Genomic DNA, 72,089 nt, shown 5'->3' with positions numbered 1-72,089 from the left:
TTTGAGCTAAGATTTTAAAATTATTCACATAATGAAAACCTATACTTTGTTTCAGGCGAGTTTCCCATTCAAATGCATGTAACAGTGAGAAACGCATTGTCTTGGCGAAATAAAGCGTTTTTGAACAACTTCATATAAATCGCTGTAACTTTTGATAGAAGACTTAGACAAACATGTTTATGGCTTTATCTTATAGAACTCAATATCCCCGTGCTGGGCAAACAGGTTTTGCAGCCGTTTGAGCTAAGATTTTAAAATTATTCACATAATGAAAACCTATACTTTGTTTCAGGCGAGTTTCCCATTCAAATGCATGTAACAGTGAGAAACGCATTGTCTTGGCGAAATAAAGCGTTTTTGAACAACTTCATATAAATCGCTGTAACTTTTGATAGAAGACTCAGACAAACATGTTTATGGCTTTATCTTATAGAACTCAATATCCCCGTGCTGGGCAAACAGGTTTTGCAGCCGTTTGAGCTAAGATTTTAAAATTATTCACATAATGAAAACCTATACTTTGTTTCAGGCGAGTTTCCCATTCAAATGCATGTAACAGTGAGAAACGCATTGTCTTGGCGAAATAAAGCGTTTTTGAACAACTTCATATAAATCGCTGTAACTTTTGATAGAAGACTTAGACAAACATGTTTATGGCTTTATCTTATAGAACTCAATATCCCCGTGCTGGGCAAACAGGTTTTGCAGCCGTTTGAGCTAAGATTTTAAAATTATTCACATAATGAAAACCTATACTTTGTTTCAGGCGAGTTTCCCATTCAAATGCATGTAATAGTCAGAAACGCACTGTCTCGGCGAAATAAAGTGTTTTTGTACAGCTTCATGAAGACAGCTGTAACTTTTGATAGAAGGCTCAGATTTACGTATTCATGGTTTTATCTTATAGAACTCAATATCCCCGTGCTGGGCAAACAGAACAGGTTTTGCAGCCGTTTGAGCTAAGATTTTAAAATTATTCACATAATGAAAACCTATAATTTGTTTCAGGCGAGTTTCCCATTCAAATGCATGTAACAGTGAGAAACGCATTGTCTTGGCGAAATAAAGCGTTTTTGAACAACTTCATATAAATCGCTGTAACTTTTGATAGAAGACTTAGACAAACATGTTTATGGCTTTATCTTATAGAACTCAATATCCCCGTGCTGGGCAAACAGGTTTTGCAGCCGTTTGAGCTAAGATTTTAAAATTATTCACATAATGAAAACCTATAATTTGTTTCAGGCGAGTTTCCCATTCAAATGCATGTAATAGTGAAAAACGCATTGTCTTGGCGAAATAAAGCGTTTTTGAACAACTTCATATAAATCGCTGTAACTTTTGATAGAAGACTCACACAAACATGTTTATGGCTTTATCTTATAGAACTCAATATCCCCGTGCTGGGCAAACAGGTTTTGCAGCCGTTTGAGCTAAGATTTTAAAATTATTCACATAATGAAAACCTATACTTTGTTTCGTGCGAGAACTGCATTCAAATGCATGTAATAGTCAGAAACGCACTGTCTCGGCGAAATAAAGTGTTTTTGTACAGCTTCATGAAGACAGCTGTAACTTTTGATAGAAGGCTCAGATTTACGTATTTATGGTTTTATCTTATAGAACTCAATATCCCCGTGCTGGGCAAACAGAACAGGTTTTGCAGCCGTTTGAGCTAAGATTTTAAAATTATTCACATAATGAAAACCTATAATTTGTTTCAGGCGAGTTTCCCATTCAAATGCATGTAACAGTGAGAAACGCATTGTCTTGGCGAAATAAAGCGTTTTTGAACAACTTCATATAAATCGCTGTAACTTTTGATAGAAGACTTAGACAAACATGTTTATGGCTTTATCTTATAGAACTCAATATCCCCGTGCTGGGCAAACAGGTTTTGCAGCCGTTTGAGCTAAGATTTTAAAATTATTCACATAATGAAAACCTATAATTTGTTTCAGGCGAGTTTCCCATTCAAATGCATGTAATAGTGAGAAACGCATTGTCTTGGCGAAATAAAGCGTTTTTGAACAACTTCATATAAATCGCTGTAACTTTTGATAGAAGACTCAGACAAACATGTTTATGGCTTTATCTTATAGAACTCAATATCCCCGTGCTGGGCAAACAGGTTTTGCAGCCGTTTGAGCTAAGATTTTAAAATTATTCACATAATGAAAACCTATAATTTGTTTCAGGCGAGTTTCCCATTCAAATGCATGTAATAGTGAGAAACGCATTGTCTTGGCGAAATAAAGCGTTTTTGAACAACTTCATATAAATCGCTGTAACTTTTGGTAGAAGACTCAGACAAACATGTTTATGGCTTTATCTTATAGAACTCAATATCCCCGTGCTGGGCAAACAGGTTTTGCAGCCGTTTGAGCTAAGATTTTAAAATTATTCACATAATGAAAACCTATACTTTGTTTCAGGCGAGTTTCCCATTCAAATGCATGTAACAGTGAGAAACGCATTGTCTTGGCGAAATAAAGCGTTTTTGAACAACTTCATATAAATCGCTGTAACTTTTGATAGAAGACTTAGACAAACATGTTTATGGCTTTATCTTATAGAACTCAATATCCCCGTGCTGGGCAAACAGGTTTTGCAGCCGTTTGAGCTAAGATTTTAAAATTATTCACATAATGAAAACCTATACTTTGTTTCAGGCGAGTTTCCCATTCAAATGCATGTAATAGTCAGAAACGCACTGTCTCGGCGAAATAAAGTGTTTTTGTACAGCTTCATGAAGACAGCTGTAACTTTTGATAGAAGGCTCAGATTTACGTATTCATGGTTTTATCTTATAGAACTCAATATCCCCGTGCTGGGCAAACAGAACAGGTTTTGCAGCCGTTTGAGCTAAGATTTTAAAATTATTCACATAATGAAAACCTATAATTTGTTTCAGGCGAGTTTCCCATTCAAATGCATGTAACAGTGAGAAACGCATTGTCTTGGCGAAATAAAGCGTTTTTGAACAACTTCATATAAATCGCTGTAACTTTTGATAGAAGACTTAGACAAACATGTTTATGGCTTTATCTTATAGAACTCAATATCCCCGTGCTGGGCAAACAGGTTTTGCAGCCGTTTGAGCTAAGATTTTAAAATTATTCACATAATGAAAACCTATAATTTGTTTCAGGCGAGTTTCCCATTCAAATGCATGTAATAGTGAAAAACGCATTGTCTTGGCGAAATAAAGCGTTTTTGAACAACTTCATATAAATCGCTGTAACTTTTGATAGAAGACTCACACAAACATGTTTATGGCTTTATCTTATAGAACTCAATATCCCCGTGCTGGGCAAACAGGTTTTGCAGCCGTTTGAGCTAAGATTTTAAAATTATTCACATAATGAAAACCTATACTTTGTTTCGTGCGAGAACTGCATTCAAATGCATGTAATAGTCAGAAACGCACTGTCTCGGCGAAATAAAGTGTTTTTGTACAGCTTCATGAAGACAGCTGTAACTTTTGATAGAAGACTCAGATTTACGTATTTATGGTTTTATCTTATAGAACTCAATATCCCCGTGCTGGGCAAACAGAACAGGTTTTGCAGCCGTTTGAGCTAAGATTTTAAAATTATTCACATAATGAAAACCTATAATTTGTTTCAGGCGAGTTTCCCATTCAAATGCATGTAACAGTGAGAAACGCATTGTCTTGGCGAAATAAAGCGTTTTTGAACAACTTCATATAAATCGCTGTAACTTTTGATAGAAGACTTAGACAAACATGTTTATGGCTTTATCTTATAGAACTCAATATCCCCGTGCTGGGCAAACAGGTTTTGCAGCCGTTTGAGCTAAGATTTTAAAATTATTCACATAATGAAAACCTATAATTTGTTTCAGGCGAGTTTCCCATTCAAATGCATGTAATAGTGAGAAACGCATTGTCTTGGCGAAATAAAGCGTTTTTGAACAACTTCATATAAATCGCTGTAACTTTTGATAGAAGACTCAGACAAACATGTTTATGGCTTTATCTTATAGAACTCAATATCCCCGTGCTGGGCAAACAGGTTTTGCAGCCGTTTGAGCTAAGATTTTAAAATTATTCACATAATGAAAACCTATAATTTGTTTCAGGCGAGTTTCCCATTCAAATGCATGTAATAGTGAGAAACGCATTGTCTTGGCGAAATAAAGCGTTTTTGAACAACTTCATATAAATCGCTGTAACTTTTGGTAGAAGACTCAGACAAACATGTTTATGGCTTTATCTTATAGAACTCAATATCCCCGTGCTGGGCAAACAGGTTTTGCAGCCGTTTGAGCTAAGATTTTAAAATTATTCACATAATGAAAACCTATACTTTGTTTCAGGCGAGTTTCCCATTCAAATGCATGTAACAGTGAGAAACGCATTGTCTTGGCGAAATAAAGCGTTTTTGAACAACTTCATATAAATCGCTGTAACTTTTGATAGAAGACTCAGACAAACATGTTTATGGCTTTATCTTATAGAACTCAATATCCCCGTGCTGGGCAAACAGGTTTTGCAGCCGTTTGAGCTAAGATTTTAAAATTATTCACATAATGAAAACCTATAATTTGTTTCAGGCGAGTTTCCCATTCAAATGCATGTAATAGTGAGAAACGCATTGTCTTGGCGAAATAAAGCGTTTTTGAACAACTTCATATAAATCGCTGTAACTTTTGGTAGAAGACTCAGACAAACATGTTTATGGCTTTATCTTATAGAACTCAATATCCCCGTGCTGGGCAAACAGGTTTTGCAGCCGTTTGAGCTAAGATTTTAAAATTATTCACATAATGAAAACCTATACTTTGTTTCAGGCGAGTTTCCCATTCAAATGCATGTAACAGTGAGAAACGCATTGTCTTGGCGAAATAAAGCGTTTTTGAACAACTTCATATAAATCGCTGTAACTTTTGATAGAAGACTTAGACAAACATGTTTATGGCTTTATCTTATAGAACTCAATATCCCCGTGCTGGGCAAACAGGTTTTGCAGCCGTTTGAGCTAAGATTTTAAAATTATTCACATAATGAAAACCTATACTTTGTTTCGTGCGAGAACTGCATTCAAATGCATGTAATAGTCAGAAACGCACTGTCTCGGCGAAATAAAGTGTTTTTGTACAGCTTCATGAAGACAGCTGTAACTTTTGATAGAAGGCTCAGATTTACGTATTTATGGTTTTATCTTATAGAACTCAATATCCCCGTGCTGGGCAAACAGAACAGGTTTTGCAGCCGTTTGAGCTAAGATTTTAAAATTATTCACATAATGAAAACCTATAATTTGTTTCAGGCGAGTTTCCCATTCAAATGCATGTAACAGTGAGAAACGCATTGTCTTGGCGAAATAAAGCGTTTTTGAACAACTTCATATAAATCGCTGTAACTTTTGATAGAAGACTCAGACAAACATGTTTATGGCTTTATCTTATAGAACTCAATATCCCCGTGCTGGGCAAACAGAACAGGTTTTGCAGCCGTTTGAGCTAAGATTTTAAAATTATTCACATAATGAAAACCTATAATTTGTTTCAGGCGAGTTTCCCATTCAAATGCATGTAACAGTGAGAAACGCATTGTCTTGGCGAAATAAAGCGTTTTTGAACAACTTCATATAAATCGCTGTAACTTTTGATAGAAGACTCAGACAAACATGTTTATGGCTTTATCTTATAGAACTCAATATCCCCGTGCTGGGCAAACAGGTTTTGCAGCCGTTTGAGCTAAGATTTTAAAATTATTCACATAATGAAAACCTATAATTTGTTTCAGGCGAGTTTCCCATTCAAATGCATGTAATAGTGAGAAACGCATTGTCTTGGCGAAATAAAGCGTTTTTGAACAACTTCATATAAATCGCTGTAACTTTTGATAGAAGACTCAGACAAACATGTTTATGGCTTTATCTTATAGAACTCAATATCCCCGTGCTGGGCAAACAGGTTTTGCAGCCGTTTGAGCTAAGATTTTAAAATTATTCACATAATGAAAACCTATACTTTGTTTCAGGCGAGTTTCCCATTCAAATGCATGTAACAGTGAGAAACGCATTGTCTTGGCGAAATAAAGCGTTTTTGAACAACTTCATATAAATCGCTGTAACTTTTGATAGAAGACTCAGACAAACATGTTTATGGCTTTATCTTATAGAACTCAATATCCCCGTGCTGGGCAAACAGGTTTTGCAGCCGTTTGAGCTAAGATTTTAAAATTATTCACATAATGAAAACCTATAATTTGTTTCAGGCGAGTTTCCCATTCAAATGCATGTAATAGTGAGAAACGCATTGTCTTGGCGAAATAAAGCGTTTTTGAACAACTTCATATAAATCGCTGTAACTTTTGGTAGAAGACTCAGACAAACATGTTTATGGCTTTATCTTATAGAACTCAATATCCCCGTGCTGGGCAAACAGGTTTTGCAGCCGTTTGAGCTAAGATTTTAAAATTATTCACATAATGAAAACCTATACTTTGTTTCAGGCGAGTTTCCCATTCAAATGCATGTAACAGTGAGAAACGCATTGTCTTGGCGAAATAAAGCGTTTTTGAACAACTTCATATAAATCGCTGTAACTTTTGATAGAAGACTTAGACAAACATGTTTATGGCTTTATCTTATAGAACTCAATATCCCCGTGCTGGGCAAACAGGTTTTGCAGCCGTTTGAGCTAAGATTTTAAAATTATTCACATAATGAAAACCTATACTTTGTTTCGTGCGAGAACTGCATTCAAATGCATGTAATAGTCAGAAACGCACTGTCTCGGCGAAATAAAGTGTTTTTGTACAGCTTCATGAAGACAGCTGTAACTTTTGATAGAAGGCTCAGATTTACGTATTTATGGTTTTATCTTATAGAACTCAATATCCCCGTGCTGGGCAAACAGAACAGGTTTTGCAGCCGTTTGAGCTAAGATTTTAAAATTATTCACATAATGAAAACCTATAATTTGTTTCAGGCGAGTTTCCCATTCAAATGCATGTAACAGTGAGAAACGCATTGTCTTGGCGAAATAAAGCGTTTTTGAACAACTTCATATAAATCGCTGTAACTTTTGATAGAAGACTCAGACAAACATGTTTATGGCTTTATCTTATAGAACTCAATATCCCCGTGCTGGGCAAACAGAACAGGTTTTGCAGCCGTTTGAGCTAAGATTTTAAAATTATTCACATAATGAAAACCTATACTTTGTTTCAGGCGAGTTTCCCATTCAAATGCATGTAACAGTGAGAAACGCATTGTCTTGGCGAAATAAAGCGTTTTTGAACAACTTCATATAAATCGCTGTAACTTTTGATAGAAGACTTAGACAAACATGTTTATGGCTTTATCTTATAGAACTCAATATCCCCGTGCTGGGCAAACAGGTTTTGCAGCCGTTTGAGCTAAGATTTTAAAATTATTCACATAATGAAAACCTATAATTTGTTTCAGGCGAGTTTCCCATTCAAATGCATGTAATAGTGAGAAACGCATTGTCTTGGCGAAATAAAGCGTTTTTGAACAACTTCATATAAATCGCTGTAACTTTTGATAGAAGACTTAGACAAACATGTTTATGGCTTTATCTTATAGAACTCAATATCCCCGTGCTGGGCAAACAGGTTTTGCAGCCGTTTGAGCTAAGATTTTAAAATTATTCACATAATGAAAACCTATACTTTGTTTCAGGCGAGTTTCCCATTCAAATGCATGTAACAGTGAGAAACGCATTGTCTTGGCGAAATAAAGCGTTTTTGAACAACTTCATATAAATCGCTGTAACTTTTGATAGAAGACTCAGACAAACATGTTTATGGCTTTATCTTATAGAACTCAATATCCCCGTGCTGGGCAAACAGGTTTTGCAGCCGTTTGAGCTAAGATTTTAAAATTATTCACATAATGAAAACCTATAATTTGTTTCAGGCGAGTTTCCCATTCAAATGCATGTAATAGTGAGAAACGCATTGTCTTGGCGAAATAAAGCGTTTTTGAACAACTTCATATAAATCGCTGTAACTTTTGATAGAAGACTCAGACAAACATGTTTATGGCTTTATCTTATAGAACTCAATATCCCCGTGCTGGGCAAACAGGTTTTGCAGCCGTTTGAGCTAAGATTTTAAAATTATTCACATAATGAAAACCTATACTTTGTTTCAGGCGAGTTTCCCATTCAAATGCATGTAACAGTGAGAAACGCATTGTCTTGGCGAAATAAAGCGTTTTTGAACAACTTCATATAAATCGCTGTAACTTTTGATAGAAGACTCAGACAAACATGTTTATGGCTTTATCTTATAGAACTCAATATCCCCGTGCTGGGCAAACAGGTTTTGCAGCCGTTTGAGCTAAGATTTTAAAATTATTCACATAATGAAAACCTATACTTTGTTTCAGGCGAGTTTCCCATTCAAATGCATGTAACAGTGAGAAACGCATTGTCTTGGCGAAATAAAGCGTTTTTGAACAACTTCATATAAATCGCTGTAACTTTTGATAGAAGACTCAGACAAACATGTTTATGGCTTTATCTTATAGAACTCAATATCCCCGTGCTGGGCAAACAGGTTTTGCAGCCGTTTGAGCTAAGATTTTAAAATTATTCACATAATGAAAACCTATACTTTGTTTCAGGCGAGTTTCCCATTCAAATGCATGTAACAGTGAGAAACGCATTGTCTTGGCGAAATAAAGCGTTTTTGAACAACTTCATATAAATCGCTGTAACTTTTGATAGAAGACTTAGAGAAACATGTTTATGGCTTTATCTTATAGAACTCAATATCCCCGTGCTGGGCAAACAGGTTTTGCAGCCGTTTGAGCTAAGATTTTAAAATTATTCACATAATGAAAACCTATACTTTGTTTCAGGCGAGTTTCCCATTCAAATGCATGTAACAGTGAGAAACGCATTGTCTTGGCGAAATAAAGCGTTTTTGAACAACTTCATATAAATCGCTGTAACTTTTGATAGAAGACTTAGACAAACATGTTTATGGCTTTATCTTATAGAACTCAATATCCCCGTGCTGGGCAAACAGGTTTTGCAGCCGTTTGAGCTAAGATTTTAAAATTATTCACATAATGAAAACCTATACTTTGTTTCAGGCGAGTTTCCCATTCAAATGCATGTAACAGTGAGAAACGCATTGTCTTGGCGAAATAAAGCGTTTTTGAACAACTTCATATAAATCGCTGTAACTTTTGATAGAAGACTCAGACAAACATGTTTATGGCTTTATCTTATAGAACTCAATATCCCCGTGCTGGGCAAACAGGTTTTGCAGCCGTTTGAGCTAAGATTTTAAAATTATTCACATAATGAAAACCTATACTTTGTTTCAGGCGAGTTTCCCATTCAAATGCATGTAACAGTGAGAAACGCATTGTCTTGGCGAAATAAAGCGTTTTTGAACAACTTCATATAAATCGCTGTAACTTTTGATAGAAGACTTAGACAAACATGTTTATGGCTTTATCTTATAGAACTCAATATCCCCGTGCTGGGCAAACAGGTTTTGCAGCCGTTTGAGCTAAGATTTTAAAATTATTCACATAATGAAAACCTATACTTTGTTTCAGGCGAGTTTCCCATTCAAATGCATGTAACAGTGAGAAACGCATTGTCTTGGCGAAATAAAGCGTTTTTGAACAACTTCATATAAATCGCTGTAACTTTTGATAGAAGACTTAGACAAACATGTTTATGGCTTTATCTTATAGAACTCAATATCCCCGTGCTGGGCAAACAGGTTTTGCAGCCGTTTGAGCTAAGATTTTAAAATTATTCACATAATGAAAACCTATACTTTGTTTCAGGCGAGTTTCCCATTCAAATGCATGTAACAGTGAGAAACGCATTGTCTTGGCGAAATAAAGCGTTTTTGAACAACTTCATATAAATCGCTGTAACTTTTGATAGAAGACTCAGACAAACATGTTTATGGCTTTATCTTATAGAACTCAATATCCCCGTGCTGGGCAAACAGGTTTTGCAGCCGTTTGAGCTAAGATTTTAAAATTATTCACATAATGAAAACCTATACTTTGTTTCAGGCGAGTTTCCCATTCAAATGCATGTAACAGTGAGAAACGCATTGTCTTGGCGAAATAAAGCGTTTTTGAACAACTTCATATAAATCGCTGTAACTTTTGATAGAAGACTTAGACAAACATGTTTATGGCTTTATCTTATAGAACTCAATATCCCCGTGCTGGGCAAACAGGTTTTGCAGCCGTTTGAGCTAAGATTTTAAAATTATTCACATAATGAAAACCTATACTTTGTTTCAGGCGAGTTTCCCATTCAAATGCATGTAACAGTGAGAAACGCATTGTCTTGGCGAAATAAAGCGTTTTTGAACAACTTCATATAAATCGCTGTAACTTTTGATAGAAGACTCAGACAAACATGTTTATGGCTTTATCTTATAGAACTCAATATCCCCGTGCTGGGCAAACAGGTTTTGCAGCCGTTTGAGCTAAGATTTTAAAATTATTCACATAATGAAAACCTATACTTTGTTTCAGGCGAGTTTCCCATTCAAATGCATGTAACAGTGAGAAACGCATTGTCTTGGCGAAATAAAGCGTTTTTGAACAACTTCATATAAATCGCTGTAACTTTTGATAGAAGACTCAGACAAACATGTTTATGGCTTTATCTTATAGAACTCAATATCCCCGTGCTGGGCAAACAGGTGCAGCCGTTTGAGCTAAGATTTTAAAATTATTCACATAATGAAAACCTATACTTTGTTTCAGGCGAGTTTCCCATTCAAATGCATGTAACAGTGAGAAACGCATTGTCTTGGCGAAATAAAGCGTTTTTGAACAACTTCATATAAATCGCTGTAACTTTTGATAGAAGACTTAGAGAAACATGTTTATGGCTTTATCTTATAGAACTCAATATCCCCGTGCTGGGCAAACAGGTTTTGCAGCCGTTTGAGCTAAGATTTTAAAATTATTCACATAATGAAAACCTATACTTTGTTTCAGGCGAGTTTCCCATTCAAATGCATGTAACAGTGAGAAACGCATTGTCTTGGCGAAATAAAGCGTTTTTGAACAACTTCATATAAATCGCTGTAACTTTTGATAGAAGACTTAGACAAACATGTTTATGGCTTTATCTTATAGAACTCAATATCCCCGTGCTGGGCAAACAGGTTTTGCAGCCGTTTGAGCTAAGATTTTAAAATTATTCACATAATGAAAACCTATACTTTGTTTCAGGCGAGTTTCCCATTCAAATGCATGTAACAGTGAGAAACGCATTGTCTTGGCGAAATAAAGCGTTTTTGAACAACTTCATATAAATCGCTGTAACTTTTGATAGAAGACTCAGACAAACATGTTTATGGCTTTATCTTATAGAACTCAATATCCCCGTGCTGGGCAAACAGGTTTTGCAGCCGTTTGAGCTAAGATTTTAAAATTATTCACATAATGAAAACCTATACTTTGTTTCAGGCGAGTTTCCCATTCAAATGCATGTAACAGTGAGAAACGCATTGTCTTGGCGAAATAAAGCGTTTTTGAACAACTTCATATAAATCGCTGTAACTTTTGATAGAAGACTTAGACAAACATGTTTATGGCTTTATCTTATAGAACTCAATATCCCCGTGCTGGGCAAACAGGTTTTGCAGCCGTTTGAGCTAAGATTTTAAAATTATTCACATAATGAAAACCTATACTTTGTTTCAGGCGAGTTTCCCATTCAAATGCATGTAACAGTGAGAAACGCATTGTCTTGGCGAAATAAAGCGTTTTTGAACAACTTCATATAAATCGCTGTAACTTTTGATAGAAGACTTAGACAAACATGTTTATGGCTTTATCTTATAGAACTCAATATCCCCGTGCTGGGCAAACAGGTTTTGCAGCCGTTTGAGCTAAGATTTTAAAATTATTCACATAATGAAAACCTATACTTTGTTTCAGGCGAGTTTCCCATTCAAATGCATGTAACAGTGAGAAACGCATTGTCTTGGCGAAATAAAGCGTTTTTGAACAACTTCATATAAATCGCTGTAACTTTTGATAGAAGACTCAGACAAACATGTTTATGGCTTTATCTTATAGAACTCAATATCCCCGTGCTGGGCAAACAGGTTTTGCAGCCGTTTGAGCTAAGATTTTAAAATTATTCACATAATGAAAACCTATACTTTGTTTCAGGCGAGTTTCCCATTCAAATGCATGTAACAGTGAGAAACGCATTGTCTTGGCGAAATAAAGCGTTTTTGAACAACTTCATATAAATCGCTGTAACTTTTGATAGAAGACTTAGACAAACATGTTTATGGCTTTATCTTATAGAACTCAATATCCCCGTGCTGGGCAAACAGGTTTTGCAGCCGTTTGAGCTAAGATTTTAAAATTATTCACATAATGAAAACCTATACTTTGTTTCAGGCGAGTTTCCCATTCAAATGCATGTAACAGTGAGAAACGCATTGTCTTGGCGAAATAAAGCGTTTTTGAACAACTTCATATAAATCGCTGTAACTTTTGATAGAAGACTTAGACAAACATGTTTATGGCTTTATCTTATAGAACTCAATATCCCCGTGCTGGGCAAACAGGTTTTGCAGCCGTTTGAGCTAAGATTTTAAAATTATTCACATAATGAAAACCTATACTTTGTTTCAGGCGAGTTTCCCATTCAAATGCATGTAACAGTGAGAAACGCATTGTCTTGGCGAAATAAAGCGTTTTTGAACAACTTCATATAAATCGCTGTAACTTTTGATAGAAGACTTAGACAAACATGTTTATGGCTTTATCTTATAGAACTCAATATCCCCGTGCTGGGCAAACAGGTTTTGCAGCCGTTTGAGCTAAGATTTTAAAATTATTCACATAATGAAAACCTATACTTTGTTTCAGGCGAGTTTCCCATTCAAATGCATGTAACAGTGAGAAACGCATTGTCTTGGCGAAATAAAGCGTTTTTGAACAACTTCATATAAATCGCTGTAACTTTTGATAGAAGACTTAGACAAACATGTTTATGGCTTTATCTTATAGAACTCAATATCCCCGTGCTGGGCAAACAGGTTTTGCAGCCGTTTGAGCTAGGATTTTAAAATTATTCACATAATGAAAACCTATACTTTGTTTCGTGCGAGAACTGCATTCAAATGCATGTAATAGTCAGAAACGCACTGTCTCGGCGAAATAAAGTGTTTTTGTACAGCTTCATGAAGACAGCTGTAACTTTTGATAGAAGGCTCAGATTTACGTATTTATGGTTTTATCTTATAGAACTCAATATCCCCGTGCTGGGCAAACAGAACAGGTTTTGCAGCCGTTTGAGCTAAGATTTTAAAATTATTCACATAATGAAAACCTATAATTTGTTTCAGGCGAGTTTCCCATTCAAATGCATGTAATAGTGAGAAACGCATTGTCTTGGCGAAATAAAGCGTTTTTGAACAACTTCATATAAATCGCTGTAACTTTTGATAGAAGACTTAGACAAACATGTTTATGGCTTTATCTTATAGAACTCAATATCCCCGTGCTGGGCAAACAGGTTTTGCAGCCGTTTGAGCTAAGATTTTAAAATTATTCACATAATGAAAACCTATACTTTGTTTCAGGCGAGTTTCCCATTCAAATGCATGTAACAGTGAGAAACGCATTGTCTTGGCGAAATAAAGCGTTTTTGAACAACTTCATATAAATCGCTGTAACTTTTGATAGAAGACTTAGACAAACATGTTTATGGCTTTATCTTATAGAACTCAATATCCCCGTGCTGGGCAAACAGGTTTTGCAGCCGTTTGAGCTAAGATTTTAAAATTATTCACATAATGAAAACCTATACTTTGTTTCAGGCGAGTTTCCCATTCAAATGCATGTAACAGTGAGAAACGCATTGTCTTGGCGAAATAAAGCGTTTTTGAACAACTTCATATAAATCGCTGTAACTTTTGATAGAAGACTTAGACAAACATGTTTATGGCTTTATCTTATAGAACTCAATATCCCCGTGCTGGGCAAACAGGTTTTGCAGCCGTTTGAGCTAAGATTTTAAAATTATTCACATAATGAAAACCTATACTTTGTTTCGTGCGAGAACTGCATTCAAATGCATGTAATAGTCAGAAACGCACTGTCTCGGCGAAATAAAGTGTTTTTGTACAGCTTCATGAAGACAGCTGTAACTTTTGATAGAAGGCTCAGATTTACGTATTTATGGTTTTATCTTATAGAACTCAATATCCCCGTGCTGGGCAAACAGAACAGGTTTTGCAGCCGTTTGAGCTAAGATTTTAAAATTATTCACATAATGAAAACCTATAATTTGTTTCAGGCGAGTTTCCCATTCAAATGCATGTAACAGTGAGAAACGCATTGTCTTGGCGAAATAAAGCGTTTTTGAACAACTTCATATAAATCGCTGTAACTTTTGATAGAAGACTCAGACAAACATGTTTATGGCTTTATCTTATAGAACTCAATATCCCCGTGCTGGGCAAACAGGTTTTGCAGCCGTTTGAGCTAAGATTTTAAAATTATTCACATAATGAAAACCTATACTTTGTTTCAGGCGAGTTTCCCATTCAAATGCATGTAACAGTGAGAAACGCATTGTCTTGGCGAAATAAAGCGTTTTTGAACAACTTCATATAAATCGCTGTAACTTTTGATAGAAGACTTAGACAAACATGTTTATGGCTTTATCTTATAGAACTCAATATCCCCGTGCTGGGCAAACAGGTTTTGCAGCCGTTTGAGCTAAGATTTTAAAATTATTCACATAATGAAAACCTATACTTTGTTTCAGGCGAGTTTCCCATTCAAATGCATGTAACAGTGAGAAACGCATTGTCTTGGCGAAATAAAGCGTTTTTGAACAACTTCATATAAATCGCTGTAACTTTTGATAGAAGACTTAGACAAACATGTTTATGGCTTTATCTTATAGAACTCAACATCCCCGTGCTGGGCAAACAGGTTTTGCAGCCGTTTGAGCTAAGATTTTAAAATTATTCACATAATGAAAACCTATACTTTGTTTCAGGCGAGTTTCCCATTCAAATGCATGTAACAGTGAGAAACGCATTGTCTTGGCGAAATAAAGCGTTTTTGAACAACTTCATATAAATCGCTGTAACTTTTGATAGAAGACTCAGACAAACATGTTTATGGCTTTATCTTATAGAACTCAATATCCCCGTGCTGGGCAAACAGGTTTTGCAGCCGTTTGAGCTAAGATTTTAAAATTATTCACATAATGAAAACCTATACTTTGTTTCGTGCGAGAACTGCATTCAAATGCATGTAATAGTCAGAAACGCACTGTCTCGGCGAAATAAAGTGTTTTTGTACAGCTTCATGAAGACAGCTGTAACTTTTGATAGAAGGCTCAGATTTACGTATTTATGGTTTTATCTTATAGAACTCAATATCCCCGTGCTGGGCAAACAGGTTTTGCAGCCGTTTGAGCTAAGATTTTAAAATTATTCACATAATGAAAACCTATACTTTGTTTCAGGCGAGTTTCCCATTCAAATGCATGTAACAGTGAGAAACGCATTGTCTTGGCGAAATAAAGCGTTTTTGAACAACTTCATATAAATCGCTGTAACTTTTGATAGAAGACTTAGACAAACATGTTTATGGCTTTATCTTATAGAACTCAATATCCCCGTGCTGGGCAAACAGGTTTTGCAGCCGTTTGAGCTAAGATTTTAAAATTATTCACATAATGAAAACCTATACTTTGTTTCAGGCGAGTTTCCCATTCAAATGCATGTAACAGTGAGAAACGCATTGTCTTGGCGAAATAAAGCGTTTTTGAACAACTTCATATAAATCGCTGTAACTTTTGATAGAAGACTCAGACAAACATGTTTATGGCTTTATCTTATAGAACTCAATATCCCCGTGCTGGGCAAACAGGTTTTGCAGCCGTTTGAGCTAAGATTTTAAAATTATTCACATAATGAAAACCTATACTTTGTTTCAGGCGAGTTTCCCATTCAAATGCATGTAACAGTGAGAAACGCATTGTCTTGGCGAAATAAAGCGTTTTTGAACAACTTCATATAAATCGCTGTAACTTTTGATAGAAGACTTAGACAAACATGTTTATGGCTTTATCTTATAGAACTCAATATCCCCGTGCTGGGCAAACAGGTTTTGCAGCCGTTTGAGCTAAGATTTTGTTTCAGGCGAGTTTCCCATTCAAATGCATGTAATAGTGAGAAACGCATTGTCTTGGCGAAATAAAGCGTTTTTGAACAACTTCATATAAATCGCTGTAACTTTTGATAGAAGACTCAGACAAACATGTTTATGGCTTTATCTTATAGAACTCAATATCCCCGTGCTGGGCAAACAGGTTTTGCAGCCGTTTGAGCTAAGATTTTAAAATTATTCACATAATGAAAACCTATACTTTGTTTCAGGCGAGTTTCCCATTCAAATGCATGTAACAGTGAGAAACGCATTGTCTTGGCGAAATAAAGCGTTTTTGAACAACTTCATATAAATCGCTGTAACTTTTGATAGAAGACTTAGACAAACATGTTTATGGCTTTATCTTATAGAACTCAATATCCCCGTGCTGGGCAAACAGGGTTTGCAGCCGTTTGAGCTAAGATTTTAAAATTATTCACATAATGAAAACCTATACTTTGTTTCAGGCGAGTTTCCCATTCAAATGCATGTAACAGTGAGAAACGCATTGTCTTGGCGAAATAAAGCGTTTTTGAACAACTTCATATAAATCGCTGTAACTTTTGATAGAAGACTTAGACAAACATGTTTATGGCTTTATCTTATAGAACTCAATATCCCCGTGCTGGGCAAACAGGTTTTGCAGCCGTTTGAGCTAAGATTTTAAAATTATTCACATAATGAAAACCTATACTTTGTTTCGTGCGAGAACTGCATTCAAATGCATGTAATAGTCAGAAACGCACTGTCTCGGCGAAATAAAGTGTTTTTGTACAGCTTCATGAAGACAGCTGTAACTTTTGATAGAAGGCTCAGATTTACGTATTTATGGTTTTATCTTATAGAACTCAATATCCCCGTGCTGGGCAAACAGGTTTTGCAGCCGTTTGAGCTAAGATTTTAAAATTATTCACATAATGAAAACCTATACTTTGTTTCAGGCGAGTTTCCCATTCAAATGCATGTAACAGTGAGAAACGCATTGTCTTGGCGAAATAAAGCGTTTTTGAACAACTTCATATAAATCGCTGTAACTTTTGATAGAAGACTCAGACAAACATGTTTATGGCTTTATCTTATAGAACTCAATATCCCCGTGCTGGGCAAACAGGTTTTGCAGCCGTTTGAGCTAAGATTTTAAAATTATTCACATAATGAAAACCTATACTTTGTTTCGTGCGAGAACTGCATTCAAATGCATGTAATAGTCAGAAACGCACTGTCTCGGCGAAATAAAGTGTTTTTGTACAGCTTCATGAAGACAGCTGTAACTTTTGATAGAAGGCTCAGATTTACGTATTTATGGTTTTATCTTATAGAACTCAATATCCCCGTGCTGGGCAAACAGGTTTTGCAGCCGTTTGAGCTAAGATTTTAAAATTATTCACATAATGAAAACCTATACTTTGTTTCAGGCGAGTTTCCCATTCAAATGCATGTAACAGTGAGAAACGCATTGTCTTGGCGAAATAAAGCGTTTTTGAACAACTTCATATAAATCGCTGTAACTTTTGATAGAAGACTTAGACAAACATGTTTATGGCTTTATCTTATAGAACTCAATATCCCCGTGCTGGGCAAACAGGTTTTGCAGCCGTTTGAGCTAAGATTTTAAAATTATTCACATAATGAAAACCTATACTTTGTTTCAGGCGAGTTTCCCATTCAAATGCATGTAACAGTGAGAAACGCATTGTCTTGGCGAAATAAAGCGTTTTTGAACAACTTCATATAAATCGCTGTAACTTTTGATAGAAGACTCAGACAAACATGTTTATGGCTTTATCTTATAGAACTCAATATCCCCGTGCTGGGCAAACAGGTTTTGCAGCCGTTTGAGCTAAGATTTTAAAATTATTCACATAATGAAAACCTATACTTTGTTTCAGGCGAGTTTCCCATTCAAATGCATGTAACAGTGAGAAACGCATTGTCTTGGCGAAATAAAGCGTTTTTGAACAACTTCATATAAATCGCTGTAACTTTTGATAGAAGACTTAGACAAACATGTTTATGGCTTTATCTTATAGAACTCAATATCCCCGTGCTGGGCAAACAGGTTTTGCAGCCGTTTGAGCTAAGATTTTGTTTCAGGCGAGTTTCCCATTCAAATGCATGTAATAGTGAGAAACGCATTGTCTTGGCGAAATAAAGCGTTTTTGAACAACTTCATATAAATCGCTGTAACTTTTGATAGAAGACTCAGACAAACATGTTTATGGCTTTATCTTATAGAACTCAATATCCCCGTGCTGGGCAAACAGGTTTTGCAGCCGTTTGAGCTAAGATTTTAAAATTATTCACATAATGAAAACCTATACTTTGTTTCAGGCGAGTTTCCCATTCAAATGCATGTAACAGTGAGAAACGCATTGTCTTGGCGAAATAAAGCGTTTTTGAACAACTTCATATAAATCGCTGTAACTTTTGATAGAAGACTTAGACAAACATGTTTATGGCTTTATCTTATAGAACTCAATATCCCCGTGCTGGGCAAACAGGGTTTGCAGCCGTTTGAGCTAAGATTTTAAAATTATTCACATAATGAAAACCTATACTTTGTTTCAGGCGAGTTTCCCATTCAAATGCATGTAACAGTGAGAAACGCATTGTCTTGGCGAAATAAAGCGTTTTTGAACAACTTCATATAAATCGCTGTAACTTTTGATAGAAGACTTAGACAAACATGTTTATGGCTTTATCTTATAGAACTCAATATCCCCGTGCTGGGCAAACAGGTTTTGCAGCCGTTTGAGCTAAGATTTTAAAATTATTCACATAATGAAAACCTATACTTTGTTTCGTGCGAGAACTGCATTCAAATGCATGTAATAGTCAGAAACGCACTGTCTCGGCGAAATAAAGTGTTTTTGTACAGCTTCATGAAGACAGCTGTAACTTTTGATAGAAGGCTCAGATTTACGTATTTATGGTTTTATCTTATAGAACTCAATATCCCCGTGCTGGGCAAACAGAACAGGTTTTGCAGCCGTTTGAGCTAAGATTTTAAAATTATTCACATAATGAAAACCTATACTTTGTTTCAGGCGAGTTTCCCATTCAAATGCATGTAACAGTGAGAAACGCATTGTCTTGGCGAAATAAAGCGTTTTTGAACAACTTCATATAAATCGCTGTAACTTTTGATAGAAGACTCAGACAAACATGTTTATGGCTTTATCTTATAGAACTCAATATCCCCGTGCTGGGCAAACAGGTTTTGCAGCCGTTTGAGCTAAGATTTTAAAATTATTCACATAATGAAAACCTATACTTTGTTTCGTGCGAGAACTGCATTCAAATGCATGTAATAGTCAGAAACGCACTGTCTCGGCGAAATAAAGTGTTTTTGTACAGCTTCATGAAGACAGCTGTAACTTTTGATAGAAGGCTCAGATTTACGTATTTATGGTTTTATCTTATAGAACTCAATATCCCCGTGCTGGGCAAACAGGTTTTGCAGCCGTTTGAGCTAAGATTTTAAAATTATTCACATAATGAAAACCTATACTTTGTTTCAGGCGAGTTTCCCATTCAAATGCATGTAACAGTGAGAAACGCATTGTCTTGGCGAAATAAAGCGTTTTTGAACAACTTCATATAAATCGCTGTAACTTTTGATAGAAGACTTAGACAAACATGTTTATGGCTTTATCTTATAGAACTCAATATCCCCGTGCTGGGCAAACAGGTTTTGCAGCCGTTTGAGCTAAGATTTTAAAATTATTCACATAATGAAAACCTATACTTTGTTTCAGGCGAGTTTCCCATTCAAATGCATGTAACAGTGAGAAACGCATTGTCTTGGCGAAATAAAGCGTTTTTGAACAACTTCATATAAATCGCTGTAACTTTTGATAGAAGACTTAGACAAACATGTTTATGGCTTTATCTTATAGAACTCAATATCCCCGTGCTGGGCAAACAGGTTTTGCAGCCGTTTGAGCTAAGATTTTGTTTCAGGCGAGTTTCCCATTCAAATGCATGTAATAGTGAGAAACGCATTGTCTTGGCGAAATAAAGCGTTTTTGAACAACTTCATATAAATCGCTGTAACTTTTGATAGAAGACTCAGACAAACATGTTTATGGCTTTATCTTATAGAACTCAATATCCCCGTGCTGGGCAAACAGGTTTTGCAGCCGTTTGAGCTAAGATTTTAAAATTATTCACATAATGAAAACCTATACTTTGTTTCAGGCGAGTTTCCCATTCAAATGCATGTAACAGTGAGAAACGCATTGTCTTGGCGAAATAAAGCGTTTTTGAACAACTTCATATAAATCGCTGTAACTTTTGATAGAAGACTTAGACAAACATGTTTATGGCTTTATCTTATAGAACTCAATATCCCCGTGCTGGGCAAACAGGGTTTGCAGCCGTTTGAGCTAAGATTTTAAAATTATTCACATAATGAAAACCTATACTTTGTTTCAGGCGAGTTTCCCATTCAAATGCATGTAACAGTGAGAAACGCATTGTCTTGGCGAAATAAAGCGTTTTTGAACAACTTCATATAAATCGCTGTAACTTTTGATAGAAGACTTAGACAAACATGTTTATGGCTTTATCTTATAGAACTCAATATCCCCGTGCTGGGCAAACAGGTTTTGCAGCCGTTTGAGCTAAGATTTTAAAATTATTCACATAATGAAAACCTATACTTTGTTTCGTGCGAGAACTGCATTCAAATGCATGTAATAGTCAGAAACGCACTGTCTCGGCGAAATAAAGTGTTTTTGTACAGCTTCATGAAGACAGCTGTAACTTTTGATAGAAGGCTCAGATTTACGTATTTATGGTTTTATCTTATAGAACTCAATATCCCCGTGCTGGGCAAACAGAACAGGTTTTGCAGCCGTTTGAGCTAAGATTTTAAAATTATTCACATAATGAAAACCTATAATTTGTTTCAGGCGAGTTTCCCATTCAAATGCATGTAACAGTGAGAAACGCATTGTCTTGGCGAAATAAAGCGTTTTTGAACAACTTCATATAAATCGCTGTAACTTTTGATAGAAGACTTAGACAAACATGTTTATGGCTTTATCTTATAGAACTCAATATCCCCGTGCTGGGCAAACAGGTTTTGCAGCCGTTTGAGCTAAGATTTTAAAATTATTCACATAATGAAAACCTATACTTTGTTTCAGGCGAGTTTCCCATTCAAATGCATGTAACAGTGAGAAACGCATTGTCTTGGCGAAATAAAGCGTTTTTGAACAACTTCATATAAATCGCTGTAACTTTTGATAGAAGACTCAGACAAACATGTTTATGGCTTTATCTTATAGAACTCAATATCCCCGTGCTGGGCAAACAGGTTTTGCAGCCGTTTGAGCTAAGATTTTAAAATTATTCACATAATGAAAACCTATACTTTGTTTCAGGCGAGAACTGCATTCAAATGCATGTAATAGTCAGAAACGCACTGTCTCGGCGAAATAAAGTGTTTTTGTACAGCTTCATGAAGACAGCTGTAACTTTTGATAGAAGGCTCAGATTTACGTATTTATGGTTTTATCTTATAGAACTCAATATCCCCGTGCTGGGCAAACAGAACAGGTTTTGCAGCCGTTTGAGCTAAGATTTTAAAATTATTCACATAATGAAAACCTATACTTTGTTTCGTGCGAGAACTGCATTCAAATGCATGTAATAGTCAGAAACGCACTGTCTCGGCGAAATAAAGCGTTTTTGAACAACTTCATATAAATCGCTGTAACTTTTGATAGAAGACTCAGACAAACATGTTTATGGCTTTATCTTATAGAACTCAATATCCCCGTGCTGGGCAAACAGGTTTTGCAGCCGTTTGAGCTAAGATTTTAAAATTATTCACATAATGAAAACCTATACTTTGTTTCAGGCGAGTTTCCCATTCAAATGCATGTAACAGTGAGAAACGCATTGTCTTGGCGAAATAAAGCGTTTTTGAACAACTTCATATAAATCGCTGTAACTTTTGATAGAAGACTTAGACAAACATGTTTATGGCTTTATCTTATAGAACTCAATATCCCCGTGCTGGGCAAACAGGTTTTGCAGCCGTTTGAGCTAAGATTTTAAAATTATTCACATAATGAAAACCTATACTTTGTTTCAGGCGAGTTTCCCATTCAAATGCATGTAACAGTGAGAAACGCATTGTCTTGGCGAAATAAAGCGTTTTTGAACAACTTCATATAAATCGCTGTAACTTTTGATAGAAGACTCAGACAAACATGTTTATGGCTTTATCTTATAGAACTCAATATCCCCGTGCTGGGCAAACAGGTTTTGCAGCCGTTTGAGCTAAGATTTTAAAATTATTCACATAATGAAAACCTATAATTTGTTTCAGGCGAGTTTCCCATTCAAATGCATGTAACAGTGAGAAACGCATTGTCTTGGCGAAATAAAGCGTTTTTGAACAACTTCATATAAATCGCTGTAACTTTTGATAGAAGACTCAGACAAACATGTTTATGGCTTTATCTTATAGAACTCAATATCCCCGTGCTGGGCAAACAGGTTTTGCAGCCGTTTGAGCTAAGATTTTAAAATTATTCACATAATGAAAACCTATACTTTGTTTCAGGCGAGTTTCCCATTCAAATGCATGTAACAGTGAGAAACGCATTGTCTTGGCGAAATAAAGCGTTTTTGAACAACTTCATATAAATCGCTGTAACTTTTGATAGAAGACTTAGACAAACATGTTTATGGCTTTATCTTATAGAACTCAATATCCCCGTGCTGGGCAAACAGGTTTTGCAGCCGTTTGAGCTAAGATTTTAAAATTATTCACATAATGAAAACCTATACTTTGTTTCAGGCGAGTTTCCCATTCAAATGCATGTAACAGTGAGAAACGCATTGTCTTGGCGAAATAAAGCGTTTTTGAACAACTTCATATAAATCGCTGTAACTTTTGATAGAAGACTCAGACAAACATGTTTATGGCTTTATCTTATAGAACTCAATATCCCCGTGCTGGGCAAACAGGTTTTGCAGCCGTTTGAGCTAAGATTTTAAAATTATTCACATAATGAAAACCTATACTTTGTTTCAGGCGAGTTTCCCATTCAAATGCATGTAACAGTGAGAAACGCATTGTCTTGGCGAAATAAAGCGTTTTTGAACAACTTCATATAAATCGCTGTAACTTTTGATAGAAGACTTAGACAAACATGTTTATGGCTTTATCTTATAGAACTCAATATCCCCGTGCTGGGCAAACAGGTTTTGCAGCCGTTTGAGCTAAGATTTTAAAATTATTCACATAATGAAAACCTATACTTTGTTTCAGGCGAGTTTCCCATTCAAATGCATGTAACAGTGAGAAACGCATTGTCTTGGCGAAATAAAGCGTTTTTGAACAACTTCATATAAATCGCTGTAACTTTTGATAGAAGACTCAGACAAACATGTTTATGGCTTTATCTTATAGAACTCAATATCCCCGTGCTGGGCAAACAGAACAGGTTTTGCAGCCGTTTGAGCTAAGATTTTAAAATTATTCACATAATGAAAACCTATACTTTGTCTCAGGCGAGTTTCCCATTCAAATGCATGTAACAGTGAGAAACACACTGTCTTGGCGAAATAAAGCGTTTTTGAACAACTTCATATAAATCGCTGTAACTTTTGATAGAAGACTCACACAAACATGTTTATGGCTTTATCTTATAGAACTCAATATCCCCGTGCTGGGCAAACAGGTTTTGCAGCCGTTTGAGCTAAGATTTTAAAATTATTCACATAATGAAAACCTATACTTTGTTTCAGGCGAGTTTCCCATTCAAATGCATGTAACAGTGAGAAACACACTGTCTTGGCGAAATAAAGCGTTTTTGTACAACTTCATATAAATCGCTGTAACTTTTGATAGAAGACTCAGACAAACATGTTTATGGCTTTATCTTATAGAACTCAATATCCCTGTGCTGGGCAAACAGGTTTTGCAGCCGTTTGAGCTAAGATTTTAAAATTATTCACATAATGAAAACCTATACTTTGTTTCAGGCGAGTTTCCCATTCAAATGCATGTAACAGTGAGAAACGCATTGTCTTGGCGAAATAAAGCGTTTTTGAACAACTTCATATAAATCGCTGTAACTTTTGATAGAAGACTCAGACAAACATGTTTATGGCTTTATCTTATAGAACTCAATATCCCCGTGCTGGGCAAACAGAACAGGTTTTGCAGCCGTTTGAGCTAAGATTTTAAAATTATTCACATAATGAAAACCTATACTTTGTCTCAGGCGAGTTTCCCATTCAAATGCATGTAACAGTGAGAAACGCATTGTCTTGGCGAAATAAAGCGTTTTTGAACAACTTCATATAAATCGCTGTAACTTTTGATAGAAGACTCAGACAAACATGTTTATGGCTTTATCTTATAGAACTCAATATCCCCGTGCTGGGCAAACAGAACAGGTTTTGCAGCCGTTTGAGCTAAGATTTTAAAATTATTCACATAATGAAAACCTATACTTTGTTTCAGGCGAGTTTCCCATTCAAATGCATGTAACAGTGAGAAACACACTGTCTTGGCGAAATAAAGCGTTTTTGTACAACTTCATATAAATCGCTGTAACTTTTGATAGAAGACTCAGACAAACATGTTTATGGCTTTATCTTATAGAACTCAATATCCCTGTGCTGGGCAAACAGGTTTTGCAGCCGTTTGAGCTAAGATTTTAAAATTATTCACATAATGAAAACCTATACTTTGTTTCAGGCGAGTTTCCCATTCAAATGCATGTAACAGTGAGAAACGCATTGTCTTGGCGAAATAAAGCGTTTTTGAACAACTTCATATAAATCGCTGTAACTTTTGATAGAAGACTCAGACAAACATGTTTATGGCTTTATCTTATAGAACTCAATATCCCCGTGCTGGGCAAACAGGTTTTGCAGCCGTTTGAGCTAAGATTTTAAAATTATTCACATAATGAAAACCTATACTTTGTTTCAGGCGAGTTTCCCATTCAAATGCATGTAACAGTGAGAAACACACTGTCTTGGCGAAATAAAGCGTTTTTGTACAACTTCATATAAATCGCTGTAACTTTTGATAGAAGACTCAGACAAACATGTTTATGGCTTTATCTTATAGAACTCAATATCCCCGTGCTGGGCAAACAGAACAGGTTTTGCAGCCGTTTGAGCTAAGATTTTAAAATTATTCACATAATGAAAACCTATACTTTGTCTCAGGCGAGTTTCCCATTCAAATGCATGTAACAGTGAGAAACACACTGTCTTGGCGAAATAAAGCGTTTTTGAACAACTTCATATAAATCGCTGTAACTTTTGATAGAAGACTCAGACAAACATGTTTATGGCTTTATCTTATAGAACTCAATATCCCCGTGCTGGGCAAACAGAACAGGTTTTGCAGCCGTTTGAGCTAAGATTTTAAAATTATTCACATAATGAAAACCTATACTTTGTCTCAGGCGAGTTTCCCATTCAAATGCATGTAACAGTGAGAAACACACTGTCTTGGCGAAATAAAGCGTTTTTGTACAACTTCATATAAATCGCTGTAACTTTTGATAGAAGGCTCAGATTTACGTATTTATGGTTTTATCTTATAGAACTCAATATCCCCGTGCTGGGCAAACAGAACAGGTTTTGCAGCCGTTTGAGCTAAGATTTTAAAATTATTCACATAATGAAAACCTATACTTTGTTTCAGGCGAGTTTCCCATTCAAATGCATGTAACAGTGAGAAACGCATTGTCTTGGCGAAATAAAGCGTTTTTGAACAACTTCATATAAATCGCTGTAACTTTTGATAGAAGACTCAGACAAACATGTTTATGGCTTTATCTTATAGAACTTAATATCCCTGTGCTGGGCAAACAGGTTTTGCAGCCGTTTGAGCTAAGATTTTAAAATTATTCACATAATGAAAACCTATACTTTGTTTCAGGCGAGTTTCCCATTCAAATGCATGTAACAGTGAGAAACGCATTGTCTTGGCGAAATAAAGCGTTTTTGAACAACTTCATATAAATCGCTGTAACTTTTGATAGAAGACTCAGACAAACATGTTTATGGCTTTATCTTGTAGAACTCAATATCCGCGTGCTGGGCAAACAGAACAGGTTTTGCAGCCGTTTGAGCTAAGATTTTAAAATTATTCACATAATGAAAACCTATACTTTGTCTCAGGCGAGTTTCCCATTCAAATGCATGTAACAGTGAGAAACACACTGTCTTGGCGAAATAAAGCGTTTTTGAACAACTTCATATAAATCGCTGTAACTTTTGATAGAAGACTCAGACAAACATGTTTATGGCTTTATCTTATAAGAACTCAATATCCCCGTGCTGGGCAAACAGAACAGGTTTTGCAGCCGTTTGAGCTAAGATTTTAAAATTATTCACATAATGAAAACCTATACTTTGTCTCAGGCGAGTTTCCCATTCAAATGCATGTAACAGTGAGAAACACACTGTCTTGGCGAAATAAAGCGTTTTTGAACAACTTCATATAAATCGCTGTAACTTTTGATAGAAGACTTAGACAAACATGTTTATGGCTTTATCTTATAGAACTCAATATCCCCGTGCTGGGCAAACAGGTTTTGCAGCCGTTTGAGCTAAGATTTTAAAATTATTCACATAATGAAAACCTATACTTTGTTTCAGGCGAGTTTCCCATTCAAATGCATGTAACAGTGAGAAACGCATTGTCTTGGCGAAATAAAGCGTTTTTGAACAACTTCATATAAATCGCTGTAACTTTTGATAGAAGACTCAGACAAACATGTTTATGGCTTTATCTTCTAGAACTCAATATCCCCGTGCTGGGCAAACAGAACAGGTTTTGCAGCCGTTTGAGCTAAGATTTTAAAATTATTCACATAATGAAAACCTATACTTTGTTTCAGGCGAGTTTCCCATTCAAATGCATGTAACAGTGAGAAACGCATTGTCTTGGCGAAATAAAGCGTTTTTGAACAACTTCATATAAATCGCTGTAACTTTTGATAGAAGACTTAGACAAACATGTTTATGGCTTTATCTTCTAGAACTCAATATCCCCGTGCTGGGCAAACAGGTTTTGCAGCCGTTTGAGCTAAGATTTTAAAATTATTCACATAATGAAAACCTATAATTTGTTTCAGGCGAGTTTCCCATTCAAATGCATGTAACAGTGAGAAACGCATTGTCTTGGCGAAATAAAGCGTTTTTGAACAACTTCATATAAATCGCTGTAACTTTTGATAGAAGACTCAGACAAACATGTTTATGGCTTTATCTTATAGAACTCAATATCCCCGTGCTGGGCAAACAGAACAGGTTTTGCAGCCGTTTGAGCTAAGATTTTAAAATTATTCACATAATGAAAACCTATACTTTGTCTCAGGCGAGTTTCCCATTCAAATGCATGTAACAGTGAGAAACACACTGTCTTGGCGAAATAAAGCGTTTTTGTACAACTTCATATAAATCGCTGTAACTTTTGATAGAAGACTCAGACAAACATGTTTATGGCTTTATCTTATAGAACTCAATATCCCCGAGCTGGGCAAACAGGTTTTGCAGCCGTTTGAGCTAAGATTTTAAAATTATTCACATAATGAAAACCTATACTTTGTTTCAGGCGAGTTTCCCATTCAAATGCATGTAACAGTGAGAAACGCATTGTCTTGGCGAAATAAAGCGTTTTTGAACAACTTCATATAAATCGCTGTAACTTTTGATAGAAGACTCAGACAAACATGTTTATGGCTTTATCTTATAGAACTCAATATCCCCGTGCTGGGCAAACAGGTTTTGCAGCCGTTTGAGCTAAGATTTTAAAATTATTCACATAATGAAAACCTATAATTTGTTTCAGGCGAGTTTCCCATTCAAATGCATGTAACAGTGAGAAACGCATTGTCTTGGCGAAATAAAGCGTTTTTGAACAACTTCATATAAATCGCTGTAACTTTTGATAGAAGACTCAGACAAACATGTTTATGGCTTTATCTTATAGAACTCAATATCCCCGTGCTGGGCAAACAGGTTTTGCAGCCGTTTGAGCTAAGATTTTAAAATTATTCACATAATGAAAACCTATACTTTGTTTCAGGCGAGTTTCCCATTCAAATGCATGTAACAGTGAGAAACGCATTGTCTTGGCGAAATAAAGCGTTTTTGAACAACTTCATATAAATCGCTGTAACTTTTGATAGAAGACTTAGACAAACATGTTTATGGCTTTATCTTATAGAACTCAATATCCCCGTGCTGGGCAAACAGGTTTTGCAGCCGTTTGAGCTAAGATTTTAAAATTATTCACATAATGAAAACCTATACTTTGTTTCAGGCGAGTTTCCCATTCAAATGCATGTAACAGTGAGAAACGCATTGTCTTGGCGAAATAAAGCGTTTTTGAACAACTTCATATAAATCGCTGTAACTTTTGATAGAAGACTTAGACAAACATGTTTATGGCTTTATCTTATAGAACTCAATATCCCCGTGCTGGGCAAACAGGTTTTGCAGCCGTTTGAGCTAAGATTTTAAAATTATTCACATAATGAAAACCTATACTTTGTTTCAGGCGAGTTTCCCATTCAAATGCATGTAACAGTGAGAAACGCATTGTCTTGGCGAAATAAAGCGTTTTTGAACAACTTCATATAAATCGCTGTAACTTTTGATAGAAGACTTAGACAAACATGTTTATGGCTTTATCTTATAGAACTCAATATCCCCGTGCTGGGCAAACAGGTTTTGCAGCCGTTTGAGCTAAGATTTTAAAATTATTCACATAATGAAAACCTATACTTTGTTTCAGGCGAGTTTCCCATTCAAATGCATGTAACAGTGAGAAACGCATTGTCTTGGCGAAATAAAGCGTTTTTGAACAACTTCATATAAATCGCTGTAACTTTTGATAGAAGACTTAGACAAACATGTTTATGGCTTTATCTTATAGAACTCAATATCCCCGTGCTGGGCAAACAGGTTTTGCAGCCGTTTGAGCTAAGATTTTAAAATTATTCACATAATGAAAACCTATACTTTGTTTCAGGCGAGTTTCCCATTCAAATGCATGTAACAGTGAGAAACGCATTGTCTTGGCGAAATAAAGCGTTTTTGAACAACTTCATATAAATCGCTGTAACTTTTGATAGAAGACTCAGACAAACATGTTTATGGCTTTATCTTATAGAACTCAATATCCCCGTGCTGGGCAAACAGGTTTTGCAGCCGTTTGAGCTAAGATTTTAAAATTATTCACATAATGAAAACCTATACTTTGTTTCAGGCGAGTTTCCCATTCAAATGCATGTAACAGTGAGAAACACACTGTCTTGGCGAAATAAAGCGTTTTTGTACAACTTCATATAAATCGCTGTAACTTTTGATAGAAGACTCAGACAAACATGTTTATGGCTTTATCTTATAGAACTCAATATCCCTGTGCTGGGCAAACAGGTTTTGCAGCCGTTTGAGCTAAGATTTTAAAATTATTCACATAATGAAAACCTATACTTTGTTTCAGGCGAGTTTCCCATTCAAATGCATGTAACAGTGAGAAACGCATTGTCTTGGCGAAATAAAGCGTTTTTGAACAACTTCATATAAATCGCTGTAACTTTTGATAGAAGACTCAGACAAACATGTTTATGGCTTTATCTTATAGAACTCAATATCCCCGTGCTGGGCAAACAGAACAGGTTTTGCAGCCGTTTGAGCTAAGATTTTAAAATTATTCACATAATGAAAACCTATACTTTGTCTCAGGCGAGTTTCCCATTCAAATGCATGTAACAGTGAGAAACGCATTGTCTTGGCGAAATAAAGCGTTTTTGAACAACTTCATATAAATCGCTGTAACTTTTGATAGAAGACTCAGACAAACATGTTTATGGCTTTATCTTATAGAACTCAATATCCCCGTGCTGGGCAAACAGAACAGGTTTTGCAGCCGTTTGAGCTAAGATTTTAAAATTATTCACATAATGAAAACCTATACTTTGTTTCAGGCGAGTTTCCCATTCAAATGCATGTAACAGTGAGAAACACACTGTCTTGGCGAAATAAAGCGTTTTTGTACAACTTCATATAAATCGCTGTAACTTTTGATAGAAGACTCAGACAAACATGTTTATGGCTTTATCTTATAGAACTCAATATCCCTGTGCTGGGCAAACAGGTTTTGCAGCCGTTTGAGCTAAGATTTTAAAATTATTCACATAATGAAAACCTATACTTTGTTTCAGGCGAGTTTCCCATTCAAATGCATGTAACAGTGAGAAACGCATTGTCTTGGCGAAATAAAGCGTTTTTGAACAACTTCATATAAATCGCTGTAACTTTTGATAGAAGACTCAGACAAACATGTTTATGGCTTTATCTTATAGAACTCAATATCCCCGTGCTGGGCAAACAGGTTTTGCAGCCGTTTGAGCTAAGATTTTAAAATTATTCACATAATGAAAACCTATACTTTGTTTCAGGCGAGTTTCCCATTCAAATGCATGTAACAGTGAGAAACACACTGTCTTGGCGAAATAAAGCGTTTTTGTACAACTTCATATAAATCGCTGTAACTTTTGATAGAAGACTCAGACAAACATGTTTATGGCTTTATCTTATAGAACTCAATATCCCCGTGCTGGGCAAACAGAACAGGTTTTGCAGCCGTTTGAGCTAAGATTTTAAAATTATTCACATAATGAAAACCTATACTTTGTCTCAGGCGAGTTTCCCATTCAAATGCATGTAACAGTGAGAAACACACTGTCTTGGCGAAATAAAGCGTTTTTGAACAACTTCATATAAATCGCTGTAACTTTTGATAGAAGACTCAGACAAACATGTTTATGGCTTTATCTTATAGAACTCAATATCCCCGTGCTGGGCAAACAGAACAGGTTTTGCAGCCGTTTGAGCTAAGATTTTAAAATTATTCACATAATGAAAACCTATACTTTGTCTCAGGCGAGTTTCCCATTCAAATGCATGTAACAGTGAGAAACACACTGTCTTGGCGAAATAAAGCGTTTTTGAACAACTTCATATAAATCGCTGTAACTTTTGATAGAAGACTTAGACAAACATGTTTATGGCTTTATCTTATAGAACTCAATATCCCCGTGCTGGGCAAACAGGTTTTGCAGCCGTTTGAGCTAAGATTTTAAAATTATTCACATAATGAAAACCTATACTTTGTTTCAGGCGAGTTTCCCATTCAAATGCATGTAACAGTGAGAAACACACTGTCTTGGCGAAATAAAGCGTTTTTGTACAACTTCATATAAATCGCTGTAACTTTTGATAGAAGACTCAGACAAACATGTTTATGGCTTTATCTTATAGAACTCAATATCCCTGTGCTGGGCAAACAGGTTTTGCAGCCGTTTGAGCTAAGATTTTAAAATTATTCACATAATGAAAACCTATACTTTGTTTCAGGCGAGTTTCCCATTCAAATGCATGTAACAGTGAGAAACGCATTGTCTTGGCGAAATAAAGCGTTTTTGAACAACTTCATATAAATCGCTGTAACTTTTGATAGAAGACTCAGACAAACATGTTTATGGCTTTATCTTATAGAACTCAATATCCCCGTGCTGGGCAAACAGAACAGGTTTTGCAGCCGTTTGAGCTAAGATTTTAAAATTATTCACATAATGAAAACCTATACTTTGTCTCAGGCGAGTTTCCCATTCAAATGCATGTAACAGTGAGAAACGCATTGTCTTGGCGAAATAAAGCGTTTTTGAACAACTTCATATAAATCGCTGTAACTTTTGATAGAAGACTCAGACAAACATGTTTATGGCTTTATCTTATAGAACTCAATATCCCCGTGCTGGGCAAACAGAACAGGTTTTGCAGCCGTTTGAGCTAAGATTTTAAAATTATTCACATAATGAAAACCTATACTTTGTTTCAGGCGAGTTTCCCATTCAAATGCATGTAACAGTGAGAAACACACTGTCTTGGCGAAATAAAGCGTTTTTGTACAACTTCATATAAATCGCTGTAACTTTTGATAGAAGACTCAGACAAACATGTTTATGGCTTTATCTTATAGAACTCAATATCCCTGTGCTGGGCAAACAGGTTTTGCAGCCGTTTGAGCTAAGATTTTAAAATTATTCACATAATGAAAACCTATACTTTGTTTCAGGCGAGTTTCCCATTCAAATGCATGTAACAGTGAGAAACGCATTGTCTTGGCGAAATAAAGCGTTTTTGAACAACTTCATATAAATCGCTGTAACTTTTGATAGAAGACTCAGACAAACATGTTTATGGCTTTATCTTATAGAACTCAATATCCCCGTGCTGGGCAAACAGGTTTTGCAGCCGTTTGAGCTAAGATTTTAAAATTATTCACATAATGAAAACCTATACTTTGTTTCAGGCGAGTTTCCCATTCAAATGCATGTAACAGTGAGAAACACACTGTCTTGGCGAAATAAAGCGTTTTTGTACAACTTCATATAAATCGCTGTAACTTTTGATAGAAGACTCAGACAAACATGTTTATGGCTTTATCTTATAGAACTCAATATCCCCGTGCTGGGCAAACAGAACAGGTTTTGCAGCCGTTTGAGCTAAGATTTTAAAATTATTCACATAATGAAAACCTATACTTTGTCTCAGGCGAGTTTCCCATTCAAATGCATGTAACAGTGAGAAACACACTGTCTTGGCGAAATAAAGCGTTTTTGAACAACTTCATATAAATCGCTGTAACTTTTGATAGAAGACTCAGACAAACATGTTTATGGCTTTATCTTATAGAACTCAATATCCCCGTGCTGGGCAAACAGAACAGGTTTTGCAGCCGTTTGAGCTAAGATTTTAAAATTATTCACATAATGAAAACCTATACTTTGTCTCAGGCGAGTTTCCCATTCAAATGCATGTAACAGTGAGAAACACACTGTCTTGGCGAAATAAAGCGTTTTTGTACAACTTCATATAAATCGCTGTAACTTTTGATAGAAGGCTCAGATTTACGTATTTATGGTTTTATCTTATAGAACTCAATATCCCCGTGCTGGGCAAACAGAACAGGTTTTGCAGCCGTTTGAGCTAAGATTTTAAAATTATTCACATAATGAAAACCTATACTTTGTTTCAGGCGAGTTTCCCATTCAAATGCATGTAACAGTGAGAAACGCATTGTCTTGGCGAAATAAAGCGTTTTTGAACAACTTCATATAAATCGCTGTAACTTTTGATAGAAGACTTAGACAAACATGTTTATGGCTTTATCTTATAGAACTCAATATCCCCGTGCTGGGCAAACAGGTTTTGCAGCCGTTTGAGCTAAGATTTTAAAATTATTCACATAATGAAAACCTATACTTTGTTTCAGGCGAGTTTCCCATTCAAATGCATGTAACAGTGAGAAACGCATTGTCTTGGCGAAATAAAGCGTTTTTGAACAACTTCATATAAATCGCTGTAACTTTTGATAGAAGACTTAGACAAACATGTTTATGGCTTTATCTTATAGAACTCAATATCCCCGTGCTGGGCAAACAGGTTTTGCAGCCGTTTGAGCTAAGATTTTAAAATTATTCACATAATGAAAACCTATACTTTGTTTCAGGCGAGTTTCCCATTCAAATGCATGTAACAGTGAGAAACGCATTGTCTTGGCGAAATAAAGCGTTTTTGAACAACTTCATATAAATCGCTGTAACTTTTGATAGAAGACTTAGACAAACATGTTTATGGCTTTATCTTATAGAACTCAATATCCCCGTGCTGGGCAAACAGGTTTTGCAGCCGTTTGAGCTAAGATTTTAAAATTATTCACATAATGAAAACCTATACTTTGTTTCAGGCGAGTTTCCCATTCAAATGCATGTAACAGTGAGAAACGCATTGTCTTGGCGAAATAAAGCGTTTTTGAACAACTTCATATAAATCGCTGTAACTTTTGATAGAAGACTCAGACAAACATGTTTATGGCTTTATCTTATAGAACTCAATATCCCCGTGCTGGGCAAACAGGTTTTGCAGCCGTTTGAGCTAAGATTTTAAAATTATTCACATAATGAAAACCTATACTTTGTTTCAGGCGAGTTTCCCATTCAAATGCATGTAACAGTGAGAAACGCATTGTCTTGGCGAAATAAAGCGTTTTTGAACAACTTCATATAAATCGCTGTAACTTTTGATAGAAGACTTAGACAAACATGTTTATGGCTTTATCTTATAGAACTCAATATCCCCGTGCTGGGCAAACAGGTTTTGCAGCCGTTTGAGCTAAGATTTTAAAATTATTCACATAATGAAAACCTATACTTTGTTTCAGGCGAGTTTCCCATTCAAATGCATGTAACAGTGAGAAACGCATTGTCTTGGCGAAATAAAGCGTTTTTGAACAACTTCATATAAATCGCTGTAACTTTTGATAGAAGACTTAGACAAACATGTTTATGGCTTTATCTTATAGAACTCAATATCCCCGTGCTGGGCAAACAGGTTTTGCAGCCGTTTGAGCTAAGATTTTAAAATTATTCACATAATGAAAACCTATACTTTGTTTCAGGCGAGTTTCCCATTCAAATGCATGTAACAGTGAGAAACGCATTGTCTTGGCGAAATAAAGCGTTTTTGAACAACTTCATATAAATCGCTGTAACTTTTGATAGAAGACTTAGACAAACATGTTTATGGCTTTATCTTATAGAACTCAATATCCCCGTGCTGGGCAAACAGGTTTTGCAGCCGTTTGAGCTAAGATTTTAAAATTATTCACATAATGAAAACCTATACTTTGTTTCAGGCGAGTTTCCCATTCAAATGCATGTAACAGTGAGAAACGCATTGTCTTGGCGAAATAAAGCGTTTTTGAACAACTTCATATAAATCGCTGTAACTTTTGATAGAAGACTTAGACAAACATGTTTATGGCTTTATCTTATAGAACTCAATATCCCCGTGCTGGGCAAACAGGTTTTGCAGCCGTTTGAGCTAAGATTTTAAAATTATTCACATAATGAAAACCTATACTTTGTTTCAGGCGAGTTTCCCATTCAAATGCATGTAACAGTGAGAAACGCATTGTCTTGGCGAAATAAAGCGTTTTTGAACAACTTCATATAAATCGCTGTAACTTTTGATAGAAGACTCAGACAAACATGTTTATGGCTTTATCTTATAGAACTCAATATCCCCGTGCTGGGCAAACAGGTTTTGCAGCCGTTTGAGCTAAGATTTTAAAATTATTCACATAATGAAAACCTATACTTTGTTTCAGGCGAGTTTCCCATTCAAATGCATGTAACAGTGAGAAACACACTGTCTTGGCGAAATAAAGCGTTTTTGTACAACTTCATATAAATCGCTGTAACTTTTGATAGAAGACTCAGACAAACATGTTTATGGCTTTATCTTATAGAACTCAATATCCCTGTGCTGGGCAAACAGGTTTTGCAGCCGTTTGAGCTAAGATTTTAAAATTATTCACATAATGAAAACCTATACTTTGTTTCAGGCGAGTTTCCCATTCAAATGCATGTAACAGTGAGAAACGCATTGTCTTGGCGAAATAAAGCGTTTTTGAACAACTTCATATAAATCGCTGTAACTTTTGATAGAAGACTCAGACAAACATGTTTATGGCTTTATCTTATAGAACTCAATATCCCCGTGCTGGGCAAACAGAACAGGTTTTGCAGCCGTTTGAGCTAAGATTTTAAAATTATTCACATAATGAAAACCTATACTTTGTCTCAGGCGAGTTTCCCATTCAAATGCATGTAACAGTGAGAAACGCATTGTCTTGGCGAAATAAAGCGTTTTTGAACAACTTCATATAAATCGCTGTAACTTTTGATAGAAGACTCAGACAAACATGTTTATGGCTTTATCTTATAGAACTCAATATCCCCGTGCTGGGCAAACAGAACAGGTTTTGCAGCCGTTTGAGCTAAGATTTTAAAATTATTCACATAATGAAAACCTATACTTTGTTTCAGGCGAGTTTCCCATTCAAATGCATGTAACAGTGAGAAACACACTGTCTTGGCGAAATAAAGCGTTTTTGTACAACTTCATATAAATCGCTGTAACTTTTGATAGAAGACTTAGACAAACATGTTTATGGCTTTATCTTATAGAACTCAATATCCCCGTGCTGGGCAAACAGGTTTTGCAGCCGTTTGAGCTAAGATTTTAAAATTATTCACATAATGAAAACCTATACTTTGTTTCAGGCGAGTTTCCCATTCAAATGCATGTAACAGTGAGAAACGCATTGTCTTGGCGAAATAAAGCGTTTTTGAACAACTTCATATAAATCGCTGTAACTTTTGATAGAAGACTTAGACAAACATGTTTATGGCTTTATCTTATAGAACTCAATATCCCCGTGCTGGGCAAACAGGTTTTGCAGCCGTTTGAGCTAAGATTTTAAAATTATTCACATAATGAAAACCTATACTTTGTTTCAGGCGAGTTTCCCATTCAAATGCATGTAACAGTGAGAAACGCATTGTCTTGGCGAAATAAAGCGTTTTTGAACAACTTCATATAAATCGCTGTAACTTTTGATAGAAGACTTAGACAAACATGTTTATGGCTTTATCTTATAGAACTCAATATCCCCGTGCTGGGCAAACAGGTTTTGCAGCCGTTTGAGCTAAGATTTTAAAATTATTCACATAATGAAAACCTATACTTTGTTTCAGGCGAGTTTCCCATTCAAATGCATGTAACAGTGAGAAACGCATTGTCTTGGCGAAATAAAGCGTTTTTGAACAACTTCATATAAATCGCTGTAACTTTTGATAGAAGACTCAGACAAACATGTTTATGGCTTTATCTTCTAGAACTCAATATCCCCGTGCTGGGCAAACAGGTTTTGCAGCCGTTTGAGCTAAGATTTTAAAATTATTCACATAATGAAAACCTATACTTTGTTTCAGGCGAGTTTCCCATTCAAATGCATGTAACAGTGAGAAACACACTGTCTTGGCGAAATAAAGCGTTTTTGTACAACTTCATATAAATCGCTGTAACTTTTGATAGAAGACTCAGACAAACATGTTTATGGCTTTATCTTATAGAACTCAATATCCCTGTGCTGGGCAAACAGGTTTTGCAGCCGTTTGAGCTAAGATTTTAAAATTATTCACATAATGAAAACCTATACTTTGTTTCAGGCGAGTTTCCCATTCAAATGCATGTAACAGTGAGAAACGCATTGTCTTGGCGAAATAAAGCGTTTTTGAACAACTTCATATAAATCGCTGTAACTTTTGATAGAAGACTCAGACAAACATGTTTATGGCTTTATCTTATAGAACTCAATATCCCCGTGCTGGGCAAACAGAACAGGTTTTGCAGCCGTTTGAGCTAAGATTTTAAAATTATTCACATAATGAAAACCTATACTTTGTCTCAGGCGAGTTTCCCATTCAAATGCATGTAACAGTGAGAAACGCATTGTCTTGGCGAAATAAAGCGTTTTTGAACAACTTCATATAAATCGCTGTAACTTTTGATAGAAGACTCAGACAAACATGTTTATGGCTTTATCTTATAGAACTCAATATCCCCGTGCTGGGCAAACAGAACAGGTTTTGCAGCCGTTTGAGCTAAGATTTTAAAATTATTCACATAATGAAAACCTATACTTTGTTTCAGGCGAGTTTCCCATTCAAATGCATGTAACAGTGAGAAACACACTGTCTTGGCGAAATAAAGCGTTTTTGTACAACTTCATATAAATCGCTGTAACTTTTGATAGAAGACTCAGACAAACATGTTTATGGCTTTATCTTATAGAACTCAATATCCCTGTGCTGGGCAAACAGGTTTTGCAGCCGTTTGAGCTAAGATTTTAAAATTATTCACATAATGAAAACCTATACTTTGTTTCAGGCGAGTTTCCCATTCAAATGCATGTAACAGTGAGAAACGCATTGTCTTGGCGAAATAAAGCGTTTTTGAACAACTTCATATAAATCGCTGTAACTTTTGATAGAAGACTCAGACAAACATGTTTATGGCTTTATCTTATAGAACTCAATATCCCCGTGCTGGGCAAACAGGTTTTGCAGCCGTTTGAGCTAAGATTTTAAAATTATTCACATAATGAAAACCTATACTTTGTTTCAGGCGAGTTTCCCATTCAAATGCATGTAACAGTGAGAAACACACTGTCTTGGCGAAATAAAGCGTTTTTGTACAACTTCATATAAATCGCTGTAACTTTTGATAGAAGACTCAGACAAACATGTTTATGGCTTTATCTTATAGAACTCAATATCCCCGTGCTGGGCAAACAGAACAGGTTTTGCAGCCGTTTGAGCTAAGATTTTAAAATTATTCACATAATGAAAACCTATACTTTGTCTCAGGCGAGTTTCCCATTCAAATGCATGTAACAGTGAGAAACACACTGTCTTGGCGAAATAAAGCGTTTTTGAACAACTTCATATAAATCGCTGTAACTTTTGATAGAAGACTCAGACAAACATGTTTATGGCTTTATCTTATAGAACTCAATATCCCCGTGCTGGGCAAACAGAACAGGTTTTGCAGCCGTTTGAGCTAAGATTTTAAAATTATTCACATAATGAAAACCTATACTTTGTCTCAGGCGAGTTTCCCATTCAAATGCATGTAACAGTGAGAAACACACTGTCTTGGCGAAATAAAGCGTTTTTGTACAACTTCATATAAATCGCTGTAACTTTTGATAGAAGGCTCAGATTTACGTATTTATGGTTTTATCTTATAGAACTCAATATCCCCGTGCTGGGCAAACAGAACAGGTTTTGCAGCCGTTTGAGCTAAGATTTTAAAATTATTCACATAATGAAAACCTATACTTTGTCTCAGGCGAGTTTCCCATTCAAATGCATGTAACAGTGAGAAACGCATTGTCTTGGCGAAATAAAGCGTTTTTGAACAACTTCATATAAATCGCTGTAACTTTTGATAGAAGACTTAGACAAACATGTTTATGGCTTTATCTTATAGAACTCAATATCCCCGTGCTGGGCAAACAGGTTTTGCAGCCGTTTGAGCTAAGATTTTAAAATTATTCACATAATGAAAACCTATACTTTGTTTCAGGCGAGTTTCCCATTCAAATGCATGTAACAGTGAGAAACGCATTGTCTTGGCGAAATAAAGCGTTTTTGAACAACTTCATATAAATCGCTGTAACTTTTGATAGAAGACTTAGACAAACATGTTTATGGCTTTATCTTATAGAACTCAATATCCCCGTGCTGGGCAAACAGGTTTTGCAGCCGTTTGAGCTAAGATTTTAAAATTATTCACATAATGAAAACCTATACTTTGTTTCAGGCGAGTTTCCCATTCAAATGCATGTAACAGTGAGAAACGCATTGTCTTGGCGAAATAAAGCGTTTTTGAACAACTTCATATAAATCGCTGTAACTTTTGATAGAAGACTTAGACAAACATGTTTATGGCTTTATCTTATAGAACTCAATATCCCCGTGCTGGGCAAACAGGTTTTGCAGCCGTTTGAGCTAAGATTTTAAAATTATTCACATAATGAAAACCTATACTTTGTTTCAGGCGAGTTTCCCATTCAAATGCATGTAACAGTGAGAAACGCATTGTCTTGGCGAAATAAAGCGTTTTTGAACAACTTCATATAAATCGCTGTAACTTTTGATAGAAGACTTAGACAAACATGTTTATGGCTTTATCTTATAGAACTCAATATCCCCGTGCTGGGCAAACAGGTTTTGCAGCCGTTTGAGCTAAGATTTTAAAATTATTCACATAATGAAAACCTATACTTTGTTTCAGGCGAGTTTCCCATTCAAATGCATGTAACAGTGAGAAACGCATTGTCTTGGCGAAATAAAGCGTTTTTGAACAACTTCATATAAATCGCTGTAACTTTTGATAGAAGACTCAGACAAACATGTTTATGGCTTTATCTTATAGAACTCAATATCCCCGTGCTGGGCAAACAGGTTTTGCAGCCGTTTGAGCTAAGATTTTAAAATTATTCACATAATGAAAACCTATACTTTGTTTCAGGCGAGTTTCCCATTCAAATGCATGTAACAGTGAGAAACACACTGTCTTGGCGAAATAAAGCGTTTTTGTACAACTTCATATAAATCGCTGTAACTTTTGATAGAAGACTCAGACAAACATGTTTATGGCTTTATCTTATAGAACTCAATATCCCTGTGCTGGGCAAACAGGTTTTGCAGCCGTTTGAGCTAAGATTTTAAAATTATTCACATAATGAAAACCTATACTTTGTTTCAGGCGAGTTTCCCATTCAAATGCATGTAACAGTGAGAAACGCATTGTCTTGGCGAAATAAAGCGTTTTTGAACAACTTCATATAAATCGCTGTAACTTTTGATAGAAGACTCAGACAAACATGTTTATGGCTTTATCTTATAGAACTCAATATCCCCGTGCTGGGCAAACAGAACAGGTTTTGCAGCCGTTTGAGCTAAGATTTTAAAATTATTCACATAATGAAAACCTATACTTTGTCTCAGGCGAGTTTCCCATTCAAATGCATGTAACAGTGAGAAACGCATTGTCTTGGCGAAATAAAGCGTTTTTGAACAACTTCATATAAATCGCTGTAACTTTTGATAGAAGACTCAGACAAACATGTTTATGGCTTTATCTTATAGAACTCAATATCCCCGTGCTGGGCAAACAGAACAGGTTTTGCAGCCGTTTGAGCTAAGATTTTAAAATTATTCACATAATGAAAACCTATACTTTGTTTCAGGCGAGTTTCCCATTCAAATGCATGTAACAGTGAGAAACACACTGTCTTGGCGAAATAAAGCGTTTTTGTACAACTTCATATAAATCGCTGTAACTTTTGATAGAAGACTCAGACAAACATGTTTATGGCTTTATCTTATAGAACTCAATATCCCTGTGCTGGGCAAACAGGTTTTGCAGCCGTTTGAGCTAAGATTTTAAAATTATTCACATAATGAAAACCTATACTTTGTTTCAGGCGAGTTTCCCATTCAAATGCATGTAACAGTGAGAAACGCATTGTCTTGGCGAAATAAAGCGTTTTTGAACAACTTCATATAAATCGCTGTAACTTTTGATAGAAGACTCAGACAAACATGTTTATGGCTTTATCTTATAGAACTCAATATCCCCGTGCTGGGCAAACAGGTTTTGCAGCCGTTTGAGCTAAGATTTTAAAATTATTCACATAATGAAAACCTATACTTTGTTTCAGGCGAGTTTCCCATTCAAATGCATGTAACAGTGAGAAACACACTGTCTTGGCGAAATAAAGCGTTTTTGTACAACTTCATATAAATCGCTGTAACTTTTGATAGAAGACTCAGACAAACATGTTTATGGCTTTATCTTATAGAACTCAATATCCCCGTGCTGGGCAAACAGAACAGGTTTTGCAGCCGTTTGAGCTAAGATTTTAAAATTATTCACATAATGAAAACCTATACTTTGTCTCAGGCGAGTTTCCCATTCAAATGCATGTAACAGTGAGAAACACACTGTCTTGGCGAAATAAAGCGTTTTTGAACAACTTCATATAAATCGCTGTAACTTTTGATAGAAGACTCAGACAAACATGTTTATGGCTTTATCTTATAGAACTCAATATCCCCGTGCTGGGCAAACAGAACAGGTTTTGCAGCCGTTTGAGCTAAGATTTTAAAATTATTCACATAATGAAAACCTATACTTTGTCTCAGGCGAGTTTCCCATTCAAATGCATGTAACAGTGAGAAACACACTGTCTTGGCGAAATAAAGCGTTTTTGTACAACTTCATATAAATCGCTGTAACTTTTGATAGAAGGCTCAGATTTACGTATTTATGGTTTTATCTTATAGAACTCAATATCCCCGTGCTGGGCAAACAGAACAGGTTTTGCAGCCGTTTGAGCTAAGATTTTAAAATTATTCACATAATGAAAACCTATACTTTGTTTCAGGCGAGTTTCCCATTCAAATGCATGTAACAGTGAGAAACGCATTGTCTTGGCGAAATAAAGCGTTTTTGAACAACTTCATATAAATCGCTGTAACTTTTGATAGAAGACTTAGACAAACATGTTTATGGCTTTATCTTATAGAACTCAATATCCCCGTGCTGGGCAAACAGGTTTTGCAGCCGTTTGAGCTAAGATTTTAAAATTATTCACATAATGAAAACCTATACTTTGTTTCAGGCGAGTTTCCCATTCAAATGCATGTAACAGTGAGAAACGCATTGTCTTGGCGAAATAAAGCGTTTTTGAACAACTTCATATAAATCGCTGTAACTTTTGATAGAAGACTCAGACAAACATGTTTATGGCTTTATCTTATAGAACTCAATATCCCCGTGCTGGGCAAACAGGTTTTGCAGCCGTTTGAGCTAAGATTTTAAAATTATTCACATAATGAAAACCTATACTTTGTTTCAGGCGAGTTTCCCATTCAAATGCATGTAACAGTGAGAAACGCATTGTCTTGGCGAAATAAAGCGTTTTTGAACAACTTCATATAAATCGCTGTAACTTTTGATAGAAGACTTAGACAAACATGTTTATGGCTTTATCTTATAGAACTCAATATCCCCGTGCTGGGCAAACAGGTTTTGCAGCCGTTTGAGCTAAGATTTTAAAATTATTCACATAATGAAAACCTATACTTTGTTTCAGGCGAGTTTCCCATTCAAATGCATGTAACAGTGAGAAACGCATTGTCTTGGCGAAATAAAGCGTTTTTGAACAACTTCATATAAATCGCTGTAACTTTTGATAGAAGACTTAGACAAACATGTTTATGGCTTTATCTTATAGAACTCAATATCCCCGTGCTGGGCAAACAGGTTTTGCAGCCGTTTGAGCTAAGATTTTAAAATTATTCACATAATGAAAACCTATACTTTGTTTCAGGCGAGTTTCCCATTCAAATGCATGTAACAGTGAGAAACGCATTGTCTTGGCGAAATAAAGCGTTTTTGAACAACTTCATATAAATCGCTGTAACTTTTGATAGAAGACTTAGACAAACATGTTTATGGCTTTATCTTATAGAACTCAATATCCCCGTGCTGGGCAAACAGGTTTTGCAGCCGTTTGAGCTAAGATTTTAAAATTATTCACATAATGAAAACCTATACTTTGTTTCAGGCGAGTTTCCCATTCAAATGCATGTAACAGTGAGAAACGCATTGTCTTGGCGAAATAAAGCGTTTTTGAACAACTTCATATAAATCGCTGTAACTTTTGATAGAAGACTTAGACAAACATGTTTATGGCTTTATCTTATAGAACTCAATATCCCCGTGCTGGGCAAACAGGTTTTGCAGCCGTTTGAGCTAAGATTTTAAAATTATTCACATAATGAAAACCTATACTTTGTTTCAGGCGAGTTTCCCATTCAAATGCATGTAACAGTGAGAAACGCATTGTCTTGGCGAAATAAAGCGTTTTTGAACAACTTCATATAAATCGCTGTAACTTTTGATAGAAGACTCAGACAAACATGTTTATGGCTTTATCTTATAGAACTCAATATCCCCGTGCTGGGCAAACAGGTTTTGCAGCCGTTTGAGCTAAGATTTTAAAATTATTCACATAATGAAAACCTATACTTTGTTTCAGGCGAGTTTCCCATTCAAATGCATGTAACAGTGAGAAACACACTGTCTTGGCGAAATAAAGCGTTTTTGTACAACTTCATATAAATCGCTGTAACTTTTGATAGAAGACTCAGACAAACATGTTTATGGCTTTATCTTATAGAACTCAATATCCCTGTGCTGGGCAAACAGGTTTTGCAGCCGTTTGAGCTAAGATTTTAAAATTATTCACATAATGAAAACCTATACTTTGTTTCAGGCGAGTTTCCCATTCAAATGCATGTAACAGTGAGAAACGCATTGTCTTGGCGAAATAAAGCGTTTTTGAACAACTTCATATAAATCGCTGTAACTTTTGATAGAAGACTCAGACAAACATGTTTATGGCTTTATCTTATAGAACTCAATATCCCCGTGCTGGGCAAACAGAACAGGTTTTGCAGCCGTTTGAGCTAAGATTTTAAAATTATTCACATAATGAAAACCTATACTTTGTCTCAGGCGAGTTTCCCATTCAAATGCATGTAACAGTGAGAAACGCATTGTCTTGGCGAAATAAAGCGTTTTTGAACAACTTCATATAAATCGCTGTAACTTTTGATAGAAGACTCAGACAAACATGTTTATGGCTTTATCTTATAGAACTCAATATCCCCGTGCTGGGCAAACAGAACAGGTTTTGCAGCCGTTTGAGCTAAGATTTTAAAATTATTCACATAATGAAAACCTATACTTTGTTTCAGGCGAGTTTCCCATTCAAATGCATGTAACAGTGAGAAACACACTGTCTTGGCGAAATAAAGCGTTTTTGTACAACTTCATATAAATCGCTGTAACTTTTGATAGAAGACTCAGACAAACATGTTTATGGCTTTATCTTATAGAACTCAATATCCCTGTGCTGGGCAAACAGGTTTTGCAGCCGTTTGAGCTAAGATTTTAAAATTATTCACATAATGAAAACCTATACTTTGTTTCAGGCGAGTTTCCCATTCAAATGCATGTAACAGTGAGAAACGCATTGTCTTGGCGAAATAAAGCGTTTTTGAACAACTTCATATAAATCGCTGTAACTTTTGATAGAAGACTCAGACAAACATGTTTATGGCTTTATCTTATAGAACTCAATATCCCCGTGCTGGGCAAACAGGTTTTGCAGCCGTTTGAGCTAAGATTTTAAAATTATTCACATAATGAAAACCTATACTTTGTTTCAGGCGAGTTTCCCATTCAAATGCATGTAACAGTGAGAAACACACTGTCTTGGCGAAATAAAGCGTTTTTGTACAACTTCATATAAATCGCTGTAACTTTTGATAGAAGACTCAGACAAACATGTTTATGGCTTTATCTTATAGAACTCAATATCCCCGTGCTGGGCAAACAGAACAGGTTTTGCAGCCGTTTGAGCTAAGATTTTAAAATTATTCACATAATGAAAACCTATACTTTGTCTCAGGCGAGTTTCCCATTCAAATGCATGTAACAGTGAGAAACACACTGTCTTGGCGAAATAAAGCGTTTTTGAACAACTTCATATAAATCGCTGTAACTTTTGATAGAAGACTCAGACAAACATGTTTATGGCTTTATCTTATAGAACTCAATATCCCCGTGCTGGGCAAACAGAACAGGTTTTGCAGCCGTTTGAGCTAAGATTTTAAAATTATTCACATAATGAAAACCTATACTTTGTCTCAGGCGAGTTTCCCATTCAAATGCATGTAACAGTGAGAAACACACTGTCTTGGCGAAATAAAGCGTTTTTGTACAACTTCATATAAATCGCTGTAACTTTTGATAGAAGGCTCAGATTTACGTATTTATGGTTTTATCTTATAGAACTCAATATCCCCGTGCTGGGCAAACAGAACAGGTTTTGCAGCCGTTTGAGCTAAGATTTTAAAATTATTCACATAATGAAAACCTATACTTTGTTTCAGGCGAGTTTCCCATTCAAATGCATGTAACAGTGAGAAACGCATTGTCTTGGCGAAATAAAGCGTTTTTGAACAACTTCATATAAATCGCTGTAACTTTTGATAGAAGACTTAGACAAACATGTTTATGGCTTTATCTTATAGAACTCAATATCCCCGTGCTGGGCAAACAGGTTTTGCAGCCGTTTGAGCTAAGATTTTAAAATTATTCACATAATGAAAACCTATACTTTGTTTCAGGCGAGTTTCCCATTCAAATGCATGTAACAGTGAGAAACGCATTGTCTTGGCGAAATAAAGCGTTTTTGAACAACTTCATATAAATCGCTGTAACTTTTGATAGAAGACTTAGACAAACATGTTTATGGCTTTATCTTATAGAACTCAATATCCCCGTGCTGGGCAAACAGGTTTTGCAGCCGTTTGAGCTAAGATTTTAAAATTATTCACATAATGAAAACCTATACTTTGTTTCAGGCGAGTTTCCCATTCAAATGCATGTAACAGTGAGAAACGCATTGTCTTGGCGAAATAAAGCGTTTTTGAACAACTTCATATAAATCGCTGTAACTTTTGATAGAAGACTTAGACAAACATGTTTATGGCTTTATCTTATAGAACTCAATATCCCCGTGCTGGGCAAACAGGTTTTGCAGCCGTTTGAGCTAAGATTTTAAAATTATTCACATAATGAAAACCTATACTTTGTTTCAGGCGAGTTTCCCATTCAAATGCATGTAACAGTGAGAAACGCATTGTCTTGGCGAAATAAAGCGTTTTTGAACAACTTCATATAAATCGCTGTAACTTTTGATAGAAGACTTAGACAAACATGTTTATGGCTTTATCTTATAGAACTCAATATCCCCGTGCTGGGCAAACAGGTTTTGCAGCCGTTTGAGCTAAGATTTTAAAATTATTCACATAATGAAAACCTATACTTTGTTTCAGGCGAGTTTCCCATTCAAATGCATGTAACAGTGAGAAACGCATTGTCTTGGCGAAATAAAGCGTTTTTGAACAACTTCATATAAATCGCTGTAACTTTTGATAGAAGACTCAGACAAACATGTTTATGGCTTTATCTTATAGAACTCAATATCCCCGTGCTGGGCAAACAGGTTTTGCAGCCGTTTGAGCTAAGATTTTAAAATTATTCACATAATGAAAACCTATACTTTGTTTCAGGCGAGTTTCCCATTCAAATGCATGTAACAGTGAGAAACACACTGTCTTGGCGAAATAAAGCGTTTTTGTACAACTTCATATAAATCGCTGTAACTTTTGATAGAAGACTCAGACAAACATGTTTATGGCTTTATCTTATAGAACTCAATATCCCTGTGCTGGGCAAACAGGTTTTGCAGCCGTTTGAGCTAAGATTTTAAAATTATTCACATAATGAAAACCTATACTTTGTTTCAGGCGAGTTTCCCATTCAAATGCATGTAACAGTGAGAAACGCATTGTCTTGGCGAAATAAAGCGTTTTTGAACAACTTCATATAAATCGCTGTAACTTTTGATAGAAGACTCAGACAAACATGTTTATGGCTTTATCTTATAGAACTCAATATCCCCGTGCTGGGCAAACAGAACAGGTTTTGCAGCCGTTTGAGCTAAGATTTTAAAATTATTCACACAATAAAGCGTTTTTGTACAACTTCATATAAATCGCTGTAACTTTTGATAGAAGACTCAGACAAACATGTTTATGGCTTTATCTTATAGAACTCAATATCCCTGTGCTGGGCAAACAGGTTTTGCAGCCGTTTGAGCTAAGATTTTAAAATTATTCACATAATGAAAACCTATACTTTGTTTCAGGCGAGTTTCCCATTCAAATGCATGTAACAGTGAGAAACGCATTGTCTTGGCGAAATAAAGCGTTTTTGAACAACTTCATATAAATCGCTGTAACTTTTGATAGAAGACTCAGACAAACATGTTTATGGCTTTATCTTATAGAACTCAATATCCCCGTGCTGGGCAAACAGGTTTTGCAGCCGTTTGAGCTAAGATTTTAAAATTATTCACATAATGAAAACCTATACTTTGTTTCAGGCGAGTTTCCCATTCAAATGCATGTAACAGTGAGAAACACACTGTCTTGGCGAAATAAAGCGTTTTTGTACAACTTCATATAAATCGCTGTAACTTTTGATAGAAGACTCAGACAAACATGTTTATGGCTTTATCTTATAGAACTCAATATCCCCGTGCTGGGCAAACAGAACAGGTTTTGCAGCCGTTTGAGCTAAGATTTTAAAATTATTCACATAATGAAAACCTATACTTTGTCTCAGGCGAGTTTCCCATTCAAATGCATGTAACAGTGAGAAACACACTGTCTTGGCGAAATAAAGCGTTTTTGAACAACTTCATATAAATCGCTGTAACTTTTGATAGAAGACTCAGACAAACATGTTTATGGCTTTATCTTATAGAACTCAATATCCCCGTGCTGGGCAAACAGAACAGGTTTTGCAGCCGTTTGAGCTAAGATTTTAAAATTATTCACATAATGAAAACCTATACTTTGTCTCAGGCGAGTTTCCCATTCAAATGCATGTAACAGTGAGAAACACACTGTCTTGGCGAAATAAAGCGTTTTTGTACAACTTCATATAAATCGCTGTAACTTTTGATAGAAGGCTCAGATTTACGTATTTATGGTTTTATCTTATAGAACTCAATATCCCCGTGCTGGGCAAACAGAACAGGTTTTGCAGCCGTTTGAGCTAAGATTTTAAAATTATTCACATAATGAAAACCTATACTTTGTTTCAGGCGAGTTTCCCATTCAAATGCATGTAACAGTGAGAAACGCATTGTCTTGGCGAAATAAAGCGTTTTTGAACAACTTCATATAAATCGCTGTAACTTTTGATAGAAGACTTAGACAAACATGTTTATGGCTTTATCTTATAGAACTCAATATCCCCGTGCTGGGCAAACAGAACAGGTTTTGCAGCCGTTTGAGCTAAGATTTTAAAATTATTCACATAATGAAAACCTATACTTTGTCTCAGGCGAGTTTCCCATTCAAATGCATGTACCAGTGAGAAACACACTGTCTTGGCGAAATAAAGCGTTTTTGTACAACTTCATATAAATCGCTGTAACTTTTGATAGAAGGCTCAGATTTACGTATTTATGGTTTTATCTTATAGAACTCAATATCCCCGTGCTGGGCAAACAGAACAGGTTTTGCAGCCGTTTGAGCTAAGATTTTAAAATTATTCACATAATGAAAACCTATACTTTGTTTCAGGCGAGTTTCCCATTCAAATGCATGTAACAGTGAGAAACGCATTGTCTTGGCGAAATAAAGCGTTTTTGAACAACTTCATATAAATCGCTGTAACTTTTGATAGAAGACTCAGACAAACATGTTTATGGCTTTATCTTATAGAACTTAATATCCCTGTGCTGGGCAAACAGGTTTTGCAGCCGTTTGAGCTAAGATTTTAAAATTATTCACATAATGAAAACCTATACTTTGTTTCAGGCGAGTTTCCCATTCAAATGCATGTAACAGTGAGAAACGCATTGTCTTGGCGAAATAAAGCGTTTTTGAACAACTTCATATAAATCGCTGTAACTTTTGATAGAAGACTCAGACAAACATGTTTATGGCTTTATCTTGTAGAACTCAATATCCGCGTGCTGGGCAAACAGAACAGGTTTTGCAGCCGTTTGAGCTAAGATTTTAAAATTATTCACATAATGAAAACCTATACTTTGTCTCAGGCGAGTTTCCCATTCAAATGCATGTAACAGTGAGAAACACACTGTCTTGGCGAAATAAAGCGTTTTTGAACAACTTCATATAAATCGCTGTAACTTTTGATAGAAGACTCAGACAAACATGTTTATGGCTTTATCTTATAGAACTCAATATCCCCGTGCTGGGCAAACAGAACAGGTTTTGCAGCCGTTTGAGCTAAGATTTTAAAATTATTCACATAATGAAAACCTATCCTTTGTTTCAGGCGAGTTTCCCATTCAAATGCATGTAACAGTGAGAAACGCATTGTCTTGGCGAAATAAAGCGTTTTTGAACAACTTCATATAAATCGCTGTAACTTTTGATAGAAGACTCAGACAAACATGTTTATGGCTTTATCTTATAGAACTCAATATCCCCGTGCTGGGCAAACAGGTTTTGCAGCCGTTTGAGCTAAGATTTTAAAATTATTCACATAATGAAAACCTATATTTTGTTTCAGGCGAGTTTCCCATTCAAATGCATGTAACAGTGAGAAACGCATTGTCTTGGCGAAATAAAGCGTTTTTGAACAACTTCATATAAATCGCTGTAACTTTTGATAGAAGACTCAGACAAACATGTTTATGGCTTTATCTTATAAGAACTCAATATCCCCGTGCTGGGCAAACAGAACAGGTTTTGCAGCCGTTTGAGCTAAGATTTTAAAATTATTCACATAATGAAAACCTATACTTTGTCTCAGGCGAGTTTCCCATTCAAATGCATGTAACAGTGAGAAACACACTGTCTTGGCGAAATAAAGCGTTTTTGAACAACTTCATATAAATCGCTGTAACTTTTGATAGAAGACTTAGACAAACATGTTTATGGCTTTATCTTATAGAACTCAATATCCCCGTGCTGGGCAAACAGGTTTTGCAGCCGTTTGAGCTAAGATTTTAAAATTATTCACATAATGAAAACCTATACTTTGTTTCAGGCGAGTTTCCCATTCAAATGCATGTAACAGTGAGAAACGCATTGTCTTGGCGAAATAAAGCGTTTTTGAACAACTTCATATAAATCGCTGTAACTTTTGATAGAAGACTCAGACAAACATGTTTATGGCTTTATCTTCTAGAACTCAATATCCCCGTGCTGGGCAAACAGAACAGGTTTTGCAGCCGTTTGAGCTAAGATTTTAAAATTATTCACATAATGAAAACCTATACTTTGTTTCAGGCGAGTTTCCCATTCAAATGCATGTAACAGTGAGAAACGCATTGTCTTGGCGAAATAAAGCGTTTTTGAACAACTTCATATAAATCGCTGTAACTTTTGATAGAAGACTTAGACAAACATGTTTATGGCTTTATCTTCTAGAACTCAATATCCCCGTGCTGGGCAAACAGGTTTTGCAGCCGTTTGAGCTAAGATTTTAAAATTATTCACATAATGAAAACCTATAATTTGTTTCAGGCGAGTTTCCCATTCAAATGCATGTAACAGTGAGAAACGCATTGTCTTGGCGAAATAAAGCGTTTTTGAACAACTTCATATAAATCGCTGTAACTTTTGATAGAAGACTCAGACAAACATGTTTATGGCTTTATCTTATAGAACTCAATATCCCCGTGCTGGGCAAACAGAACAGGTTTTGCAGCCGTTTGAGCTAAGATTTTAAAATTATTCACATAATGAAAACCTATACTTTGTCTCAGGCGAGTTTCCCATTCAAATGCATGTAACAGTGAGAAACACACTGTCTTGGCGAAATAAAGCGTTTTTGTACAACTTCATATAAATCGCTGTAACTTTTGATAGAAGACTCAGACAAACATGTTTATGGCTTTATCTTATAGAACTCAATATCCCCGAGCTGGGCAAACAGGTTTTGCAGCCGTTTGAGCTAAGATTTTAAAATTATTCACATAATGAAAACCTATACTTTGTTTCAGGCGAGTTTCCCATTCAAATGCATGTAACAGTGAGAAACGCATTGTCTTGGCGAAATAAAGCGTTTTTGAACAACTTCATATAAATCGCTGTAACTTTTGATAGAAGACTCAGACAAACATGTTTATGGCTTTATCTTCTAGAACTCAATATCCCCGTGCTGGGCAAACAGAACAGGTTTTGCAGCCGTTTGAGCTAAGATTTTAAAATTATTCACATAATGAAAACCTATACTTTGTTTCAGGCGAGTTTCCCATTCAAATGCATGTAACAGTGAGAAACGCATTGTCTTGGCGAAATAAAGCGTTTTTGAACAACTTCATATAAATCGCTGTAACTTTTGATAGAAGACTTAGACAAACATGTTTATGGCTTTATCTTCTAGAACTCAATATCCCCGTGCTGGGCAAACAGGTTTTGCAGCCGTTTGAGCTAAGATTTTAAAATTATTCACATAATGAAAACCTATAATTTGTTTCAGGCGAGTTTCCCATTCAAATGCATGTAACAGTGAGAAACGCATTGTCTTGGCGAAATAAAGCGTTTTTGAACAACTTCATATAAATCGCTGTAACTTTTGATAGAAGACTCAGACAAACATGTTTATGGCTTTATCTTATAGAACTCAATATCCCCGTGCTGGGCAAACAGAACAGGTTTTGCAGCCGTTTGAGCTAAGATTTTAAAATTATTCACATAATGAAAACCTATACTTTGTTTCAGGCGAGTTTCCCATTCAAATGCATGTAACAGTGAGAAACGCATTGTCTTGGCGAAATAAAGCGTTTTTGAACAACTTCATATAAATCGCTGTAACTTTTGATAGAAGACTCAGACAAACATGTTTATGGCTTTATCTTCTAGAACTCAATATCCCCGTGCTGGGCAAACAGAACAGGTTTTGCAGCCGTTTGAGCTAAGATTTTAAAATTATTCACATAATGAAAACCTATAATTTGTTTCAGGCGAGTTTCCCATTCAAATGCATGTAACAGTGAGAAACGCATTGTCTTGGCGAAATAAAGCGTTTTTGAACAACTTCATATAAATCGCTGTAACTTTTGATAGAAGACTCAGACAAACATGTTTATGGCTTTATCTTCTAGAACTCAATATCCCCGTGCTGGGCAAACAGAACAGGTTTTGCAGCCGTTTGAGCTAAGATTTTAAAATTATTCACATAATGAAAACCTATACTTTGTTTCAGGCGAGTTTCCCATTCAAATGCATGTAACAGTGAGAAACGCATTGTCTTGGCGAATTAAAGCGTTTTTGAACAACTTCATATAAATCGCTGTAACTTTTGATAGAAGACTCAGACAAACATGTTTATGGCTTTATCTTATAGAACTTAATATCCCTGTGCTGGGCAAACAGGTTTTGCAGCCGTTTGAGCTAAGATTTTAAAATTATTCACATAATGAAAACCTATACTTTGTTTCAGGCGAGTTTCCCATTCAAATGCATGTAACAGTGAGAAACGCATTGTCTTGGCGAAATAAAGCGTTTTTGAACAACTTCATATAAATCGCTGTAACTTTTGATAGAAGACTCAGACAAACATGTTTATGGCTTTATCTTATAGAACTTAATATCCCTGTGCTGGGCAAACAGGTTTTGCAGCCGTTTGAGCTAAGATTTTAAAATTATTCACATAATGAAAACCTATACTTTGTCTCAGGCGAGTTTCCCATTCAAATGCATGTAACAGTGAGAAACACACTGTCTTGGCGAAATAAAGCGTTTTTGAACAACTTCATATAAATCGCTGTAACTTTTGATAGAAGACTCAGACAAACATGTTTATGGCTTTATCTTATAGAACTCAATATCCCCGTGCTGGGCAAACAGAACAGGTTTTGCAGCCGTTTGAGCTAAGATTTTAAAATTATTCACATAATGAAAACCTATCCTTTGTTTCAGGCGAGTTTCCCATTCAAATGCATGTAACAGTGAGAAACGCATTGTCTTGGCGAAATAAAGCGTTTTTGAACAACTTCATATAAATCGCTGTAACTTTTGATAGAAGACTCAGACAAACATGTTTATGGCTTTATCTTATAGAACTCAATATCCCCGTGCTGGGCAAACAGGTTTTGCAGCCGTTTGAGCTAAGATTTTAAAATTATTCACATAATGAAAACCTATATTTTGTTTCAGGCGAGTTTCCCATTCAAATGCATGTAACAGTGAGAAACGCATTGTCTTGGCGAAATAAAGCGTTTTTGAACAACTTCATATAAATCGCTGTAACTTTTGATAGAAGACTCAGACAAACATGTTTATGGCTTTATCTTATAAGAACTCAATATCCCCGTGCTGGGCAAACAGAACAGGTTTTGCAGCCGTTTGAGCTAAGATTTTAAAATTATTCACATAATGAAAACCTATACTTTGTCTCAGGCGAGTTTCCCATTCAAATGCATGTAACAGTGAGAAACACACTGTCTTGGCGAAATAAAGCGTTTTTGAACAACTTCATATAAATCGCTGTAACTTTTGATAGAAGACTTAGACAAACATGTTTATGGCTTTATCTTATAGAACTCAATATCCCCGTGCTGGGCAAACAGGTTTTGCAGCCGTTTGAGCTAAGATTTTAAAATTATTCACATAATGAAAACCTATACTTTGTTTCAGGCGAGTTTCCCATTCAAATGCATGTAACAGTGAGAAACGCATTGTCTTGGCGAAATAAAGCGTTTTTGAACAACTTCATATAAATCGCTGTAACTTTTGATAGAAGACTCAGACAAACATGTTTATGGCTTTATCTTCTAGAACTCAATATCCCCGTGCTGGGCAAACAGAACAGGTTTTGCAGCCGTTTGAGCTAAGATTTTAAAATTATTCACATAATGAAAACCTATACTTTGTTTCAGGCGAGTTTCCCATTCAAATGCATGTAACAGTGAGAAACGCATTGTCTTGGCGAAATAAAGCGTTTTTGAACAACTTCATATAAATCGCTGTAACTTTTGATAGAAGACTTAGACAAACATGTTTATGGCTTTATCTTCTAGAACTCAATATCCCCGTGCTGGGCAAACAGGTTTTGCAGCCGTTTGAGCTAAGATTTTAAAATTATTCACATAATGAAAACCTATAATTTGTTTCAGGCGAGTTTCCCATTCAAATGCATGTAACAGTGAGAAACGCATTGTCTTGGCGAAATAAAGCGTTTTTGAACAACTTCATATAAATCGCTGTAACTTTTGATAGAAGACTCAGACAAACATGTTTATGGCTTTATCTTATAGAACTCAATATCCCCGTGCTGGGCAAACAGAACAGGTTTTGCAGCCGTTTGAGCTAAGATTTTAAAATTATTCACATAATGAAAACCTATACTTTGTCTCAGGCGAGTTTCCCATTCAAATGCATGTAACAGTGAGAAACACACTGTCTTGGCGAAATAAAGCGTTTTTGTACAACTTCATATAAATCGCTGTAACTTTTGATAGAAGACTCAGACAAACATGTTTATGGCTTTATCTTATAGAACTCAATATCCCCGAGCTGGGCAAACAGGTTTTGCAGCCGTTTGAGCTAAGATTTTAAAATTATTCACATAATGAAAACCTATACTTTGTTTCAGGCGAGTTTCCCATTCAAATGCATGTAACAGTGAGAAACGCATTGTCTTGGCGAAATAAAGCGTTTTTGAACAACTTCATATAAATCGCTGTAACTTTTGATAGAAGACTCAGACAAACATGTTTATGGCTTTATCTTCTAGAACTCAATATCCCCGTGCTGGGCAAACAGAACAGGTTTTGCAGCCGTTTGAGCTAAGATTTTAAAATTATTCACATAATGAAAACCTATACTTTGTTTCAGGCGAGTTTCCCATTCAAATGCATGTAACAGTGAGAAACGCATTGTCTTGGCGAAATAAAGCGTTTTTGAACAACTTCATATAAATCGCTGTAACTTTTGATAGAAGACTTAGACAAACATGTTTATGGCTTTATCTTCTAGAACTCAATATCCCCGTGCTGGGCAAACAGGTTTTGCAGCCGTTTGAGCTAAGATTTTAAAATTATTCACATAATGAAAACCTATAATTTGTTTCAGGCGAGTTTCCCATTCAAATGCATGTAACAGTGAGAAACGCATTGTCTTGGCGAAATAAAGCGTTTTTGAACAACTTCATATAAATCGCTGTAACTTTTGATAGAAGACTCAGACAAACATGTTTATGGCTTTATCTTATAGAACTCAATATCCCCGTGCTGGGCAAACAGAACAGGTTTTGCAGCCGTTTGAGCTAAGATTTTAAAATTATTCACATAATGAAAACCTATACTTTGTTTCAGGCGAGTTTCCCATTCAAATGCATGTAACAGTGAGAAACGCATTGTCTTGGCGAAATAAAGCGTTTTTGAACAACTTCATATAAATCGCTGTAACTTTTGATAGAAGACTCAGACAAACATGTTTATGGCTTTATCTTCTAGAACTCAATATCCCTGTGCTGGGCAAACAGAACAGGTTTTGCAGCCGTTTGAGCTAAGATTTTAAAATTATTCACATAATGAAAACCTATAATTTGTTTCAGGCGAGTTTCCCATTCAAATGCATGTAACAGTGAGAAACGCATTGTCTTGGCGAAATAAAGCGTTTTTGAACAACTTCATATAAATCGCTGTAACTTTTGATAGAAGACTCAGACAAACATGTTTATGGCTTTATCTTCTAGAACTCAATATCCCCGTGCTGGGCAAACAGAACAGGTTTTGCAGCCGTTTGAGCTAAGATTTTAAAATTATTCACATAATGAAAACCTATACTTTGTTTCAGGCGAGTTTCCCATTCAAATGCATGTAACAGTGAGAAACGCATTGTCTTGGCGAATTAAAGCGTTTTTGAACAACTTCATATAAATCGCTGTAACTTTTGATAGAAGACTCAGACAAACATGTTTATGGCTTTATCTTATAGAACTTAATATCCCTGTGCTGGGCAAACAGGTTTTGCAGCCGTTTGAGCTAAGATTTTAAAATTATTCACATAATGAAAACCTATACTTTGTTTCAGGCGAGTTTCCCATTCAAATGCATGTAACAGTGAGAAACGCATTGTCTTGGCGAAATAAAGCGTTTTTGAACAACTTCATATAAATCGCTGTAACTTTTGATAGAAGACTTAGACAAACATGTTTATGGCTTTATCTTCTAGAACTCAATATCCCTGTGCTGGGCAAACAGGTTTTGCAGCCGTTTGAGCTAAGATTTTAAAATTATTCACATAATGAAAACCTATAATTTGTTTCAGGCGAGTTTCCCATTCAAATGCATGTAACAGTGAGAAACGCATTGTCTTGGCGAAATAAAGCGTTTTTGAACAACTTCATATAAATCGCTGTAACTTTTGATAGAAGACTCAGACAAACATGTTTATGGCTTTATCTTATAGAACTCAATATCCCCGTGCTGGGCAAACAGAACAGGTTTTGCAGCCGTTTGAGCTAAGATTTTAAAATTATTCACATAATGAAAACCTATACTTTGTTTCAGGCGAGTTTCCCATTCAAATGCATGTAACAGTGAGAAACGCATTGTCTTGGCGAAATAAAGCGTTTTTGAACAACTTCATATAAATCGCTGTAACTTTTGATAGAAGACTCAGACAAACATGTTTATGGCTTTATCTTATAGAACTCAATATCCCCGTGCTGGGCAAACAGGTTTTGCAGCCGTTTGAGCTAAGATTTTAAAATTATTCACATAATGAAAACCTATACTTTGTTTCAGGCGAGTTTCCCATTCAAATGCATGTAACAGTGAGAAACGCATTGTCTTGGCGAAATAAAGCGTTTTTGAACAACTTCATATAAATCGCTGTAACTTTTGATAGAAGACTCAGACAAACATGTTTATGGCTTTATCTTATAAGAACTCAATATCCCCGTGCTGGGCAAACAGAACAGGTTTTGCAGCCGTTTGAGCTAAGATTTTAAAATTATTCACATAATGAAAACCTATACTTTGTTCCAGGCGAGTTTCCCATTCAAATGCATGTAACAGTGAGAAACGCATTGTCTTGGCGAAATAAAGCGTTTTTGAACAACTTCATATAAATCGCTGTAACTTTTGATAGAAGACTCAGACAAACATGTTTATGGCTTTATCTTATAGAACTTAATATCCCTGTGCTGGGCAAACAGGTTTTGCAGCCGTTTGAGCTAAGATTTTAAAATTATTCACATAATGAAAACCTATACTTTGTTTCAGGCGAGTTTCCCATTCAAATGCATGTAACAGTGAGAAACGCATTGTCTTGGCGAAATAAAGCGTTTTTGAACAACTTCATATAAATCGCTGTAACTTTTGATAGAAGACTTAGACAAACATGTTTATGGCATTATCTTATAGAACTCAATATCCCCGTGCTGGGCAAACAGGTTTTGCAGCCGTTTGAGCTAAGATTTTAAAATTATTCACATAATGAAAACCTATACTTTGTCTCAGGCGAGTTTCCCATTCAAATGCATGTAACAGTGAGAAACACACTGTCTTGGCGAAATAAAGCGTTTTTGTACAACTTCATATAAATCGCTGTAACTTTTGATAGAAGACTCAGACAAACATGTTTATGGCTTTATCTTGTAGAACTCAATATCCGCGTGCTGGGCAAACAGAACAGGTTTTGCAGCCGTTTGAGCTAAGATTTTAAAATTATTCACATAATGAAAACCTATACTTTGTCTCAGGCGAGTTTCCCATTCAAATGCATGTAACAGTGAGAAACACACTGTCTTGGCGAAATAAAGCGTTTTTGAACAACTTCATATAAATCGCTGTAACTTTTGATAGAAGACTCAGACAAACATGTTTATGGCTTTATCTTATAGAACTCAATATCCCCGTGCTGGGCAAACAGGTTTTGCAGCCGTTTGAGCTAAGATTTTAAAATTATTCACATAATGAAAACCTATACTTTGTTTCAGGCGAGTTTCCCATTCAAATGCATGTAACAGTGAGAAACGCATTGTCTTGGCGAAATAAAGCGTTTTTGAACAACTTCATATAAATCGCTGTAACTTTTGATAGAAGACTCAGACAAACATGTTTATGGCTTTATCTTATAAGAACTCAATATCCCCGTGCTGGGCAAACAGAACAGGTTTTGCAGCCGTTTGAGCTAAGATTTTAAAATTATTCACATAATGAAAACCTATACTTTGTTCCAGGCGAGTTTCCCATTCAAATGCATGTAACAGTGAGAAACGCATTGTCTTGGCGAAATAAAGCGTTTTTGAACAACTTCATATAAATCGCTGTAACTTTTGATAGAAGACTCAGACAAACATGTTTATGGCTTTATCTTATAGAACTTAATATCCCTGTGCTGGGCAAACAGGTTTTGCAGCCGTTTGAGCTAAGATTTTAAAATTATTCACATAATGAAAACCTATACTTTGTTTCAGGCGAGTTTCCCATTCAAATGCATGTAACAGTGAGAAACGCATTGTCTTGGCGAAATAAAGCGTTTTTGAACAACTTCATATAAATCGCTGTAACTTTTGATAGAAGACTTAGACAAACATGTTTATGGCATTATCTTATAGAACTCAATATCCCCGTGCTGGGCAAACAGGTTTTGCAGCCGTTTGAGCTAAGATTTTAAAATTATTCACATAATGAAAACCTATACTTTGTTTCAGGCGAGTTTCCCATTCAAATGCATGTAACAGTGAGAAACACACTGTCTTGGCGAAATAAAGCGTTTTTGAACAACTTCATATAAATCGCTGTAACTTTTGATAGAAGACTCAGACAAACATGTTTATGGCTTTATCTTATAGAACTCAATATCCCCGTGCTGGGCAAACAGAACAGGTTTTGCAGCCGTTTGAGCTAAGATTTTAAAATTATTCACATAATGAAAACCTATACTTTGTTTCAGGCGAGTTTCCCATTCAAATGCATGTAACAGTGAGAAACGCATTGTCTTGGCGAAATAAAGCGTTTTTGAACAACTTCATATAAATCGCTGTAACTTTTGATAGAAGACTCAGACAAACATGTTTATGGCTTTATCTTATAGAACTCAATATCCCCGTGCTGGGCAAACAGAACAGGTTTTGCAGCCGTTTGAGCTAAGATTTTAAAATTATTCACATAATGAAAACCTATACTTTGTTTCAGGCGAGTTTCCCATTCAAATGCATGTAACAGTGAGAAACGCATTGTCTTGGCGAAATAAAGCGTTTTTGAACAACTTCATATAAATCGCTGTAACTTTTGATAGAAGACTTAGACAAACATGTTTATGGCTTTATCTTATAGAACTCAATATCCCCGTGCTGGGCAAACAGGTTTTGCAGCCGTTTGAGCTAAGATTTTGTTTCAGGCGAGTTTCCCATTCAAATGCATGTAATAGTGAGAAACGCATTGTCTTGGCGAAATAAAGCGTTTTTGAACAACTTCATATAAATCGCTGTAACTTTTGATAGAAGACTCAGACAAACATGTTTATGGCTTTATCTTATAGAACTCAATATCCCCGTGCTGGGCAAACAGGTTTTGCAGCCGTTTGAGCTAAGATTTTAAAATTATTCACATAATGAAAACCTATACTTTGTTTCAGGCGAGTTTCCCATTCAAATGCATGTAACAGTGAGAAACGCATTGTCTTGGCGAAATAAAGCGTTTTTGAACAACTTCATATAAATCGCTGTAACTTTTGATAGAAGACTTAGACAAACATGTTTATGGCTTTATCTTATAGAACTCAATATCCCCGTGCTGGGCAAACAGGGTTTGCAGCCGTTTGAGCTAAGATTTTAAAATTATTCACATAATGAAAACCTATACTTTGTTTCAGGCGAGTTTCCCATTCAAATGCATGTAACAGTGAGAAACGCATTGTCTTGGCGAAATAAAGCGTTTTTGAACAACTTCATATAAATCGCTGTAACTTTTGATAGAAGACTTAGACAAACATGTTTATGGCTTTATCTTATAGAACTCAATATCCCCGTGCTGGGCAAACAGGTTTTGCAGCCGTTTGAGCTAAGATTTTAAAATTATTCACATAATGAAAACCTATACTTTGTTTCGTGCGAGAACTGCATTCAAATGCATGTAATAGTCAGAAACGCACTGTCTCGGCGAAATAAAGTGTTTTTGTACAGCTTCATGAAGACAGCTGTAACTTTTGATAGAAGGCTCAGATTTACGTATTTATGGTTTTATCTTATAGAACTCAATATCCCCGTGCTGGGCAAACAGGTTTTGCAGCCGTTTGAGCTAAGATTTTAAAATTATTCACATAATGAAAACCTATACTTTGTTTCAGGCGAGTTTCCCATTCAAATGCATGTAACAGTGAGAAACGCATTGTCTTGGCGAAATAAAGCGTTTTTGAACAACTTCATATAAATCGCTGTAACTTTTGATAGAAGACTCAGACAAACATGTTTATGGCTTTATCTTATAGAACTCAATATCCCCGTGCTGGGCAAACAGGTTTTGCAGCCGTTTGAGCTAAGATTTTAAAATTATTCACATAATGAAAACCTATACTTTGTTTCGTGCGAGAACTGCATTCAAATGCATGTAATAGTCAGAAACGCACTGTCTCGGCGAAATAAAGTGTTTTTGTACAGCTTCATGAAGACAGCTGTAACTTTTGATAGAAGGCTCAGATTTACGTATTTATGGTTTTATCTTATAGAACTCAATATCCCCGTGCTGGGCAAACAGGTTTTGCAGCCGTTTGAGCTAAGATTTTAAAATTATTCACATAATGAAAACCTATACTTTGTTTCAGGCGAGTTTCCCATTCAAATGCATGTAACAGTGAGAAACGCATTGTCTTGGCGAAATAAAGCGTTTTTGAACAACTTCATATAAATCGCTGTAACTTTTGATAGAAGACTTAGACAAACATGTTTATGGCTTTATCTTATAGAACTCAATATCCCCGTGCTGGGCAAACAGGTTTTGCAGCCGTTTGAGCTAAGATTTTAAAATTATTCACATAATGAAAACCTATACTTTGTTTCAGGCGAGTTTCCCATTCAAATGCATGTAACAGTGAGAAACGCATTGTCTTGGCGAAATAAAGCGTTTTTGAACAACTTCATATAAATCGCTGTAACTTTTGATAGAAGACTCAGACAAACATGTTTATGGCTTTATCTTATAGAACTCAATATCCCCGTGCTGGGCAAACAGGTTTTGCAGCCGTTTGAGCTAAGATTTTAAAATTATTCACATAATGAAAACCTATACTTTGTTTCAGGCGAGTTTCCCATTCAAATGCATGTAACAGTGAGAAACGCATTGTCTTGGCGAAATAAAGCGTTTTTGAACAACTTCATATAAATCGCTGTAACTTTTGATAGAAGACTTAGACAAACATGTTTATGGCTTTATCTTATAGAACTCAATATCCCCGTGCTGGGCAAACAGGTTTTGCAGCCGTTTGAGCTAAGATTTTGTTTCAGGCGAGTTTCCCATTCAAATGCATGTAATAGTGAGAAACGCATTGTCTTGGCGAAATAAAGCGTTTTTGAACAACTTCATATAAATCGCTGTAACTTTTGATAGAAGACTCAGACAAACATGTTTATGGCTTTATCTTATAGAACTCAATATCCCCGTGCTGGGCAAACAGGTTTTGCAGCCGTTTGAGCTAAGATTTTAAAATTATTCACATAATGAAAACCTATACTTTGTTTCAGGCGAGTTTCCCATTCAAATGCATGTAACAGTGAGAAACGCATTGTCTTGGCGAAATAAAGCGTTTTTGAACAACTTCATATAAATCGCTGTAACTTTTGATAGAAGACTTAGACAAACATGTTTATGGCTTTATCTTATAGAACTCAATATCCCCGTGCTGGGCAAACAGGGTTTGCAGCCGTTTGAGCTAAGATTTTAAAATTATTCACATAATGAAAACCTATACTTTGTTTCAGGCGAGTTTCCCATTCAAATGCATGTAACAGTGAGAAACGCATTGTCTTGGCGAAATAAAGCGTTTTTGAACAACTTCATATAAATCGCTGTAACTTTTGATAGAAGACTTAGACAAACATGTTTATGGCTTTATCTTATAGAACTCAATATCCCCGTGCTGGGCAAACAGGTTTTGCAGCCGTTTGAGCTAAGATTTTAAAATTATTCACATAATGAAAACCTATACTTTGTTTCGTGCGAGAACTGCATTCAAATGCATGTAATAGTCAGAAACGCACTGTCTCGGCGAAATAAAGTGTTTTTGTACAGCTTCATGAAGACAGCTGTAACTTTTGATAGAAGGCTCAGATTTACGTATTTATGGTTTTATCTTATAGAACTCAATATCCCCGTGCTGGGCAAACAGAACAGGTTTTGCAGCCGTTTGAGCTAAGATTTTAAAATTATTCACATAATGAAAACCTATACTTTGTTTCAGGCGAGTTTCCCATTCAAATGCATGTAACAGTGAGAAACGCATTGTCTTGGCGAAATAAAGCGTTTTTGAACAACTTCATATAAATCGCTGTAACTTTTGATAGAAGACTCAGACAAACATGTTTATGGCTTTATCTTATAGAACTCAATATCCCCGTGCTGGGCAAACAGGTTTTGCAGCCGTTTGAGCTAAGATTTTAAAATTATTCACATAATGAAAACCTATACTTTGTTTCGTGCGAGAACTGCATTCAAATGCATGTAATAGTCAGAAACGCACTGTCTCGGCGAAATAAAGTGTTTTTGTACAGCTTCATGAAGACAGCTGTAACTTTTGATAGAAGGCTCAGATTTACGTATTTATGGTTTTATCTTATAGAACTCAATATCCCCGTGCTGGGCAAACAGGTTTTGCAGCCGTTTGAGCTAAGATTTTAAAATTATTCACATAATGAAAACCTATACTTTGTTTCAGGCGAGTTTCCCATTCAAATGCATGTAACAGTGAGAAACGCATTGTCTTGGCGAAATAAAGCGTTTTTGAACAACTTCATATAAATCGCTGTAACTTTTGATAGAAGACTTAGACAAACATGTTTATGGCTTTATCTTATAGAACTCAATATCCCCGTGCTGGGCAAACAGGTTTTGCAGCCGTTTGAGCTAAGATTTTAAAATTATTCACATAATGAAAACCTATACTTTGTTTCAGGCGAGTTTCCCATTCAAATGCATGTAACAGTGAGAAACGCATTGTCTTGGCGAAATAAAGCGTTTTTGAACAACTTCATATAAATCGCTGTAACTTTTGATAGAAGACTCAGACAAACATGTTTATGGCTTTATCTTATAGAACTCAATATCCCCGTGCTGGGCAAACAGGTTTTGCAGCCGTTTGAGCTAAGATTTTAAAATTATTCACATAATGAAAACCTATACTTTGTTTCAGGCGAGTTTCCCATTCAAATGCATGTAACAGTGAGAAACGCATTGTCTTGGCGAAATAAAGCGTTTTTGAACAACTTCATATAAATCGCTGTAACTTTTGATAGAAGACTTAGACAAACATGTTTATGGCTTTATCTTATAGAACTCAATATCCCCGTGCTGGGCAAACAGGTTTTGCAGCCGTTTGAGCTAAGATTTTGTTTCAGGCGAGTTTCCCATTCAAATGCATGTAATAGTGAGAAACGCATTGTCTTGGCGAAATAAAGCGTTTTTGAACAACTTCATATAAATCGCTGTAACTTTTGATAGAAGACTCAGACAAACATGTTTATGGCTTTATCTTATAGAACTCAATATCCCCGTGCTGGGCAAACAGGTTTTGCAGCCGTTTGAGCTAAGATTTTAAAATTATTCACATAATGAAAACCTATACTTTGTTTCAGGCGAGTTTCCCATTCAAATGCATGTAACAGTGAGAAACGCATTGTCTTGGCGAAATAAAGCGTTTTTGAACAACTTCATATAAATCGCTGTAACTTTTGATAGAAGACTTAGACAAACATGTTTATGGCTTTATCTTATAGAACTCAATATCCCCGTGCTGGGCAAACAGGGTTTGCAGCCGTTTGAGCTAAGATTTTAAAATTATTCACATAATGAAAACCTATACTTTGTTTCAGGCGAGTTTCCCATTCAAATGCATGTAACAGTGAGAAACGCATTGTCTTGGCGAAATAAAGCGTTTTTGAACAACTTCATATAAATCGCTGTAACTTTTGATAGAAGACTTAGACAAACATGTTTATGGCTTTATCTTATAGAACTCAATATCCCCGTGCTGGGCAAACAGGTTTTGCAGCCGTTTGAGCTAAGATTTTAAAATTATTCACATAATGAAAACCTATACTTTGTTTCGTGCGAGAACTGCATTCAAATGCATGTAATAGTCAGAAACGCACTGTCTCGGCGAAATAAAGTGTTTTTGTACAGCTTCATGAAGACAGCTGTAACTTTTGATAGAAGGCTCAGATTTACGTATTTATGGTTTTATCTTATAGAACTCAATATCCCCGTGCTGGGCAAACAGAACAGGTTTTGCAGCCGTTTGAGCTAAGATTTTAAAATTATTCACATAATGAAAACCTATAATTTGTTTCAGGCGAGTTTCCCATTCAAATGCATGTAACAGTGAGAAACGCATTGTCTTGGCGAAATAAAGCGTTTTTGAACAACTTCATATAAATCGCTGTAACTTTTGATAGAAGACTTAGACAAACATGTTTATGGCTTTATCTTATAGAACTCAATATCCCCGTGCTGGGCAAACAGGTTTTGCAGCCGTTTGAGCTAAGATTTTAAAATTATTCACATAATGAAAACCTATACTTTGTTTCAGGCGAGTTTCCCATTCAAATGCATGTAACAGTGAGAAACGCATTGTCTTGGCGAAATAAAGCGTTTTTGAACAACTTCATATAAATCGCTGTAACTTTTGATAGAAGACTCAGACAAACATGTTTATGGCTTTATCTTATAGAACTCAATATCCCCGTGCTGGGCAAACAGGTTTTGCAGCCGTTTGAGCTAAGATTTTAAAATTATTCACATAATGAAAACCTATACTTTGTTTCAGGCGAGAACTGCATTCAAATGCATGTAATAGTCAGAAACGCACTGTCTCGGCGAAATAAAGTGTTTTTGTACAGCTTCATGAAGACAGCTGTAACTTTTGATAGAAGGCTCAGATTTACGTATTTATGGTTTTATCTTATAGAACTCAATATCCCCGTGCTGGGCAAACAGAACAGGTTTTGCAGCCGTTTGAGCTAAGATTTTAAAATTATTCACATAATGAAAACCTATACTTTGTTTCGTGCGAGAACTGCATTCAAATGCATGTAATAGTCAGAAACGCACTGTCTCGGCGAAATAAAGCGTTTTTGAACAACTTCATATAAATCGCTGTAACTTTTGATAGAAGACTCAGACAAACATGTTTATGGCTTTATCTTATAGAACTCAATATCCCCGTGCTGGGCAAACAGGTTTTGCAGCCGTTTGAGCTAAGATTTTAAAATTATTCACATAATGAAAACCTATACTTTGTTTCAGGCGAGTTTCCCATTCAAATGCATGTAACAGTGAGAAACGCATTGTCTTGGCGAAATAAAGCGTTTTTGAACAACTTCATATAAATCGCTGTAACTTTTGATAGAAGACTTAGACAAACATGTTTATGGCTTTATCTTATAGAACTCAATATCCCCGTGCTGGGCAAACAGGTTTTGCAGCCGTTTGAGCTAAGATTTTAAAATTATTCACATAATGAAAACCTATACTTTGTTTCAGGCGAGTTTCCCATTCAAATGCATGTAACAGTGAGAAACGCATTGTCTTGGCGAAATAAAGCGTTTTTGAACAACTTCATATAAATCGCTGTAACTTTTGATAGAAGACTCAGACAAACATGTTTATGGCTTTATCTTATAGAACTCAATATCCCCGTGCTGGGCAAACAGGTTTTGCAGCCGTTTGAGCTAAGATTTTAAAATTATTCACATAATGAAAACCTATAATTTGTTTCAGGCGAGTTTCCCATTCAAATGCATGTAACAGTGAGAAACGCATTGTCTTGGCGAAATAAAGCGTTTTTGAACAACTTCATATAAATCGCTGTAACTTTTGATAGAAGACTCAGACAAACATGTTTATGGCTTTATCTTATAGAACTCAATATCCCCGTGCTGGGCAAACAGGTTTTGCAGCCGTTTGAGCTAAGATTTTAAAATTATTCACATAATGAAAACCTATACTTTGTTTCAGGCGAGTTTCCCATTCAAATGCATGTAACAGTGAGAAACGCATTGTCTTGGCGAAATAAAGCGTTTTTGAACAACTTCATATAAATCGCTGTAACTTTTGATAGAAGACTTAGACAAACATGTTTATGGCTTTATCTTATAGAACTCAATATCCCCGTGCTGGGCAAACAGGTTTTGCAGCCGTTTGAGCTAAGATTTTAAAATTATTCACATAATGAAAACCTATACTTTGTTTCAGGCGAGTTTCCCATTCAAATGCATGTAACAGTGAGAAACGCATTGTCTTGGCGAAATAAAGCGTTTTTGAACAACTTCATATAAATCGCTGTAACTTTTGATAGAAGACTCAGACAAACATGTTTATGGCTTTATCTTATAGAACTCAATATCCCCGTGCTGGGCAAACAGGTTTTGCAGCCGTTTGAGCTAAGATTTTAAAATTATTCACATAATGAAAACCTATACTTTGTTTCAGGCGAGTTTCCCATTCAAATGCATGTAACAGTGAGAAACGCATTGTCTTGGCGAAATAAAGCGTTTTTGAACAACTTCATATAAATCGCTGTAACTTTTGATAGAAGACTTAGACAAACATGTTTATGGCTTTATCTTATAGAACTCAATATCCCCGTGCTGGGCAAACAGGTTTTGCAGCCGTTTGAGCTAAGATTTTAAAATTATTCACATAATGAAAACCTATACTTTGTTTCAGGCGAGTTTCCCATTCAAATGCATGTAACAGTGAGAAACGCATTGTCTTGGCGAAATAAAGCGTTTTTGAACAACTTCATATAAATCGCTGTAACTTTTGATAGAAGACTCAGACAAACATGTTTATGGCTTTATCTTATAGAACTCAATATCCCCGTGCTGGGCAAACAGAACAGGTTTTGCAGCCGTTTGAGCTAAGATTTTAAAATTATTCACATAATGAAAACCTATACTTTGTCTCAGGCGAGTTTCCCATTCAAATGCATGTAACAGTGAGAAACACACTGTCTTGGCGAAATAAAGCGTTTTTGAACAACTTCATATAAATCGCTGTAACTTTTGATAGAAGACTCACACAAACATGTTTATGGCTTTATCTTATAGAACTCAATATCCCCGTGCTGGGCAAACAGGTTTTGCAGCCGTTTGAGCTAAGATTTTAAAATTATTCACATAATGAAAACCTATACTTTGTTTCAGGCGAGTTTCCCATTCAAATGCATGTAACAGTGAGAAACACACTGTCTTGGCGAAATAAAGCGTTTTTGTACAACTTCATATAAATCGCTGTAACTTTTGATAGAAGACTCAGACAAACATGTTTATGGCTTTATCTTATAGAACTCAATATCCCTGTGCTGGGCAAACAGGTTTTGCAGCCGTTTGAGCTAAGATTTTAAAATTATTCACATAATGAAAACCTATACTTTGTTTCAGGCGAGTTTCCCATTCAAATGCATGTAACAGTGAGAAACGCATTGTCTTGGCGAAATAAAGCGTTTTTGAACAACTTCATATAAATCGCTGTAACTTTTGATAGAAGACTCAGACAAACATGTTTATGGCTTTATCTTATAGAACTCAATATCCCCGTGCTGGGCAAACAGAACAGGTTTTGCAGCCGTTTGAGCTAAGATTTTAAAATTATTCACATAATGAAAACCTATACTTTGTCTCAGGCGAGTTTCCCATTCAAATGCATGTAACAGTGAGAAACGCATTGTCTTGGCGAAATAAAGCGTTTTTGAACAACTTCATATAAATCGCTGTAACTTTTGATAGAAGACTCAGACAAACATGTTTATGGCTTTATCTTATAGAACTCAATATCCCCGTGCTGGGCAAACAGAACAGGTTTTGCAGCCGTTTGAGCTAAGATTTTAAAATTATTCACATAATGAAAACCTATACTTTGTTTCAGGCGAGTTTCCCATTCAAATGCATGTAACAGTGAGAAACACACTGTCTTGGCGAAATAAAGCGTTTTTGTACAACTTCATATAAATCGCTGTAACTTTTGATAGAAGACTCAGACAAACATGTTTATGGCTTTATCTTATAGAACTCAATATCCCTGTGCTGGGCAAACAGGTTTTGCAGCCGTTTGAGCTAAGATTTTAAAATTATTCACATAATGAAAACCTATACTTTGTTTCAGGCGAGTTTCCCATTCAAATGCATGTAACAGTGAGAAACGCATTGTCTTGGCGAAATAAAGCGTTTTTGAACAACTTCATATAAATCGCTGTAACTTTTGATAGAAGACTCAGACAAACATGTTTATGGCTTTATCTTATAGAACTCAATATCCCCGTGCTGGGCAAACAGGTTTTGCAGCCGTTTGAGCTAAGATTTTAAAATTATTCACATAATGAAAACCTATACTTTGTTTCAGGCGAGTTTCCCATTCAAATGCATGTAACAGTGAGAAACACACTGTCTTGGCGAAATAAAGCGTTTTTGTACAACTTCATATAAATCGCTGTAACTTTTGATAGAAGACTCAGACAAACATGTTTATGGCTTTATCTTATAGAACTCAATATCCCCGTGCTGGGCAAACAGAACAGGTTTTGCAGCCGTTTGAGCTAAGATTTTAAAATTATTCACATAATGAAAACCTATACTTTGTCTCAGGCGAGTTTCCCATTCAAATGCATGTAACAGTGAGAAACACACTGTCTTGGCGAAATAAAGCGTTTTTGAACAACTTCATATAAATCGCTGTAACTTTTGATAGAAGACTCAGACAAACATGTTTATGGCTTTATCTTATAGAACTCAATATCCCCGTGCTGGGCAAACAGAACAGGTTTTGCAGCCGTTTGAGCTAAGATTTTAAAATTATTCACATAATGAAAACCTATACTTTGTCTCAGGCGAGTTTCCCATTCAAATGCATGTAACAGTGAGAAACACACTGTCTTGGCGAAATAAAGCGTTTTTGTACAACTTCATATAAATCGCTGTAACTTTTGATAGAAGGCTCAGATTTACGTATTTATGGTTTTATCTTATAGAACTCAATATCCCCGTGCTGGGCAAACAGAACAGGTTTTGCAGCCGTTTGAGCTAAGATTTTAAAATTATTCACATAATGAAAACCTATACTTTGTTTCAGGCGAGTTTCCCATTCAAATGCATGTAACAGTGAGAAACGCATTGTCTTGGCGAAATAAAGCGTTTTTGAACAACTTCATATAAATCGCTGTAACTTTTGATAGAAGACTCAGACAAACATGTTTATGGCTTTATCTTATAGAACTTAATATCCCTGTGCTGGGCAAACAGGTTTTGCAGCCGTTTGAGCTAAGATTTTAAAATTATTCACATAATGAAAACCTATACTTTGTTTCAGGCGAGTTTCCCATTCAAATGCATGTAACAGTGAGAAACGCATTGTCTTGGCGAAATAAAGCGTTTTTGAACAACTTCATATAAATCGCTGTAACTTTTGATAGAAGACTCAGACAAACATGTTTATGGCTTTATCTTGTAGAACTCAATATCCGCGTGCTGGGCAAACAGAACAGGTTTTGCAGCCGTTTGAGCTAAGATTTTAAAATTATTCACATAATGAAAACCTATACTTTGTCTCAGGCGAGTTTCCCATTCAAATGCATGTAACAGTGAGAAACACACTGTCTTGGCGAAATAAAGCGTTTTTGAACAACTTCATATAAATCGCTGTAACTTTTGATAGAAGACTCAGACAAACATGTTTATGGCTTTATCTTATAAGAACTCAATATCCCCGTGCTGGGCAAACAGAACAGGTTTTGCAGCCGTTTGAGCTAAGATTTTAAAATTATTCACATAATGAAAACCTATACTTTGTCTCAGGCGAGTTTCCCATTCAAATGCATGTAACAGTGAGAAACACACTGTCTTGGCGAAATAAAGCGTTTTTGAACAACTTCATATAAATCGCTGTAACTTTTGATAGAAGACTTAGACAAACATGTTTATGGCTTTATCTTATAGAACTCAATATCCCCGTGCTGGGCAAACAGGTTTTGCAGCCGTTTGAGCTAAGATTTTAAAATTATTCACATAATGAAAACCTATACTTTGTTTCAGGCGAGTTTCCCATTCAAATGCATGTAACAGTGAGAAACGCATTGTCTTGGCGAAATAAAGCGTTTTTGAACAACTTCATATAAATCGCTGTAACTTTTGATAGAAGACTCAGACAAACATGTTTATGGCTTTATCTTCTAGAACTCAATATCCCCGTGCTGGGCAAACAGAACAGGTTTTGCAGCCGTTTGAGCTAAGATTTTAAAATTATTCACATAATGAAAACCTATACTTTGTTTCAGGCGAGTTTCCCATTCAAATGCATGTAACAGTGAGAAACGCATTGTCTTGGCGAAATAAAGCGTTTTTGAACAACTTCATATAAATCGCTGTAACTTTTGATAGAAGACTTAGACAAACATGTTTATGGCTTTATCTTCTAGAACTCAATATCCCCGTGCTGGGCAAACAGGTTTTGCAGCCGTTTGAGCTAAGATTTTAAAATTATTCACATAATGAAAACCTATAATTTGTTTCAGGCGAGTTTCCCATTCAAATGCATGTAACAGTGAGAAACGCATTGTCTTGGCGAAATAAAGCGTTTTTGAACAACTTCATATAAATCGCTGTAACTTTTGATAGAAGACTCAGACAAACATGTTTATGGCTTTATCTTATAGAACTCAATATCCCCGTGCTGGGCAAACAGAACAGGTTTTGCAGCCGTTTGAGCTAAGATTTTAAAATTATTCACATAATGAAAACCTATACTTTGTCTCAGGCGAGTTTCCCATTCAAATGCATGTAACAGTGAGAAACACACTGTCTTGGCGAAATAAAGCGTTTTTGTACAACTTCATATAAATCGCTGTAACTTTTGATAGAAGACTCAGACAAACATGTTTATGGCTTTATCTTATAGAACTCAATATCCCCGAGCTGGGCAAACAGGTTTTGCAGCCGTTTGAGCTAAGATTTTAAAATTATTCACATAATGAAAACCTATACTTTGTTTCAGGCGAGTTTCCCATTCAAATGCATGTAACAGTGAGAAACGCATTGTCTTGGCGAAATAAAGCGTTTTTGAACAACTTCATATAAATCGCTGTAACTTTTGATAGAAGACTCAGACAAACATGTTTATGGCTTTATCTTATAGAACTCAATATCCCCGTGCTGGGCAAACAGGTTTTGCAGCCGTTTGAGCTAAGATTTTAAAATTATTCACATAATGAAAACCTATAATTTGTTTCAGGCGAGTTTCCCATTCAAATGCATGTAACAGTGAGAAACGCATTGTCTTGGCGAAATAAAGCGTTTTTGAACAACTTCATATAAATCGCTGTAACTTTTGATAGAAGACTCAGACAAACATGTTTATGGCTTTATCTTATAGAACTCAATATCCCCGTGCTGGGCAAACAGGTTTTGCAGCCGTTTGAGCTAAGATTTTAAAATTATTCACATAATGAAAACCTATACTTTGTTTCAGGCGAGTTTCCCATTCAAATGCATGTAACAGTGAGA

This window comes from Diplotaxodon limnothrissa, linkage group LG9 (genome assembly GCF_057381915.1).
Source record: "Diplotaxodon limnothrissa isolate DT_005_m linkage group LG9, D_limnothrissa_male_GT1.1, whole genome shotgun sequence".
NCBI lineage: Eukaryota > Metazoa > Chordata > Actinopteri > Cichliformes > Cichlidae > Diplotaxodon > Diplotaxodon limnothrissa.
Note: the sequence above shows the minus strand (reverse complement) of the source record.